The sequence below is a fragment of the Patella vulgata genome, chromosome 1, assembly GCF_932274485.2.
Source record: "Patella vulgata chromosome 1, xgPatVulg1.2, whole genome shotgun sequence".
Taxonomy (NCBI): domain Eukaryota; kingdom Metazoa; phylum Mollusca; class Gastropoda; family Patellidae; genus Patella; species Patella vulgata.
Genome location: NC_065879.2, coordinates 37,983,058 through 38,055,146, shown reverse-complemented (window position 1 = coordinate 38,055,146; position 72,089 = coordinate 37,983,058). Strand labels below are relative to the sequence as shown.

Here is a 72,089-nt window from a genome sequence, read left to right as displayed (position 1 = left end):
GTAAAATTGAACCATATGTTAGTCCCGAAATGACCTAGTTTGTGTCAAGTGGACATTAAACCCCCCTCTCTCTCTCCCTCACACTCTCTCGCTATAAGCCAGAAGAAATATTAAGCAATAAAATACATAATGACTTTTCTCACATGCCAGGTTATAATAATATATAACATAATCATGAATTAACACGTGTGTAAACAGTTTTATTGTAAAAAAAAATATATAATAAAATTGAAAATATGTTACTTGATCACATATGTAATTAAAAGATATACGTGATGTGATCAATAATAATCAAAGGATATCACAGAATTTGATAAACTTTTAGTTAAAACACAACTTGGGTCTTTAGTAACGTTGTAAAGAAACTTCAATAGTAGAAATCTGATTCTTCTTCACATTTAATAGAGCGTTTGGGCGAGCTTGTCCTCAGTACCTCTTCTCCGAAAGTATTTTTGATGAACTCGACACTAACTCTTTGACGCAACATTGGAACATAACCTGGATGTGTAGAAAATTCCGGAACACTTTTCACAGAGTCTTCAGAGTCATTACACAAACGCTCCAAATCATCATCACATTTCCTAACCAGTTGGCGTGCGTGGCGACGTCGGTAATCTCCAGCGGAGAAGCAGTGCATATTGGCTGGGTGGATGGTCCAATAATGGCTTTTACCGTTCTCGCTCCTTCCACATTTGATAAAACATTCATTGAGAGATAAATTGTGACGGACACTGTTCCGCCAGCTTCTGTCTTCCATTTTGTAGTAAGAAAAATTGTTGACGATCCACTGATAAATATCCGACAAAAGCATTTTTCTCTGTGAAGAACTTTGTATAGCCATAGATATCAATCCGATGTACGAAAGCGACGGTTTCTTCGCATTAACATTACCGTTAATTAAAATTCTGGTTGGAGCTATTTCAATTGGTTGGTTGCTTTTGCCATTACTGGTGTGGACTTGCGGTAGGAAACTGGGCGCTTCGACAGCATCGTGTTGAATTTCTGTCTTCACCATCTTTATGATCTTTGAGTTTTCCATGAAGCTGTTTGCAGTATTTTCTAAATGGTTTCCGATTGTTAATCGTGTGTTTGCTGAGCTGAGAATGATTCAAGGATTGGGGTACTGGTGATTTATAGGGATGGAATAAATTATCTGTTACCCAAACAACTCTATTTCCCAGGATGTCAAAGGTCATAAAATAACATTTAGTGTCACTGAGTTTGTCGTTACCGTTCACCTTGGCTGGGTATCAAAAGCCAAATATCATAATTATGAAATAATTAATATCATACCTTTATTTTATTAATTCATATTTATATCGCCCTTCGTTATAGTTTTCGTTGATGTGTTGTTCGCGCTTCTATTATAAAGACACAAACAGGTAATTAAAGGTTATAGATAGGTTGTTGATCATACATCTACCCATTCTCAGCATGTCATAATATCAGCGATATAACACCCGTTTAATTAACAATGATTCGTTGTCTTTCACCAATAATTATTTCCATTAAATATATATTTGTTATTTTACTATAAGATTAATGCTAAAACTCGTATCCTCTATAATGATTAATTATCATTTAATTAAAATAACACGAAATATTCGACAAATTTAAGATCATATAGAATGAAATAAGACAGAATAAATCTATACAGAATCGTGAATTATGCAAGTCTGGAGGCTGTGAGGGATGGGATGGGTACAAGTTTTTCGCAGGACATTAAATCAACAATGTTTATATAAAATACATTGATTTGGTATATTTTGAAAAGTTTTGATGGATGTGAGCTATACATAAATCTGTAAAGATAAGTATTTACGTTTTCAAAGGGGTGTCGCTCAGTGCACGTAATTGTATCTAGACGAATGATTAAGACCGCCATTTATGTTTTCGACTTCACGGTGCCAAATCGGAAAGACAACAAGCAACTCATTTTTCAGTTTTCAGGGCGTTTTACTTTAGTTTACAGTGGATGGTACAAAAACATCAAACCTATAGCTTCAAGTTGTATATAACATGTCTAATGTAATTTCATTACGAGTAGAACATGGCATCCTATGATGTAAGAATAATATCGCGATTGTTTATCTGTTTGTTTAAACAATCGAAAACTCCTGTTTCGACGCAAAGTACGAGAGATCGCCAAGTACTATTCAATGTCTTAATTTTCGGGTAGAAATAAGATTTAAGCGTGACATTCAATAGTGGGAACTGACGAAACGCCAAGTATCTATTTCCAAACTATAAAAGGGTAATGAGGTTAAAATGTACGTTTACTTTGCGCGGGCGCTTTAGAACATAAAGTCTGTCATCAAGTGAAGTGACGTGGTCTTTATGGCAAACTTGTAGAATCACACGCCCAACCTCTTGGGTTTTCTCCGGGTACTCCGATTTCACACCCTTCTACAGACTCCTACGCGCAACCGACTTTTTAAAATAAAATTGTGCCATATTATGTTAGTCCCGAAATGACCTGGTTTGTGTTGAGTGGGCGTTAATCTGAAAGTGTTAATTGTATTAAATGTGTATAAAATGACCTACCCGCAAATACAGGCCTTTAAAGTAGTCTTTTGAAAATGTATAAAGGTCCAAAACTTATTAAAATCGATCAATCCTAACTTAAATTATGGTCATCTTAATTAATTTCTGTGGATTTCATGCGAATTAATGAAATAAAAAAATTGAACCATAAGTTGGTCCCGAAATGACCTAGTTTGTGTCGAGTTGAGTGAACGTTCGTTACCCCCCCCCCTCTCTCTCTCTCTCCCTCTCTCTCTCTCTCTCTCGCTGATGATGTTATCTAACTTAGGTTATTTGGTCTAATCGTTTGCTAAATTTAGATAAGTAAAGCCTTTATTGAAGAAAGGTTATTGCCAAACTTTTCAGCGGCTATCTTCTGGTTTGTCAATAATATAAATGTATATACATTGAACGATATTAGATTACCATAAGCTTTAAACGATATTTTTGTTGAATGGTTAACAATGGGCAATGCATTATTCATTCTGTAAACAAAAAGAACATTTGTGGTTATTATTTCGTAAATGTGCATTTGTAAACGAAAGTTCTTCATCGAAGAACAGTAAGGCAGCCTGTATGGGGGTTACTTAAACATACATTATGCAAGGGCTGAATCTGCATATTGCAGGCATTTCTTTGTGTCTGAAATGTTATCTAAATTATAATTAGACATTAATTAACTTATACAGACCATAATCAACTCTCGATGTCATCGCTAGCCTGCGATGTTTATTGGATTAGGTTCCGATTTACTGTCTGAATTCCATTCATGTTTTAATTATGAAACGGATAATCGAGACTATGAGAGAGTAGATAAAGAGCTGACAGTTCTCACTATAATAGTTGATAACTAGATAATGTAAAGGGAATTTGCTGAAAATTTAAGTCAAATTGATCCACTCTGAACCGGGATTTTAGCTATTGAATTTTCGGCCTAGCCCCGATCACCATTACTAAAGTCGGTACGATAAAAATAACCTAGTCTCGATTATCCATTTCATGATTAAATCATGAATGAAAGTTGAGCAACAAATCGGATCCTAATCCAGTAAATACCACAGGCTAGCGATGACATCGAAAGTTGATTATGGTCTGGATTAGTTAAACATACATTATGCTCTAGGTGGCATCGCTAGCCTACGATCTTAAGTGGATTGTGAGCCGATTTACTGCATAATTTTCCTTCTCGATTAAACGATTAAATGGATAATCGAGGCTATGCTGTTTATCGTACTGACTTTAGTAATGATGACCGAGGCTAGGCAGAAATTTCATAGTGGATCAATTTGAATGAAGTTTTCAGCAAATTGCCTTTACGTTATCTAGTTTTTAATTATTATAGTGAGAACTGCCAACTCGTTATCGAATCTCCCATAATGTATCTTTAATTAATATCTAATTAGATAAAATTTCAGGCATAAAGAAAGACCTGCAATAGGCAGAATTAACTCTTGCATAATGTATGTTTAAGAAGAGTTGAAGATCAGGCTATAATAGCCTTTCTAACATCCTGCCCTTCATAGAAAATATAATACAAAAGATTCAAAATTGTTGCCTTATTTTAACTAAAAGGTAGCCCTTTATAAAACTTTTGTTGTTTTAATCTATCAAATGCATCAATTTGAAACTATGTGCAAAGTTTTGTGTTTCTGGATCAAAGATATTTCTCATAAACAGTGATTAAAAGTAGAGTAAATTCTTAATTTAAGTCTGAGAATGTTTTGTGAAATCAGGGCTGGGAGTACACCATTTATTTTAAGATAGATTATTTCATTGTTTCGAACTATTTCAATGAAATCATTTTTTTGGTCAATTCTATGAGCATAACATTAAAGGAAAGTAATTATGTTATAGTTACCACATTTCTAATATTTCAATCAAGTAGAATTTCATGGCGTTTTCATTCAGACTGTGAATGTACCAAAAATAATATTAATGAGATCAGTACAGATGTCTTGAAAAAACTACTTTGAAGAATGCGTTGCGAGTATGTAAGAAACATTCTAATTGGGGCCAAATTGTCTGTAATCTTGCTAGTTATATGACAGATCAATGGTATTCATTTTCTTCTTGAAACAGCTTTATTTTGTACGTCGATAACCTCCCAATCCTGTATGTAATATACTACAAAATACTAACTCGGATATCAAATTCGAAAAGAGGCCATTATGACAAAGGACACGGCAATGATAAATATATTAATACAAAAGACATTGTTGGCGCTTTGCTGGAAAAAGTTAACCAATATCTGACAGATTCCTGCGATTCTAAGATAACCAAAACTTTTGGAGATTGGTACCAAAGTAATGGTAGATAGAATTGTTTTTGGGATTCCATTACCTAGTGTTCAGGTGTTAGGTATATTGTGGGTACTTTAACCGGGGCTAATACAGATGACATATATAAATATATAAGTGATATAAACAGGTGGTTATCATGGTATAGATTATGGCCAGTCAGTAGGTCTACTTATATATTAACCTCCAACTCTTATCTATCATTATTATGAAAGATGCAATAATGGGGTCAAAAATGTATATCTTCACCCGGAAATTATTTTAGCCATTTTTACGAAAGACCAAGTATTATAGAACGTGATCGAGTTATACTGTTTATAATCTTTTGGAAAAGGAAATGGATTGTGAAACTATGTGCCAGGTTTTGAGTTTCTGGATCAAAGATCTTTCTCATAAACAGTGATTGAACGTAGAGTAAATTTTTAAACCAACGCAAGATTTGCTCTATATTTGGCTGCTGTTTCGCACTGGTCACTTGTAATGTGATACATTTGATCGATATTTTGAAACTAATTAAGTATTTCGCGACTCGCGTAGGCTGTCTTTAGAAGTGGGAGGAAATCGGGCGTTTCGGAAAATACCTACGATGTTGGGGTTTTCGAACAAACCAGACCAGGATAACTTATTTAAAGTTCATTTTATTTTTTTAAAACAATTCTTTTTAAAACAGAGGGTTTAGTGTTACATGCATCAATTATGTGTATCTATTTATAATATAGTACATAATGTTCAAAGAATTACTTCCAGCATTCTGTAGATTTTTACATTGACGAACACACATCTTCAATCCAATGCGCTGCATGTGTTGTGTCATTTTCATATTTTTTTTGCTACATATGATATCCTATGCAAATACGTAGAATATACCAGATAAGTCGTTTCCCGTCAGATTATCAGCTACTTGGAGCACGTGTTGGTGAACATGTTAATATGCGTATTAGCTTTTAGTATGAGTTTATTTATATCTGTCTAAATAGAGCTCATGTTTATTGACAGGTCACCTCTAGGTTAAATATGATTTGGACTAAACTTGTACAACATTTACCACCTGATGTTTGAATGCATGTTTTCCATCAGGTAATACTTTATTTCTGAAATGTATGCAGTTGTCTTCGACTGTGTTTTTATATCGATAGAAATGCACCTGTACCGTATATAGCAGTGAGGAAACGCGTTATCGAAAGCTGTAGAGAATCGAACAAATGGGATTCTTATTCTAGCCACACAGTGGCGTTATATAACTAATATTTCATAAATGTCCAGTCTTATTTTAGAAAGCCTTTTTATACGTACACATTCATAATGTTGACGTATTAAGCCGTCGCCCCTGTCTGTGTGTGTGCATGGATTGTCTTGAAACTTTGCACACTTATTCCTTATACCCTAAGGATGATCCCTATTGTTTTTGGTGCATGCCCGACCCCCAGGGGCAGAGCCACGCCCATTTCTTGTATTTGTTTGTTTGTCATCTGCAGACCGCATTTCTTAACGTATCATCTTGAAACTTTGCATATTTATTCTTTATACCTTATTCCTTAAACCCTAAGGATAATCCCTAGTCTTTTTGGTGCATGCAGAGCCACGCCCAATTTTTGTGTTTATCGTATTCAGGCTGGAATTCTAAATGGATAATCTTAGAACTTGGCATATTTATTCCTTATACTGTAAGGATAACAACTCTTTATTTTGTTGCATGTCCAGATCCCCAGGGGTGTGGTACCCACCCACTTTTTTGTTTATTTTTATCTCTAAATACTCCACAGGTTGCAATATTTAACAAATTTTGTTCATATCAATCATTTCAATAACAGGGTGGTACCTATTTATATTGTTCCATATCCAATCCCCAGGGGCAGAGAAATGCCCAGTCTCTGAATTTATCGTCTACAGGCTTCAATTCTGAATGGATTATCTTCGAACATTGCATTATTCCTTATACGGCAACGACAGCAACTATTTATTTTGGTGCATACCAATTTTCTATTAATATTTAGTCTGTAAATTGGGCAAAACAAACCCAAAGCGTAGCCTTCTTTGCCTCTTGTTATATTACAGTCATTGCAGCTATTTCATATTTCATTCTCTTCATTTTAAAAAGTACCATATCAATCAAAGCTGGAATGTGGCCGTATATTGCAGCGTTAGCGATGCTCTTGTTTTTTTTACCAGAGAAGTTGAGCCCATACTTTAAAGCATATAGATGACACCCAATATTTCACTGCACCCCTCTTAAAGCATTGTGGACTTATCAAGTTAATGAATTCAAACTAAATTATATTTCCAACTTAAAGATACATTGTGGGAGATTTTTATAAGTAGTTATCCATTCGTGCTATAACAGTTCAAAAATAGACGATGAAAGAAGAATATATTGAAAATTTCAGTCAAATTACTTTATTCTGAACATAGTTATCACCAGTGTAATTTTTGACTAGAATTGGGATTGAATTCCATCTTCACTGATTCTTAGTATAGCCGATCGTTTGATTGACAGACGTTAACTCCACCTACATAATCTCTGCTGTCTTTTGTCTGCTGTCATCATATCCGAATTTGTATTTTACCTTTTTGGATTTTTATAACAATTGGACAAAATGAGTGAGAGGGTAAATTTTCATTCTTACTTGTATTTTGGGCATGCATTAAATCAATTGAATATAGGACATAATATTATGATAAATCTATAGGTATACACCAGTGGCGTCGTGCCTATTGGAGAAATAAAAATATTTTTATTGATATTATTAAGACAGAAGACCTGTCCGTCTGTATTAGTTATCACACGGTCTCCAGGAATTGTATAATTTGTCATTATCTGTGTTTAGTTTATTGCACTTTAAATAGTTTAGATGTCATTTGTTAAGGCATCGCTCAACAGCGGCCTCGCTTCGTACACTCTATCATTTAGCCTTGACCCGGGAGTATGATGTCAACGTAACGGTTAATCTCCGCTCACGACGCCATTTAAAATTAAATCAGTCAACGAAATCCCGTTTAAATCCAAGCTGAATCCAAGCCATCCGTGGGTCTACAGGGTTGATTTTGTGCTTGTTGTGTAAATAAATATCTACCTAAATAAAGACTTGAAATAATCAGATTTAGCTCTTACATAATGTATGTTTAAGCATTATAGTTTAATACGGCAGTACTATTAGGGTGTGTTAGATATGCCAAGTGGTACCAGGTCTCGTGCGCGACACAACTTACAGCTAACTGGGGCAATGGTTTGGAACTAGTTTTCAGAACGATAGTGTAGGTGTAGGAGTAAGGTATATTTTGGAGCGATTTTTTGTCGTTTTCATGGATAAATGGGTGTCTTTCAGAGATAGCCGAGAAACATTTTACATAGATATTTTCTAGAAATATGTTTGATATATAGCTATAGATTAAAAAAAAAAAACAACAGTTTCTTGAACTTTACGTTAGTAATCGATCTGTAGTCGAGTTAATTTTCAGGAAAACATATTACGTACATTCCAGTATTAATCAAAATACTTCTGTTGAAGGAATGTCGAGGTTTGAAGACCGGAAATGGCATGTTTTTGCGTCATAAATCGGGAGATTAGATTTGAGTGATGCCTTTGTAGTTATATCCCGCGCAATATTTTGATTAGTTTCCTCTATTGCTTGTTAACTGTTCTTGTTAGTGCATACGTCTTCCTCGATGTTTTGATTGTATCATGTTGGGTATATTCTGTTTCATGAGACACGGAATAACCCACCAAATAAATATGTCATCAAGCCCTGCACGCTTAATACCAACAATAGTTTCTAAAATAACCTTTCAAAATGCAGGTGTTTCAGTTATATAGAAGTTATACCTGCCAAAATTTGAGACAAAACAAACTATCAGAAACTGAACAGGCAAACAATTTAATATCATGAAATCCACGTTTTAGAGCCAACGCGTGCATTATGAAAAACCGTTTGCTCTTCGTGCACGGCAACATGACACGTTTTGTTGGGATGTTATTCCGTCTTAATTTTTTATAATTTTGTGGTTCCCGGCATTCGAATATTTGTTACAGTTCACCTTCCACTCTATCACTTCCGATGTTTTATCGACTAAAAACTCAGAAAACAATATTGTGAATTCCATTTTTTATATTGTGTTGAGTGCTGCGTTTCCGCTGTTAGAAATTCTGGCAGCCTGGTAATATCCTGTTGATGTTTAAAACATCAGAAAATGGAACCTGAAGATTTTGGAATGAGCTGGCATTGTTATTATAGATGTATTATGTAAGAGCAAAATCTTTAAGGGCACCTTTATATCAATTGTTCCTGCTTCTAACTGATTTCGAGGAGTAACCAGTAAACATTCTGTTTGATATTAGAACGCTCTTCAACTGACGGTCCGGAACAACATTTGTTAACACAAAACTGTCTTTACTATGAAACCTCGTGCAAGGGACAGCGTATAGTCATTCCGATGGGACGAAAAACCGATGCCCCGTGAACAAATTGGCCTGCACGTAAAGAACCATTGGAATTGAAATTCGAAATAAGAGTAGGCCCTCCATAGCACACAGCATGCATGCCTTCATTAGCCCAGTTGGAGCAGAACATTAGGACGTTAAACCCCATTTCATTTCATTTCGATATTAGCAATATTCAATCATTGTATATTGGCTACTAAGGAGGGTCAATTATGTCTGATTTGTGTTTATTGATTCTGGTTAATCAGCCTTTATTTAAATATATAAATAAAGGAACAAATTGAAAACTGAATGTTTGAAGGGTGATTGACTCTTACCTTCTATTTTTAGAATCAGTTCATGGTTTGTAAATATTAGGTATACAAATACGAATGGAATCAGTAGACCATTGGGTGGGGTGGGACTGCCTTCTATAATAAAACCTGATACAATCGCCGTTTCAGGTACTATATTTGGAAACCGGCATGCAGTAAAAGGATTATTGTGGAGATATCTAACCTTTCTATATTGCTTTATTTTGCAAGGTTATCGTAGATTGGAAAATAAATCATCGAATAGGAGATACTACAAAAACAAGTAATTGTAAAATAAAACTTAACAAATCAGCACAGTTACATTTTCCAGTTTATATTGTTTGACACATGCCTGAAGCTTGCCAAACTTTCTTTACTTTTTTCTCTCTTATGTAAAAGGTTAGTTTGCAATGTATTCTTGTTTATGCGAGTTTTTGTTGATATTTCGTTCCCGAAAAATTGGATGATAAACGGTTTTATGCTACTATTCCATTGTTAGTCATTTCTTATACCGGTATACGAAACACAAGTGTACGTATTATACATCTATGGAACAGAAAACACAAGAATGTCGTTAATATGTAGTCCCTCAGAAATGACACTTTTAATTAGAAAAAGTATTAAAGAGAGTAATTAACATGTATTTTTGGTTTCTCTGGGTCGGTTAAACATGATTGGTTGGACTAAAGCAATGACAGTCTTCGACCATGTTATTTTTAGCAGTATACTTACCTAATATAATTAGACTACCTTTGAAATTTAAACCAAATATTTACCCCCTACTGTACCAGAATATTATTTCTTACATTAAATGCGGACGTAAAACTTTATGAATACAAAAAGTAAAAGTAGCGTGTTTACATTGTAACAATCTGATTAAAACACAAATAGTTCAAAATTTCATTTTACTTGTCTTCACAACACTAGGATCTGGAGGAGTGGTTATATATAACAGGTGTTCTAGATGACGTGGGGAATGAGCCAATGAAACGGTCTGTTACGGTGGGCTTTTGGTCTGCTCTGCACGGAACTGTGGGTAAACCCCTAGAAACGTCAAAGCTGATTGATTAATCAATGTCTGGCGTCATGGGGTCAAAAGCCGCTCGTATGACCCCTGACACGACCCCCAAATACAACTGGTCAGAAATTCATGTAGTGTAGGCCATCGAAAGTATAAAAGAACGAAACGAAATATAGATCTGTATTTTAATCAGATTTACATTGTAACAGAATCATATCATTTTTCAATAGAGTTGCCTCCCTTGTACATATTATTTTGATCAATGTGCACGAAATTGAAATATTACTTTTTTTTGAGCGCAACCTATACGCTGCGCCAGAATTCGTCCACTAAAACGTTCATATTATTGGAAAGCCATTACCGAATAGATTAAAAAAAAAATTCATGTGAGTGACATATCTCGCACAGAATTATTTGCATGTGAAAACCAGAATTTAGTTATTTGTGGAGGGCAGACCACAGAGAGGGGTGAAAATGTGATTTGTCATGGTTACAAATACGAGACTATCCGAATAAAAAAAATTCGATAAATCTGGAGGGGTCAAATATTACCACATTAATTTCCTTATGCTGATAATAAAAAAAACCCGCTCTTAAAATAAACCAGTTTGGCTTATGAACAAAAATTGTGTACTTAATGCATAAAACGCTAACAAGAGGCGGAATTCAACATACATAACATAGATATGAAAACAGTTAAAACAAAATTGGGAGAAAAGCGAAAAGAAAAGACAATAATGAACAATGTATACAAACCATAATAGATTTTACAATCGAATTCTTTTTGATGATTTTTTGCGGATCTGATTTGTTATAATAACGGTGGAAGTAATGTGTCCAGGTCAACATTTAGAAATGAAATGAGAAGTTCCCTTGACAGTTGGAATTTGATATAAGAGTAGGGTCAGTGGACGTGCACATGGAAGATCCCTTGGCAGATGGAATTCGATATAGGAGTAGGCCGTAGCGCCGCTGTCCGGGCAAAATTTCCCTCATAGCACACTGTATGACGTATGCCCGTCTTCATTAGCCCAGTTCGGAGCATTACAGTAGGGCGTTAAACCCATTTCATTTCATTTCATTTCCCGATGAACTTGTTGGACAAACGCAGGAATCGAACACGGGACTTCCAGGTTAGCGAACCATCGTCTTACTCTCTGAGCCTCCGTTTCAACATTTCGAGTTATATGATTACTCCTCAATGACACATTGAATATATTATAAAATATGTATTAAAATTTCGACCTTAAATCCTAGTTTAAACATTTCGGGGTAATGCTTTTATAGTACGTTAATAATTAATAGATTGTATATATAGAGGATATTTGTCGTTTTAGAGTGAATAACATATTTTATTTCATCGAGATGCAAGAAAACTTATATTTTCACGAATGCGTAGCATGAGTGAAAATATAAACGTTTTCTTGCTTAGAGAATGTTATGAGTGCATTGTAAAATGAGAACAATTTCCGGAAGAAGCCGTTTTGTCGTCCAGTGTTGTGTAGTTGGCTTTTAGTAGTAATTAGTATCAATCTTTCAGATACCAAAAGTATCACTTACATAACATCATATTAATATTTCTTATTTCCCACTTTGCCTTAGAAGTACAAATGCGAAATGGAATGGAATGAGGTTTAACATCTACTGTTCTGCTCCGACTGAGCCAATGAATACGGGTGCAGACGCGACCGAGAGCACAGTCCCAAATACTGTCAAAACACAAAAATCTACTTTTGCACCCGTGATATAAAACATTTGAAGGCGACACCTTGTTTAACACGGATCTAGATTTGAACACGAGGTTTAGAAAAATAAGATAAGATGTAAAGATGTGAAGGTACAAAAGGGTCGATTCTTTTCTTATTGGGCGTATCAAGAAAATAATACATTACAGGTGTCAATAATTTGCACCCCACTTGTGTTCGAAGTGTGTCGTCTGTAAGGTTCACATATTACTATAATATAATTTTAACAGCATTTCGTACATATCTTCATCCTTCACTCACATCGAGGATTTAAAAGTCAACCAAATACAAAGCCGCGCGTGGCAGAAAGGGCAGGGTCCGCTCTTTCATTGATAAAAGTGTGTGCAACGTAATCACTATAGAGATCATCATTTGAACCATAGATATTCTATAAAGGATATCTACCATTTGAACATTGAATAAAATTGATAATACGGCTGTTGTGGGACACCATGTCAGTCCTATTATATTTTGCACTCCTATTGCATTTTTTGCACACCATCTTCCCCAAAACATAAAGATCATTTTTACAGCATTGTGATATAAATAGGGATGTGGTAGCTAGTGATATGTCACGGTCTATCTTGCGAATAATAATAAAATTAAAGGGCGGTTAACACTTTCATCAAATAAATATAATTTGTGTATGTATGTATGTATGTATGTGTGTGTATGTATGTATGTATGTATGTATGTATGTAGCAATCATGTATAGGTTGCATGCACGTATATGTATTATATTACCATAGACTAAGTATTGTTCATTTTAAAGCAATAAATAACTAAAAGGTGACTATTATTATGTGTAATGAAAGGTATTATAATTATATAAACACTGTCGATTGGACAGTGTGATCATATCATGTCCAATCGATATAGCCCTTCAAGCAACTAATAGAAAACACTTTAATACCGGACATGACACAAGCGTTTTATATTCAGTGTTTGAGAGATGCTCCACTTTTCGTGTTTTTGCATTTTTGGATCACCTCACTGGAGGGCCGGGACGGTAGAGTGCAGTGGACACTTACGAAACGCTGTCTGTCTACTATACGCCCCGCTCGAGAATAGACGCGAAGCTAGTTGACCGACATTTTAATTCCTACATCGACCATTTTAGTCAAAAAGACGAAGTATACTAAGTCAATTTTGAGAAGTATTTATTCCCCTTCTATTTTCATATTTGATGAAATTGAAAATGTTTACTTAGTCTTAGTATGTGTATATGTTTAGAACCGCATAACAAACCAACTTGTTAAACGTGGTGGTCATTCAGGACAGAGAGAGAGATAGAGAAATGAGGTTTAACGTCCACTCGACACAAACTAGGTCAAATCGGGACTAACACGTGGTTTAATGTTATTTCACTAATTCGCTTGCGCGTAGGGGTCTTTAGAAGTGGGAGGAAACCGGAGGACCCGGAGAAAACCCACGAGGTTGGACAGGCGACCCTACTCCTTGTCACGTACAACCCGGGATTCGAAACCACGCCAGTTGACTCAATGACAGGCTTTATGATACAGCACGCACCTGCTAACCATTCGGCCACCCCCCCCCCCCCCCCCCCCGTCATTCAGTACAGAGATCTATTTTCAGATTCCTGTTTAGTCATGCGTGGTACGATGCTACTGCATCAGGAAAGTGTCTCGATTTTCTGCAGTCATGTGTCCATTATTCGCATAATGTATTCAGATTGTTACATAAATCAAATGTTACCTGTTTTAGAAGTAAAGGTCATGTTAGGGTTGATCAACGGAATATCATAATGAAGAACACTAACCATTTTTCAAGAGTCTACCATGACGACAATGTTGATTAGACTTGAAAGAATACAATTCAGTAATGATCCTTATTTGTAAGTGAGACTGTGTTTAAATCAGTTTTGAAATATCAACCCGTTTTATATTAGCTCGGTTTGTTGTAGAAACTTAGGACGTTAAACCCCATTTCATTTCATTTAAAATGTTAAGAATGGCGTTTATCAATCGACATGCCTCGATAAATTGATAACTTCGGCGTATTTCAAGAATTTTTATTTTGACAGTTCGAAGAAATGTTAGTTAATTTTCTTCTTTTGTCTTTACTGGACAACCCCCCCCCCCCCCACCACCACCACAAGCAATAGCTTCCACATCCAACGAACTCTCACAAATTTAAATACAAATTCTTAAACTATATTTGATAACCAAAATTGCGTCTGTTCATAATAGAATAGTTTTCGATGGATAAGCAATGAAAGTAATCCAGCGGGTACAGATCAAGACTTTCGCGACCTTAAATACACAGTCGGTGATTGGACAACATTATCCAATTATACAATATCCAACAGATTGTTGCCAAAGAGTTATATCTTTCGAGATACTCCCGGGAAGCTATAATTAGTGAACCCCCGCCATTAGAAATGTGTTAGTAATGCAACTGCTAAAATTACAATGTCAGACTCAATGATTGACTCTGTAATACATGTAACTAATTCGTTTAATTTATTGAGTGCTGTTTAAAAGACTTCAAGCAAAATGGTAATAATGAAATGAAATGGGGTTTAACGTCTTACTGTTCTGCTTCTAAACTGGACTAATGAAGACGGGCATACGCCATGCAGTGTGCTATGAGGGAAATTTTGCCCGGGCAGCGGCGCTACGGCCTACTCTCATATCGACTTCAAACTGCCAAGGGATCTTTTACGTGCACTCCAATGTGTACACGGGACCTCGGTTTTTCGTCCCATCCGAACGACTAGACAGCTGTCCTTGTCAGGCCCTCCGTCCTGCATCACTGACAAGGGGAAACCACGCCGGAAAATCTGGATAAACTTTCTCGGCCAATGCAGGGATCGAACATCCGACCTCCAGGCTAGCGAGCCAGCGTCTTAACAACTTAGCCACGTGATCCCCTGGTAATAATGATAAGTGTGTATAAAATATAAATATGAAGTAGGTATAAATAAATATAACAAATACATCAAATACAAGATTGACACTAATAATGAATAGTTGTTGTAAACCACCCCATAGGTCTGTCACTGAGTTGTCGTGATTGTGATCTCAGGCCTGTACGTGATACTGAATATATTGTCACAATCTTACATCCCCCCTCTCCCCAGCCCTCCCTTATGAGAGAGAGAGATGGGGTTTAACGTCCACTCGACACAAACCAGGTCATTTCGGGACTACCCTCCCTTATGAACTGAATTGAAAATGAAGATAATTTTATAAACGATGCCATGGGGGCTGACTTAGATACAAATTATTAGATCAAATAGAAATATTAAAACATAATTTAACACGATAATAATTATCTGAATCAGCACGATATCGACAAGTTGAATCAATTTCTATTTTCACATGTTATAAAAATTCAAATCACGTTCACATGCTATGTTATCTTTGGAAAAAAATTTAAAATAAAACTCTTCTAAGAAAAAATCATATTGTTCATCTCCATGAAGACAAAAATAAATTAAGCCCTTGGTGTTTTACTACTTTTGACATCACGTGGTTTAAATGGTTAGATGTCGAAAGTCAGAGACGGCACTGTGTTAGCTTGTAATACAACGGAAATAAACAAGTTTACACACGACTCGCGATTCTGTTTATTTACATGGTTTTATATGTATGACACACGAGTGTCGGTTAAACCAGGTTACCAAAGCAATTAACTTCAGGACAAGGTGAGTTTGATTAACAATCACTTCTTTTATACGAAGCTGTAATATATAAACATTGACGTTTAAGTGTTTGTTTATTCATGGAGTTCTGATACAAGTTGTTATATACATATACTTTACAATTGTATTAATTTACTGGAGACCCGTATAATGTATTATATATGATGTTTTGGGTTTGAACAAGGGACTTACTGTCGTAAATACTCTTGCTCTTCCCTTAAAAGGATCCCTTATGTTTTATTTATGTCGACCTCGCCATATTTAATAAATCATTACATTGTATTAAACAGCCACCTAGTTATATACAGGAACAGATATAATACATTAAAACCCGAAATTGTAAATATCAAATTTCGTTCCATAAGAAATAGAAAATAATCCGCTTGAGTGGAAATGACATGAAATGACACCGTACTTTTCTACACCGTCTGGGCTAATAAAGTGTGCTTTACGTGAAATTTTGCCCGGGAGCGTCGCTAAGCCTTACTCTTATTTCGAGTTCTAACTGTGATGGGTTCTTTTACGTGCACGCCAATGTGTACACAGATGTCGTTCTTGGTTGGAAAATCCCGAAGAACTTTCTTGGACAACAGAGGGGGCGAAGACCAGACCTACTGGTTAGCTAAACAGAGTCACCGCAGCTCACCGAAAATTTAGCAATTAGATCAATGCAATAGTACTCTATGTGAAATCGGGGTACGACACCCTTCACAATTTATAGAGCTAACTTAACCAACGACTATCGAGTCTGGGTTAACCACGGCATCACACATAACAATAATTGATCAGATACCGCAAGGACACAGGAATAAAACTAGCTAATTAAGTTAATGGATTATTGTACGTACACGGCCATAGGAGTACTTGGCCGTGTGATTAGGGGGTTGGTGGGCTCCATAGAATGTATGATCAATTTCTCCATGGACCCCCTAAAATACAATCTGATTAAAATACAAATCCTATTTCGTTTCGTTTTTATAGTTCAAAATTTCGTTTAACTTGTCTATACTACACTAGGATCTGGAAGAGTTGTTATCATTGACGTGTTCTGAATAGTGTGAGGTATTAGCCAATGAAACGGTCTGTTACGGCGAGTTTTGGGCGTGTTTTGCACGGAACTGTGGGTAATTCACTAGTAACATCAATGCTGATTGGTTAATTAAATGTCTGATGTCATAGGGTCAAAAGCTGCTCGTATGACCTCTGACGTGACCTATCGCAACAACCGGTCAGATCTTCATGTAGTGTAGGCCATCAAAAGTATAAAAAAAACGAAACGAAATATAGATCTGTATTTTAATCAGATTGCCTAAAATATCTCTAAACATAGCATACCTTATACACACAACAGTCGCCACTACTCATACTAACGGTAACAATAGTTTGGGGGTTTTAAGATTTACACGCTTGAATTCAAATGAATGAAAATATTGTTAATCAACTATTGTAAAAGCTTCCGCTATCATAAATGCAAAATGGGTGACTAATCTGATAATAATTCGATTCGGGGATGCGTGTACATCATCACCATCATCATTATGAACATCATAGTGAAAACGATACTAACATGATATCTCCAGATGATAAATATAATAGGATGACATGACATATATAAAAAGGACTAGGGGCATTATAGCATGATGGACTTAATGTCAAAGTTTCAGGCAAAATCATATTGTGCAACATCATCAACAGAACCGCTATAATTGCATGGATATCTCGTTAGTTTATAGGTCATGCCACCAAAGGCTAACACAATTGACCATATTAAGTAACAACTGTTCTGGTCCATGAAACGAAAAATAATTAACGGATTACGGAATACATTTTTGAGCTAATATGTTGCAATAAAAAAAATGTTTGACACGAAACAGTAGGATGCTGTGTATGTTTTCAATTTGGCTATGCGATGGACCGCAGCTAAAATTCCCACGTTAGATTTTAACCGTTACAATAATATTTTGTATGATATACGCGATCATATACCGTAGTTGTGGGTTTTACGCTGACTTTTAATTCAAAGACGGTGACCCATATCAATAATATAACAAACTTTATCTCTATATATAGATAAGGATAATACCTAGGGACAATACGGTTGTATTACGTAAGAATTATATAGATTTAATCAGATATAGTTAACGTGGCCTTATTGACTACTGACATAAGTCATTTATATGTTGTATAAAAGGGGAGCGATTGGCTGACGCTCCTTGTGTTACACTAATCCACAATTCTAATATTTACTATGACATTAAAGTCTTAGGTTCAATCGCCCAACTCTAATGCTATAAATGGGCCAAATAAAGTGGAGATTTTGAAGAAATACATTTTTGATGTATTTAATTAAAAACTTAGTTTTAGAAACACAAATCAAAGAATTCATTCCCATATGCATCTTGCACAATTCCGATTTACTTTTTTAATGTCATTTAAACTATGACAATTATTATGGATAATAAACCTATCAAAATACACTAGTCTACAGCTTAGCTGCTTATAAGCTATAGCTTATGAAATTATATTGCAATATATTCATCCATTATAATAATCAAATATTTCGTGAGAAAATTAGAACAGTTCACTAAATAAATAATGTTCAGGTACAAAAGTTAAGCTTTGTTTTCTATTTAAATAACATCACAAATAACTATCGATATCATCATAACAGCAGTAATGGGACAGTATAAACTGCGTATCGAATGACTACTTTTGCTCACCGCAAGGCCTTGCACACAGCCCCAAAACCGTTCTCTGCACACTGCCCTAAAACTACAGTAACTTATAAGTATACCTAAAGGGATTGCTGGGAGTATTGATAAATTATGTATAGGTAAATCTGATCAAATGTGACTATATATGTTATTAACAGCTTATAACGGTAAGTCATTTATATAGAATTGATACAATATCTGACCAAAGTTATATATTGTCTGCCCAAATTCGATTTTTAATTTAAAAGTGAAGACAATTTTAGATGTATATTTCTATATTCCCCCTCTATTGGCTATACGAACATTTGAATTACAATGCAACAGAAAAAAATAAGCCAAGACTTCCTTTTAAAATGAGATACCTAGCTGTGCATGCGTACTTTTCCACGGAGTAATAAACAGCAGTAGTCTTATATAATTGTTTACGAAAGGTGGGGATGATAAAATAGCACGCCTATGTTACCTTGGCGCATAGGGGTCTTTTATTTTTAGAATCTGATAACAATTAAATCTGTGATCTATTCACCCTTTTTTTCTCGGAATATTTTATTCAAAGAAAAAAAGAAGAGAAAAACATCAACTTATCAGTACATTTTTAATTTTTCTGAATTAATCTAATGGCATAGATCGTGGCTATTGGGACGACTATTCCGCATTTAGAGCAACTGATCCATACATTTCTGGGAAAGACTAGTACTTCCTGAATAATAATAAAACTGTCCAATTCAGATCACGTGATTTGTCGCGTTAGTTTTCCACCAGCACTGTGAAATAAATATGTTAAAAGAAAAGTTAAGACTACTGAAGATGATACGGATTTAAGCATCCAGATAACTGTTTCTGATATCCTGACTATGGGGTGCATTTCAGAAATTCTACGGTCGTCTCCATGATATTGCCAATATGCATCATATGTGATTTAAATGGGGTTTAACGTCCTAATACTTCTCTACACCTATTTGGCCAGTGAAGACGGCCATGCGATGGGCTATGAAGGAAACTTTTCCCGGGCCTTTTGGTCACTGAGCCACAAAGACTCCCGTGTCTGTGACTGCCATCGTCACAGATTTATTTAGTTAATTATCATACTTTGTTTGCTTTTATATACTTCTTTAAATCGAAATCTAAATAGTACACGCGGGTGTCATGAACACAAAAAGATATACATACTCATTTCAAAACACCTAATATCACTTTTCAAGTAGGATTTGTTTTCCCCATTTGGAAAGTCAACTTTTTGTCTTATGTCCAAGGGGACTGTACTTTTTAATAATATTAGTCGATGCATCTTCCCGGGATTTACCTTTATTTTCAATACAAAATCTTGATACTGCTATGGCGTATGGAATATATATAAATATCTAGTGTATTATCAGAGCTTTTGATGTGTGTACCCAAAATCAGGGGCTAACTATTTTACTTATATGGCATTAAGTTCAGTAGATTCATAATAAACGAAATAACTTTATATAAGACTTGATGGTGTATAGGTTTATGTATTTTTATCAGCTGTTGTTATCGGATTCTTTTTTTATTTAAAAAGTCATTAACAAGAAAACTAGTTCATCGGATGTAATGGTTATAATTGTTGGTCGATAACCCACATAAAGACTGAAGAACCTGAACAATCCCCCTAATAATAAACTACTGAGGTATGTCAAAAGAAATAACACCTTACTAACCCAGTTTAGAGGGGGGTTTCTGCTAGATACATTTTTATGTCCTTCAGGTATATATTGATAAAGCAGATACAATTTAAGCACGGTAGAGTGCTGACGACTGAAGGCCGCGGCTGTATTAAAGCCTTCAAAGGACCTAAGCACTGAAAAGTATATGATGCCTTCAAAGTAAAAACGATACTAACCCATGAAATAATTTTTTATCATGGGAATGAAACTAAAATAGACTTTTTCTAGATTTCATAAAATCAAAGTCCTGACTAATTCCAATAAACTGTATATTAACGGTTTAAATACAGCGCTAGAAATGTTCCCTTGAGGTTATTAGTTCCTCTATTCCAGCCTGTTTCACGAAATTTTAACTAAGATAAAATCCAAATTTTAGTAATTTGATTGGATAATATTAGACTGATTGTAGTGCTTAGCCAATCAAAATTGAAGTATCTACTAAAATTTGGATTTTATCTTTAGTTTAAATTTCGTGAAACAGGACCCAGAATAATAGGCCGCCACACAGAAATACTTTTTTGTTTTCTTCCCGCCAATCTATAAAATACAAAACAATGGGTGACCAAATACATAGAGCGCGTTAATAATGGTGTTAGTGAGAAGATGTATTTCTCCCATTTTTTTTACAGACACAAGTACAAGAAACCTCATTAACTATGTGATAACTGATAGAAGTGATATCGGTTGTTCTAGAAATACGGTGGCTAAGTGGGTATAGCGTTTGCTAAAAAAATCCAGAGGCCCCGAACCCGATCCTGATTTATTTTTTAATTAGCCTTGTTTTCCCTTGCCAGTGGTGCAGGATGGGTGGGGTGGGGCTGACAAGGGTGGGACGGTGTACTAGTTGGCGCATATGCAAAAGAACCATTGGCAGTTGGAATTGGGTGAAGTGTAGTCTGGACAAAATTTCCCCCATATCACACTGCATGGTGTATGTCCATCTACATTAGCTCGGTTGGTGCAGAAAAGTGGGACGTAAAACCCCATTTCATTTTAAAACTTTTCAGAGAATTATATATAAAAATTGATGTTCTATAAGATTAATGTCGTCCTTGCCTTGGGTGAGTAGAGCGCTGTGACTATAATTTACATTACGTAATATTGTTTAAATTGTAGGGATTATGCTACGTAAATAGTTTTAACACGTCTGTACAATTACAATACAAATACAGGTCAAGTATACATGGAAAAAGTAAATAAGAACTAGTAATAAATTGCTTCGTTGAAGGACTAAATAAGATAAATTTAAATACATTGTACACAGTATGAATAAAACTATTTAACTGATTTAATGTTGTATAACAACTTGTGAACACTTTATTTATAACGTTTGTTATTAGTGGGGCTCTCACAAACAGGTTATTTTATTATAATGAATTATTGAATCCCTTAAATATATTTAAAGTGTCTGGTCGTCATGTCAGGGACTTTGAATCCCTTGCAACCTAAAATATTGTGAAAGTTGAATATGTAAAAGGAATACCAGTCCATAAATGGTTCAATTCAATTCAGTATTTACAAAGAAATTATGAAATTAAAATTATTCAACCTGCAGACGATATGTGGTATATGATCGTCATCAGCCAGCGCTACCTAAAATTCTCGCTGAAATCAACTGACGGGCCTTTCTTTAATCCGATTAAATTCGAACGGGGAGATTTTCTACCGTTGATATTTTTACTTTATTTTCTTAATTAAATGTTAAATAATCAAATTGAGTACATCTTAGCGTGGATTAAGCTGTGGAAATTTAACTATCGTTTGAAATATGCAAATGACGATCAGCGACTTTAAAAGAAGAAACAAAGATTCCCCTCTTTTATTCAAGTTGAGATAAATTAATGGCGTTTTTTTTCTAATAGTTTTGATATACAAGTCTAAAATATCTGATAAATCAAATCTTGCATACTAATCAGTTCATTTATTACCTTTCACATCAGACATTCCTTTCATTAAGCTACGAATTTAAAGTAAAAAGGAGCCGTGACGTCTACACTCCTTGTCTTTATGATGTTAATCGGTTATCTTATTCCTCGATCACAACCGCCTATATACACTTGAATGAGTTTTCTTTTCTCAATCGGATTCATAAGTAAATAGTTTTCGTTAGAATATTCAGCTAAGTGCTATTCTAAAAAGAAAGTCACTAAAAAAGTTTTATGTTTTAGCATAACTACAATTGCTTTACTAAACATTGACTGCTTTATTTTTTTTCAGAATATGAATACTTTGAAGATGACAGCTAATTACTTTACATTGGTGATTTTATTATTTGTGTTTTGTGGATTTTGTGTAGCAGCGGATGAGTGCCCTGTGAATGTTACGGAAGCGTGTACGTGTGAAATACTCAATGGCCTTATGAATATTGGATGCTATTACCTAGATAACAATAATACCAGTCCAATAATTGTTGATTCTTCTGATAACGCAACACGGTCATATCGGATAAACACAGTGAAAATTTCATCCAATAATATCAGCTCTTTGCCAAAGAATTACTTTCAGCATATATACTCTATCAGCTTATTAGATATGCAAAACAATTCATTCGCAGAAATTCCGACCGAAGTTTTTACGATTCCGACTGTGTCCATTCTGCAAATATCTAATAACCGACTGAAATTGTTGAATCTTTCATCTTTCGCCACGGAAAGCATTAAGGAGTTATCATGTTCCCATAACGATTTAGAAATCGTCTATGTTGACGACAGCTCGGTGTCTCTGAAATCCCTGGATATCTCGTGGAACAACCTGAGGACCGTGCCCATAGAACTGTGGTCTGTAGCCTCTTATCTAAATTTATCTAATAATATGCTGGGGTTTGTACCGATATTACCACAATCTAAATTGGAGATTTTGAATCTGAACAGCAACAGTATAAACTCTATAGAAGTTCAAGCTTTCAATAATGTTCCCTTCTTAGATGAACTACACCTTGTCGACAATCAAATAGCAACTTTAGTTCCGGAAACATTTGAAGGTCTGGACTCACTGACAGAATTACATCTTGCCGACAATAGGCTGCAAGATTTAAATGAGAACTTATTTCGTTCCCTAAAATCATTGATCATATTGGAGCTTTCCAAAAACAATTTGACTAATCTAAAAATGGAAACTTTTGTCGGATTAGAACAAAATTTACAGGAGCTCAATTTAAGTCGCAACAACTTAGCATTCCTAGTAGCCAATGACACCTTCGAGAATCTGGAGAACTTGCGAATGTTAGATCTGTCGTATAATAAGGGAATCAAAGACATCGGCCATTTAATGTTTCCTCCTCATCTGGCATCACTGAGTGTTAAAAATTGTTCACTGACTACAATAGGTGGCTGCAGATTCTTAAAAATGAAAGACATTCAGAATCTTGATATAAGTGGTAATGAATTTACCTGTAGCTGTGGACTGTCTTTATTGCATGCATGGTACCGGGCAAGGCAGCGTCATGGTTATTCTGAACTTATACATTATCATTTCAATGAATGGTTTTGCAAAAATGTAACCGATGGTAAAATATACGCTGTTACTGACAACGAACACGAGTGTGGTAGATACCAGAGCATTGAAGATCATTGTGACATAGCAGAAGAGGATCCATTACCACTTGCTATAAAGCTGGACGTAAAATTATTAGATAATCAAATCTCGGTAGTATGGGACGTAAAAGGTGATAGCAGTTTCATTTTCGGCTTTGTTGTGTCATTAAAAAGCACCGGTAAAGAAACGTATAAGACACCGATATTGGAGAAAACTCAATCCAGCTTCATTGTTACTAAATCGGAGGATGAATCGGAGATTGATGTGTGCGTCAACGTGCTTTCTAATAAAACCTCTGTTGTTGCTATGGCGTGTCAATCGGTGAGCAGCTCATCTTTGGATTACGTTATCGGAATACTGGCTGGAGTAGTGTTCTTAATACCCTGTATTGCTGCTTTAATTTTCATACTTCGTAAAGACAGGATGATGCAGCGATTAGAGTATTCTCAAATTGCAGAACCCAAAGATAAAGCAGCTTATCAGGTAGAAACTGGTCCTGTCGTAGTTGTAGACAGTGAAATACTGGACGTTGACACAGCGGTTTCTCCTTATCATGAAAACAAAGCCTTCGATGCTCATTTAGAGGAGAACATTAAACAAAATATTACAGAAGAGAATATTACGGTTACCGTTGATATATCAGATCCTCCAGAAATCTCAGAAGTATCGCAATCAGAGAATACTCAATTATAGATCAAATTCAATTCGTTCACGTCATGAAATATCTGTGTTTCTGCCCATTTATATTCATGGATCAATTTAATATTTGTACATATGTATATATAAATTGGAAAACAGTCATTACACCTTTGCCACTCCTCTCTTAAAGTGATAATTCGAATTAATTTCCTGATTTAACAGTAACAACTCGGCAAGTGTAATGTCAGATTCGATTTAAAAAATCCCCAAAAACATCGAATTAAATTTTAATGGTTTTTTTTTAAGTTGTAGATTTTGCCACTTCTATTAAGGAATAAATTATTTTTATTAGAATAGATACCCCGCCATTTCTTAGCCGCCATTTGTTAAAGAGACTGTTCTGTTTCATGAGGCTTGTGTTACAGTGTAAATACTAAATAAAGCTGGAGCAGTACAGTAAAAGTTTATAGAATGCATAACGCAATGGTTCTATTATTTTATTTATTTATTTATTCAATTAGTCAACTGTCGTGGTTTCGATTCCCCGGTAGTTCGTGACAAGGAGTAGGGTCGCCTGTCCAGCCTCATGGGTTTTCTCCGGGTCCTCCTCTTTCTTCCCACTGCTAAAGACTCAAAGACCCCTACGCGCAAGCGAATTAATGAATAAAATTGAGCATGTAAGTCCCGAAATGATCTAGTTTGTGTCGAGTGGACGTTAAATCCCTTTCCCCTCTCTCTCTCTCGCCCACATACATAGATGAGAGAGAGAGAGAGAGAGTAAAATATGGTTCAATTTTATTTTAATTATTCGTTTGCGCGTAGTGTCTTCAGCAGTATAAGGAAACCAGAGAACCCGGAGAAAACCCACCTACCCCCCCGACACACATAGACAGAGCTGGTACAGTAACTATGCATATTCACCCCTAAACTCCCCACCACTACCGTACACCTAAAACATGTAAGCCATGTGGACAGATGCCCATAAGGAATGAGAGTTCCTGGAGCTTAAGCTTTAATAGGTTTATTAGATTCTTCAAATCCAGGATCCATAAACAATCATTTTCAGCACCCCGATGATTAATTTCTCCTTGACCTCAATGTTAATTTTCCATCCAAATTGTCAATGGTTTTTACTAATTCAGCTGTATACATGTCTAATTTCTTTCATTGGTTTTTTTTTTTTGTTTTTTTTTTTAGGTTTTTGTTTTTAGCTTTTCTCGATTGTACTGTTAACACATGTATTCTTGAAATTATATCATTATAGAGAGATTTTTGGTTTTTAAAGCTTAGATTACTACTGAATTGGTGTTGATTATCTGGCTGGTGTTGATTAACTCGCTGGTTCAAATCCCGCGCAGGATTCTCCATAGTAAATATAAACATATTTATTCTTTTAAAAGCGGTATTTCATTATTTCATTCATCAGGTACTTCACTAATAAAATATTCACTCCCCACAACGTGAAAGTGGGACACGTTATGAATAGTTGTCTCCCTTTAATAACCGTTGGCCACAGATCACCAACAAGAGCATAACCGTTTTTAATTCTGTTTTTCCCAAAATGTCTATAATGTTTCATACAAAATACTCTCGGTAATCCATGCCCATTGATCAGCCGGCATACGGCTAGTAGACTGGTTCATTGTTACAAATTTCATACCAATGCCACGTAATTGTTTTTGCATGGAAAGATAGTCCGTGGAGAGTTGAAAGTTCGCGCAGTGCAAGGTGTAGTCTTACTTTCATTGTTTTAACTTTTACTGATCTACACCGATTGGGCTAATGAAGACGGACATACACCATACAGTGTGCTATGAAATGAAATGGGGTTTAACGTCCTACTGTTCTGCTCCGACTGGGATAATGAAGACGGACATACGCCATATACAGTGTGCTATGAGGGAAATTTTGCCCGGCTCTTTGGCCTACTCTTAATCAAATTCCAACAGCCAAGAGTTCTTTTACGTCCACTAAATGTTTACACGGGCCCTAGATGTTTGGTCTCATCCGAAAGACTATATGTACGTTGTTCCTTGCCGGGGCCTCTGTCCTGCACCACTGACAAGAGGGAACCACGCCTGAAATCCCGACGAACTTTCGCAATCAACACAGATATCAAACAGGGGACCTCCAGCTTAGCGAGCGTATGGAAGCCTATAACTACCATTCATAATTTCTAATTTTCGCCCCTTGAAAACGCGAAAGGCGAAAAGTAGAAGTTACGACAAAATGTGAAGCAACAACACGCTATACAAGTCAAAATCGACTCGAAATTAAGAAATAATACACCGAGATAATAGCGCCCCTCGTTTTTTCTTAATTTTTTATTTTCGACTTGCATTTTAGCTTGTGTACCGTCTTGTCCACTTTCGTCTTGGTCATATTTTTGTATGCCAACACGCATACGAACCATGATGCAACTCGAAAAGTAGAAATTAGTGTTGTGTTGGGATCACTTCCTTCTAGATGCCTTCTATATATCAGCACGTGGATGGACGGTCATATTCATATCTCACCCCCCCTATATATTGCATGTTCGTACGTCTAGCAAGCACACTCCGGAGAATGTGTGTCTGTTTTTATTAACTTCAATCTATATATTACAGTGAAGAGTCGACAGGGGCAGATAACTCCCGTCTCACATGACTTATATGGACTCAGACTAGCAATTATTTGCCCATTGACTTCAATGTTAAATGACTGTGACATCACAGGCTGTAGCTTTTTGCTCAACATTCCGTTGGTTCCAATCTTTATAGGGACAACATTTGGCAATCTCCTCATCATAATTTTGTAGGGGGTTGACCATTTAGATTTTTTGCTACACAGATTTGAAGTTGACAGGGGTGAAAATCTCACTTCCGACACAATGATTGCTCTGCAGAAAGACACTTTACACCCCCTATCCCTCCGCTATAATATCATCAGTATTACCCAGAACTGCTATGAAATTGCAAATTTGATCCCTTTTCTCCAATTCTAGACCAAAAGGTCAACCCAAAAATGCAGGAAGAGGGGAGAAAAAAATTAAGGGAAAAATTGTCTATTTCCATCATGAAATAAGGGGAAATAATTACTAGTCTTAGTCCTATATACCTCACATGTTTCTGCAGTTTAAACAAATCTGTTGTTATCTAATAAACAAACATATATGCAATTCCCTGGCCAAAGAATATGAAAATCTATGCATTTTCAGATGAGCTGTGCGGCATTCTGCAAACACTATAATACATCAGAAAACTGCGGAATTTCAGACAGAAATTTAAAAGCACATGAATTTTGAATTAAACAGAACATTTTTATTTTTGAACATAAATGCATTCTGTTAAAAGATGAGATAAATTCAATATAAATCTAACACGAAAATACTTTAAAACAGTAATCATGATGCAATATTAGACTTTTTAACACTTTCATCGAAAACCACACAGTTTTTCTCTGTTAACGTAGTTTCAAGTGCCAAATTGTGGTCAAATCTAAAATGTTGAAACATGCAGTGCCTATCAATTTTAAAATATCTCCTATATAGCTGTATTTCCATAGGATAAGTAAGTTGAAATAATCTGATTATGTAACACTACAACAGCTTTTTCATCCCCACCCCCCAGTTTGGAATCTGATAATTTAAAACCACATGAATTTTGAATTCCACAGAACATTTTTATTTTTGAACATAAATGCATTCTTCAAAAAGATGAGATGAATTCAATATAAATCAAACACGAAAATACTTTAAAACAGTAATCATGATGCAGTATTAGACTTTTAACACTTTCATCGAAAACCACACAGTTTTTCTCTGTTAACATAGTTTCAAGTGCCAAATTGTGGTCAAATCTAAAATGTTGAAACATGCAGTGCCTATGAATTTCAAAATATCTCCTATATAGCTGTATTTCCACAGAATAAGTAAGTTGAAATAATCTGATTATGTAACACTACAACAGTTTTTTCATCCCCACCCCCCGGTATGGAATCTGATACATTGCTGACCAATCATAGGTCGCCCCGTTCACTCGGGCCTGTCAAATGATTTACAATGGCGATGGTGCCTACAACTTTCCTGACCAAGAGATATGAACAACCGTCGATCAACACACAAGCCATTAATGTTATCTTCCAATATGAGAGGCCATGATAAACACACAAGCGTCCTTTTCAAGCTCGGAAATTAAGTCATCACCAAAAAGCAAAGTTTACAAAGGTCCTCGGGGCTGGAACCCAAACTGATTACGATTTGCCCTCCACTTCCACCACAGGTGTCATAGAGATCAGGGATGAAATTGATATGCATCATCGTTCTCCTAAAGCCAGTCCAGGAAGAGATCAGGTTTTGAGATGTAGACCTGAAATGTTAAATTTGGATGAGAATGAGAATTCTGGGGCGAATACTATCCAGGGAAATGGTCATTGACATCCAGAAAATGGTCAAAATGTGGAATTCTGTCATTCAGTTAAATGTCAAGGGGAGAAGACAGGCCTGTGCAGTACCAAAACTGTGTGGTTTTCGATGAAAGTGTTAAAAGTCTAATATTGCATCATGATTACTGTTTTAAAGTATTTTCGTGTTTGATTTATATTGAATTCATCTCATCTTTTTGAAGAATGCATTTATGTTCAAAAATAAAAATGTTCTGTGGAATTCAAAATTCATGTGCTTTTAAATTATCAGATTCCAAACTGGGGGGTAGGGATGAAAAAGGTGTTGTAGTGTTACATAATTAGATTATTTCAACTTACTTATCCTATGGAAATACAGCTATATAGGAGATATTTTAAAATTGATAGGCACTGCATGTTTCAACATTTTAGATTTGACCACAATTTGGCACTTGAAACTACGTTAACAGAGAAAAACTGTGTGGTTTTCGATGAAAGTGTTAAAAAGTCTAATATTGCATCATGATTACTGTTTTAAAGTATTTTCGTGTTTGATTTATATTGAATTTATCTCATCTTTTTACAGAATGCATTTATGTTCAAAAATAAAAATGTTCTGTGGAATTCAAAATTCATGTGCTTTTAAATTATCAGATTCCAAACTGGGGGGTAGGGATGAAAAAGCTGTTGTAGTGTTACATAATTAGATTATTTCAACTTACTTATCCTATGGAAATACAGCTATATAGGAGATATTTTAAAATTGATAGGCACTGCATGTTTCAACATTTTAGATTTGACCACAATTTGGCACTTGAAACTACGTTAACAGAGAAAAACTGTGTGGTTTTCGATGAAAGTGTTAAAAAGTCTAATATTGCATCATGATTACTGTTTTAAAGTATTTTCGTGTTTGATTTATATTGAATTTATCTCATCTTTTTACAGAATGCATTTATGTTCAAAAATAAAAATGTTCTGTTTAATTCAAAATTCATGTGCTTTTAAATTTCTGTCTGAAATTCCGCAGTTTTCTGATGTATTATAGTGTTTGCAGAATGCCGCACAGCTCATCTGAAAATGCATAGATTTTCATATTCTTTGGCCAGAGAATTGCATATATGTCCTGATTACAATATTGATCATCCAGTATAGAGAGGATCAATACGACATCCCCCTTTCTTCCAAAAATAAGAAACTGGAGTATTTACAACATATTGACAAATTAAATAGTATCTATATGACATCCCCCTTTCTTCCAAAAAGAAGAAACTGGAGTATTTACAACATATTGACAAATCAAATAGTTGCTAACATCTGAGAACATTCATACTCATTCATACATTAAATGAAAAAAAATATACAAATAAATAAATAAAATTTTACCAATAGCTTAACTAATAAGGTAATCATAAGACTAACCAATAAGAAGCAAAATATCAAGAATAGTATTGGTCAACCTTAAGCATTAATAGATAAGCCTAAAGTAAGTATTTCAAAAAAATAAACAAAACATAAATATATTTTATCTACATGCTAATAATAGTAATTCAAGTAGGTCTCCATCCTTAATACATATTAATACATATCACAATTCCTTAATCAATCACAATAAGATTGAACTTAAGTTTTAAGTAACTAGATCTCAATATATGAATTGGAATGAGTAAACAATTTACAAATTTACTATCATCACATTTCAGCATAAATTAACTTACATTATATGATGTAACTACAAGAATGAATGAATATTAGGACGACCAACAACATTGATAGAGTTGTTCTGAACTAAAGTTTTTGCGATTGTACATAAATCATCATCAAAAGCTATATTAATCCATTCACATAAAGTTGGTTTATCTGCGGTATAATTAACTAACAATTGAAATTGGCCACAATGAAAACGACCTTTCTTTATAGTGACAGATACAATATTTTCAAGTTCTTCTAATAGATGTAATTGGTGTATATGTTGAGCTTCCGATAAAGGAGACTACGAAGCAAAAGCAAACTTATCTTTAACTTGTTTATAGGAATTGGAGTCAACAGGAAGAGATAATCTGTTAAAATGCATACAGTTATCATCAATCGTATCTAATACACTACCCTTAACATCTATAAATTGACAACCAAGCGCTTTATGCAAATCACTTGACTTTGTACTACTATTATTCAAATGAGCTTTCAACTCAGTTATGTTACTAAGACGTTCAAGTGGTGATTCTGTGCGTATAAAACAAGGTTTAAGACGATTTATAGAATATATATCAGATAAAACTTTACCTTGTAAAGTTGCTAAGACATAATGAGTTCTATCTAAGATTTGATGTACAATAAGTGGTCCAACCCATTTAGCTTGAAATTTTCTTAGATTTGTAACTAATGAACTACTATCTGGCTTAAGTACATAAACTAACTGTCCTATAGCATAAATAGGATTCTTAGATAGAGAATGTGAAATACTAACATAGTGAATTGTTTGTTGTTGTTTCTGTAAATTTGTTATAAAAGTATCAATATTCTTAAATTTTGTTTGCAAATGTTCAAAATAATCAGAATAATTATTACAAACTGAATCTGTATTCCATTTAAGTGATATTAGACTTTTAGGTTCTTTTCCAAATGCAAGTTGATATGGAGAATAGTCACCTAATTGTGGTGATGCAAAGGAATTATATGCATATACACATGTTGGTACAAATCTAATCCAGTCTGTTCCAAATTGATTAAGATTTGTTTTGATCAAATGAGTGATTGATTGTATATGTCGCTCTACTAAAAGGCTGCCGTGATTAGCGACTGAGATAAGTTTATGATCCATATTTAAAGCATTGCGTAAGCAAGTTACCAATTGACTTTTAAGAGATGAGGCAGCATCTGTAATTAAAGTAGATGGAGGTCAAAATATGCATATAACTTTTTGTATTATTGCCTCACACATTGTAGGAGCATCTAATGTCTTAAGTGGAACACAAATTATAAATCTAGTTATCTCATCACAAATAACAAGTAAATGCTTAAACCCTGTTGGACTTGTGGGCATAGATTTAAAATCTAGGCACATTTTATCAAATGTTTTATAGTCATTATGAATTCTAGGATGGAAAATCCGATTTTGATCAGTTTTATTCTTAAATTGTAAGCATTTATTACAAGAGTTAATATATGTAGCTATACAATTGAACATATTAGGCATATAAAACATCTTACGCATTGTTAAATACGTACGTGTAATACCCTGATGGCTTGACAATAATCCATCGTGATAGAGACTAATAATTCCATTAGCTAAACTTTCAGGTATTACTAAATGAAGTGTAAACTGATCATCTTTGTGAATCAGTAATCTAAATAAAATATTATCAAAAAGAACATATTCTTGACTTTTGTTCTGAACTGCTTTCGCAGCTTTACGTGAAGAGGGTAGTACACCATGCGTTAAGAAATCAAATATAGGTTTGAAATAAGGTGAACATTCTTGAGCTAATCTTAATTTATTGTAATCTACAGGTAAATTGTAGTCTCTAATGATCTTGCGTTTAATAACAGCTAATAATCTATCTAAATCTTTCTGTTTTGGAAAATGTTTAGACTGTATAATATCATCTGGGTTATGAACTATTGGCTGCGGTGGCATACAAAGATCCAACGGAATTTCAATGCCATCTGTATTATTTTCATATGTTTTATCTACTAAACGTTGCTCTGTAACCAGTGACGGAGCATGAATTATAGTTTGTTTTGGTTTTGCTACAGTATTTGTTTTGTGTGTAGAAGGCTTGTCAAGTGTAGTAGTAGGTGAATTGTGATTACTAGGCACACGTTTGTTGTGCTGTTCAACAGAAGTGCTTGTGCTAGCGGTCTGTGCTTTTGACTTACTTGGATATAATGGACTGACAAGCATATTTTTTTGTTTTGCATACCCTCTTGTTACAGGTCTCTCATATGGATGTATAGCAAATGAACATGGCACAATTTTGTCTATTTCTGAATCATTATCTAAAGGGCTTCTTGATAGAAAATCTGCTAATACTAGTTCTGTACCCTTTTTGTATGCTATTTTAATTGAATAATTTGATAATTTTGTGATTAATTTTGTTAACCTATTTGTACAAGGTTGTTTCTTTGATGATAATAATGGGATAATTGCAGAATGATCCACAAATGCATTAAATTCTATTCCTCTCAATAAATATTGGAAGTGTGTTATGTTTATAAATAAGCCAAACATTTCTAATTCAGTAACATAGTAGTTTTGACATGCAGTAGGTAAACGTTTGGAATAATAACCAAGTAAACGTTCTTTACCATCTATAATTTGCGTTATATATGAACCTGTTGCATATCTAGACGTGTCACTGTATATAGACAGTCGACCTGTACCGTTTGGTAGATATAATAATGGAGGTTGTGTTAGCATTGATTTTACTCGTTTGAAAGCTTCCTCATGAGAATCATTCCAACTAAATTTTGAATGTTTTCTAGATATTTTATGTAATGGTTGCATTATTAATTGTAGTTGAGGTAAAAAATTTGATAAGTAGTTCACAGCACCTATAAATCTACGAACTTCTCTAGATGTTTTTGGACGTGTTAAGTTAAGTATGTTTTTACATCGATCTGACAATGGTGTAATTGTTAGTAACTTATTGTCATCGATGTTAAGTTTATGACCCATGTATATAACGTCTCTACGGAAAAATGAACATTTTCGTGGACATATCCTTAGACCATGTATAATTAGTGCATTAAATATTTGTATTAACTGCGTAATATGAGCATCTATATCGTTACTAAATATGATTATGTCATCATGATGGGCTATTGCGAATGTGGAACTATTTGGAATTGTTTGTAATACATTGTCAATTGTTGCTTGGAATATAGCTGGAGATATACTAAGACCCTGTGTAAGTTGTTTAAAATAGTAATGTCGTCCACCTGCATAGGATGATATTCCTGTGTATTGTTGTGCATGTTTAGAAAGTGGTAGAGCAAAAAATGCTGATTTTAGATCTATACAACTTAGTACTTTTGGAGCAGCGTTCCCTAAGCGTTTTAGAGTTTCAGTAAGCAGTGGAAATGGGTGATTATGACGTTTGATACGTGTATTTAGATGTCTAAAGTCAACGACCACGCGTTTGTCACTAGTGCCTTTCTTTGGTAATACAAGCACCGGCGAGGTATATTGTTGATGTCCAATGTCAATAATACCAAGCTTCAATAATTTTTGCAATTCAAGGTCAATTTTATATTTTTCGTCTTCAGTTGCTGAAAAAGGTCGAATGTAGAAAGGATCTTCATTATTTACTTGTATATCAACTTCAATATTAGGACAGGTGCCTATTTCTCCAAACAGACTGAAAGCGTTTCTGTGTTTACATAGTAGGTTATAAAACCATTCATGTTTTGTTTGTGGCAATATGCTTGTGGATAAATCAACTGTCTTTCGAAAAATGTCCTTATCTCCCAAGTTTTGCGAGTCAATTCCAGTACATATGTTAATTGTTTCACCAATGCTTATCTCATTAATGTATGCATAAAATATAGGTTGTGCTCTAGAAATACGAATTGTATGATTAGTAGGATTGTACAAGGGAATGCTTACCAAGTTTCTAGATAATTGGGCTAAAATGGACGAGGGGCAAATTTCCCGAATAGCAGGAAATGCATGTATTAACAAGTCTTGACATCTAATAAAACTAGGAATCTTTCCCTGAGCAGTTATGTGCCCTACCTGATTTGGATACAATGTAGCTTGACCATTAGCAGTAAATAAAACTTTAGAAGGTTTGGAGTTAGAGTTAAAACTCAAGACATTATTCCGAAAATTTAAGGAACTATCAAGATCAGCAAGAGTATTTTTACCTAATATTATGTCAACACCGATTAGATTTTGAGCAATATAACAAAGTACCGTGATGGAATGACTTTGCAAATTTAGTTTTATAGACACTGAATATGAACACTTAAATGTATTACCATTTCCTAAGCGAAATACCAATGGAGTAACTAATTTAGTTTTAGGCAAGTTTTCTAAGTATGTTGAGGAATTAAACATTAATGAACTAATAATCGAACGCGATGACCCACTATCAATTAGAACAATTGCATGTTTATTATCTGGTAACACACCTTTACAGAAATTTATATTATTAAGTTGTATTTGAGCATGTAATGGATGTGTGTCAATGTTATTCTCCTGTATAGGCTGTGTTGTAAATATATCTGAAGAGGGGAACCGGTTTGGAGCGGAACTGATTCCCCGAATTAAAAATCCTGATGATGTTTTTGTGCAAAATGTTTATTACGTAAATAACACTGTCGCCATGTGTGATTAGGTGTATTACAATAGGTACAAAAACGTTGGCTCGAATAGGATCCAGAATTATACGATTGTTGTTATGTACTTTTATTATAAGGCCGGTTATATTGACCAACATAATTATCATGTCTTGAAGATGTGTATTGTCTATCATAAGTAGGAGAAGCGTAACGTTTATTAGGTGATGTGTAACGCTTATTAGGTGATTGTGGATAGTAACGTGATTGTGAATTGTAACGCCTATCAGGTGATTGTGAAGTACTAGTATAACGCCTATTAGGTGATTGTGGATTAGAATCACTATACTGCGTTTGTCTATATTGAGGTGACTGAGAGTGTCTATGTTCTGGACGTCTGTGTCGTGTGTCTTCTAAACTAGAGTTGTTTTTGTCATACCTAAGTGTAAGCTTGTGTACATCATCTTGTAAACGTGAAATAGAATCATGTAAAGTGGTATCAGTATTTGAGTCTGTATTAGTTTTAGTATCCCTATCAGACAATTGTGTGGAGAAAGATACTTCTTTAGTTGTTGGCTTGTTAGTGGTTTTAACATCAAGATAGGCTTGAACTTTAGTACACATTTGGGCTAATGTAATGTCTGCGGGTCCAGATAATATTAATGATTGTTGACAGTCTTGTGGTAATGCAGATAAATACTTATGTTTAACCTGAGCGTCATTGATATCTAATTGAGCAGCTAACTTTTGAAGCTGTTCAGCATTCTCCAATGGCGAGATTGCATTATCATAGACATAATTTGTATAGGAATTATATATGCCAAAGTCAGAAAGATTTTCACCAAATCGATTTAGAAATTGAGTTCTCAGATCTCTAAGTGACCTAAAGTTTCTGCCTTCTATCCATAAACGTGCAGACCCTTTAAGGGTTTGGCGAAACAAAGTAACTAATCTATTAATATCAACAACAGTATTAGGCCCTTTTCAATGTTATTGAATTCCAAATAATCGTCAAATGATAAAAAATGTGATAAGGATTTATCTCGAGATGAAGAAGAACCTTCAAAACGTTCGATACCAAGATTACAGGTACGGAAATTTGGTGGCTCAGCCATATCAAATTTTGACTTTCCAACGAACCTCATACCATATGCTGATTACTTATGCTTAATAACAAAGCTATCAATTATAAACAGGACTAAGACAAGTCTATTTTAATATGAAAATTTAAAAAAACCCCAAAAAAAAACAATTTTCTGACTACCTTAACTTATCAAAAAAAAATTAATAAAAAAATTCATTCACTCACGCTTTCTTTCGATGTATACAACTATTAAATTATCAAATATTGACTGCAGGAAAAAGTTGAAAACCATTTATCTCAACCAAAAAAGACGAAAGTAGTAGCTATGGGTTCCTCGACGACTCCTACCGGAAGTAGTTATGGGCGCTGCCATCTTGGATCCGCCATTGTCTTCTGATTCTTCTATGATTTTCTTCGTGACCCTGGATGGTCCTCCAATTTTCTTCTAATTTTATTTTCTAATATACTGTTGTCTGGTATTAATGTACTGTGGTTAAAGGAACTCACGTACTGCGGAATTGGTTTACCATGCGCTTTTCGAACGCCCACGTGGCTTCATGAATAGAAGTATTCAAGTAAGTTCTAGAACATTACTACGTAGTCTGGTTTCAATGAAAAAAAATTCTTCTTAATTCTGCATTAGTTCGGCATTAATTCGGCATTAATTCGACATCTCCACCATGTTGTGTTGGGATCACTACCTTCTAGATGCCTTCTATATATCAGCACGTGGATGGACGGTCATATTCATATCTCAAACCCCCCTATATATTAACACAAGACATGTTCGTACTTCAAGCAAGCACACTCCGGAGTATGTGTGTCTGTTTTTATTAACTTCAATCTATATATTACAGTGAAGAGTCGACAGGGGCAGATAACTCCCGTCTCACATGACTTATATTACAATATTGATCATCCAGTATAGAGAGGATCAATACGACATCCCCCTTTCTTCCAAAAAGAAGAAACTGGAGTATTTACAACATATTGACAAATTAAATAGTATCTATATGACATCCCCCTTTCTTCCAAAAAGAAGAAAATGGAGTATTTACAACATATTGACAAATTAAATAGTATCTATATGACATTAGGAAATAAACACATCGCGCTATTATCGACCTATCATTTTGGCTTGCTGTCGTACTGTTGACTTTTCGCCTCGGAAATTGTTGTAGTCTCTACATTCCAGGTCACATTTGAACACATGCAATTCGCGTTAATAAAATAGTCTGTATGATAAGTTCTAGTATTGATGGCGATATAGCGACCAAAGATTTTGGCTTACGGTCGTGCTGTTGACTTTTCGCCTAGAAACTTGATGTAAGTCTACTTTCAAGGTCACATTTGATTAAGCGCATTGGTAATCGAATTTCGTTTACTGTGACATATGGCATATAAAATATACAGGTTTTTCCGATTGGATATTATTATTTTATTTCAAATTATCACCATGGGTAGGAAACGTAAGAACAAGTCGAATAGCGACATTTCATTACCGGCATGAAATATCTGTATTTGTGCCCATTTATATTCATGAATCAATTTCATATTTGTACATATGTATATAAATTATAAAACGGTCATTTAACCTTTGCCTCCCCTCTACTAAAGTGATAATTTGAATTAATTCTCTGGGCTAAAAATCGTGACTTTAAGATCGATTAATTATCCTGATTTAACAGTAACAACTCGTCAAGTGTAGTGTCAGATTCGATTAAAAAAAAACCCAAAACGGGTAGTGTCTTTAGAAGTATGAGGAAACCGGAGGACCCGGAGAAAACCCACAAAGTTGGACAGGGGACTTTACTCACTTGACTCAGTGACAGACCTTCTGATCCAACGAGCACGCGTTAACCATTCGACCACCTACCGCCCCCACCCCCCATAACAGAGACAGAGCTGGTACAGTAACTATGCATATTCACTCCTAAACTTCCCACCACTACCGTACACCTAAAACATGTAAGCCATGTGGACAGATGCCCATAAGGAATGAGAGTTCCTGGAGCTTAAGCTTTATTAGGTTTATTAGATTCTTCAAATCCAGCATCCGTAAACAATCATTTTCAGCACCTCGATGATTAATTTCTCCTTTGACTTCTATGTTAATTTTCCTCTCACATACCTGATTCTTTAAGTTCCATCCAAATTGTCAATGGGTTTTACTATTTCAGCTGTATAAATGTCTTTAGGTTTTTGTTTTTGTTTTTGGTTAGTTTTTTTTTTTAGCTTTTATGGATTGTTAAGATGTACTGTCAATACATGCATTCTTGCAATTATGTTATATGGACACGCTTTAATAAATATTTTTCTATCCAAGTCATTATAGAGAGATTTTTTAAAAGCTTAGACTACTACTGAATTGGTATTATCGGGCTGGTGTTGATTAACTCGCTGGTTCAAATCCCGCGCAAGATTCTCCATAGTAAATATTTATTCTTTTAAAAGCGGTATTTCATTATTTCATTCACCAGATACTACACTAATAAAATATTCACTCCCCACAACGTGAAAGTGCGACACGTTATGAATAGTTGTCTCCCTTTAATAACCGTTGGTCACAGATCACCAACAAGACTAGAGCATAACCGTTTTCAGTTCTGTTTTCCCTAAATGTCTATAATGTTTCATATAAAATATTCTCCTTAATCCATTTCCGTTAATCAGCCGGCAAACGGCTGGTAGACTGGTTCATTGTTACAAATTTCATACCAATGCCACGTGATTGTTTTTGCACGGAAAGATAGTCAGTGGAGAGTTGAAAGTGCGCGCAGTGCAAGGTTTAAACTTATTTTCATTGTTTTAACTTTTACTGATCTGCACCGATTGGGCTAATGAAGACGGACATACACCATACAGTGTGCTATGAAATGAAATGGGGTTTAACGTCCTACTGTTCTGCTCCGACTGGGATAATGAAGACGGACATACGCCATATATACAGTGTGCTATGAGGGAAATTTTGCCCGGCTCTACGGCCTACTCTTAATCAAATTCCAACAGCCAAGAGTTTTTTTACATCCACCAAATGTGTACACGGGACCTAGATTTTGGGTCTCATCCGAAAGACTATACGTTGTTCCTTGCCGAGGCCTCTGTCCTGCACCACTGACAAGAGGGAACCACGCCTGGAAATCCGACGACGAACTTTCGCGGTCAACACAGAGATCAAACAGGGGACCTCCAGCTTAGCAAGCCAACGTCTTAACTCACTGAGAGAGTCGCTTGATGAATTCATGGAATGAAATCACATTGAAACTGTGTTAGTTAGTGTATATATGCACCGAGATGTAAATTTGGGTTTATGTTTTTTATTTATAGTTATGCGGGGTTATGGGTGAATTCATTTGTTTGTTTGTTGGGGGTTTTTTTTGTTTTTTTTTTTTTGTTTTTTGGGTTTTTTTGGGGGGGGGGATTTGGGGAGGGGGGTGCTCCGTTTTATTACTGCATATTTACAACAATAATTGAGATGCGTATCCACCATATTCAACTTTTAAAGAGGATGCCATGTACAAGTATGATTTACAAAGCTATTAAAGACAAGCCAATCAATCCATCATTCACGTATATCGTTGAGACATGTTTAAAACCACAGTAATTTTCAAAATCTTTAAGATAATTAAAAGAAAACAAACATTAATAGCTGTATTAATACTTCAAATTTGCAAAACAGTGTCCATTTCAACTATCAAAGGCGTACTGATATTTAATACGAAACTAAAGTTAAATCACGTGAAATCTCGTGTTCTCGCCTAAGGGACACGTTATTGTTAAGGGTGAAACAGTAAAGAGACCCGCTGTTTTCGTCTGAAAATTAACGGCAATAGGAAAAATTCTTGAGCAAAGTAAATATTTATGGCGGTTTAATACCGCTTAATCTTCCCGAGACTTCAAAGACATTAGTGTCGTTTATTTTCGTGAAATGGAGCGGAGATTAGCTTTCCTGTAATTTACTGAAGATTTTATATATGCCTGTGGTATGGTAAACTCGCATAATAATTTTTAATCGCTAAAACCTTAAGTTAAAAATTCCTCGACTTGTGTTCATGGTAATTATAATCGAATGGACAATTTTATTATTATGTGTAAGATAGTTAAACTGCAATGGAGATTTTATTTAAAGGATCGGTCCATAATACTTATTTAGTTAATTTTGCGTGAAGAAGTGTTAGAATCATTTCTATCAGTCGTGCGCAACTGTATGGAGCCCGGTATTTTTTTTTTTTTTTTTTTTTTTTTTTTTGGAAAAATGAAAACCCACATGGTCAAGTTTATTTTATAGATTGACTAGCTTTCAAGCTGACACCTTCAATAATGTCTACATAATGTCTAGACGATGCCAAAAGTATGCAGCGTTGGGGTAGTCAGTAGAAAATAGCTATGACCACTACAGGTTTCCAACTAAACAAATCACAATATTTTCAAGCGAGATAAAGGGATTATTTCTATAGGCGTGTAATTTGCATACTTAAACCCATATGTATCGATGGATATCTGATCAAACCTGGGACCGCTCCTTTAAGCATGTGTAAATCGTTTCTTCTGTAATAAATATATAACAAATAGTCCAAGTTACTTCTCTTAACTAGAATATCTTTGATTCCAGCTGCAGTAGTGGATGGTTCTAAGGCCTTCCATTAAATAGGTTTAGTAATCATTTGGTTACAAAAAAAGGTTGTAACCCAAAAGGAATTACACTTGAAATAAAGGTGAAACCTCGCCGCATAATTTTTTGATTTTGAAAAATCCATCGACTGGTCGAGATTTTACGTGGTTACCGCCATTGGCATTGTCACTTATAGTGTACATAAAACATGTCGCCGCGAAAATGTGAAACTCATTACCACAAATAGAAACTGTTCGATGATCATTTTAATGGTTCATACGTCATTGGTTGTGATAAAAGCATATTTTTTTCAGTACAAATTACATAGATATGTGTTGAAAATTATTCGTTTGATGCTATTTTTACTTGCGCAAAGCATCAATGAATGTAATAATTGCAGCTGGGATGTTACTTAAAAAATGATATCAGGTTCTCCACAAAGCCAACATTTAATTTGTCTCCGACCTCCACCCGATCCAGCCTAAATATCGATAACGTAAACCCCGTTTTGCTCGGAACTGTTGACGTATCGTGTTACGATTCCTATTGGGATGGATATATTGGTGAGCCTGTAAACATGCGCTTTTGTTTGTTTTCAGATGGGGTATTAGGGAGAGAGAGAGAGAGGGAGAGAGAGAGAGAGAAATGGTGTTTAACGTCCACTAGACACAAACTAGGTCATTTCGGACTAACATATAGTTTAATTTTATTTCAATAATTCGCTTGCGCGTAGGGGTCTTTAGCAGTGGGAGGAAACCGGGGAACCCGGAGAAAACCCACGAGGTTAGAAGGGGTATTATGGTGTAGATACTTATAGTAATAAGTTATAAATAAAATAGGTTTTGACGTTCTATTTTTCTATACCAACAGGGATAAGAAAACGATCTAACTATGGTTGCTTACTCCTTTCGATCCCCTTTACGTATGCAATTCCCCTGCTTGATAAATATGAGAGAACCCTCGAGGATTGTCGCCAGAGAAATAAACTGCTAAGTAACTTGTAGTCATATAATTGTGACGTGTGTTACTCTCATTTAGTTACTAAACGCCGCTAAATCAATTTATGAATATCTGATCTTGAAGTAGCTAAGTCTCTAAAACAAAATCATCCAAAATCTTCCACATAGAAAACACGATTTTTTTGTTAATTTAAATCAACATTGATGTTATGATTTTACCGGGAAAAGATGGGCTTCCGATATCCAATATTCAAGACAAAATAAACATTTTACCATTGGTACACGAATCGTGTACCATAATGCGTTTCAGCGTCATTTGTAACAAGGGACTTGAAGAATGAGGCTAGACATATTCCACATGTCAAGTCAAACGGTGACTTCATATTCTTATATGTAGAGCATGCGCAATGAATTCTATCAGTGTAGACTCGAATAACCAGACGCTAGAGATTTCCATTCGATTCGCCGAACATAAATGTTTTGAAATTAAAGTAAAAACGGTAACGACTGAATGTAAATCAATTAATATATTCATATTATATTATTACATGCGTTGTGCCCTATTTGTGTCAATTTCTAGGTTCGAAGTATTAGCGATTTAGCTCCTTTAAACATTGAGAATCGTCAGGGACGTGATACTGATGAATAGTGACAAGAATGTATTATTATGAGCTGAGCAAATGACACGGGTAAATCGCGTTTGTAAAAATTTCAATTGTCAATAATTTTGTCAATTGTTTTATGAGAAAAAAACATACATTTTGGATAATTATGATGTGTAGAATATGAATGTCTATAACATATTTCCTTGTCGGTCACCATTTGCAATACTTTCAGCGCTATTGACAAAAATTGTTCAAATGCTCTTTTCGTTGATCAGTCAAGCCCTTTGCTTGAAGCGCAAAATTTAGATACTTTGTGTAGTTTATTTGACAGTAAGCGTCGTCATCAAGTGATGAATATGAGGATGTATTCGAAAAGATTGCATGTTAAAGAGGTTTAAATTTCTAAATTAAATGTCTCTTTAACAATTAGTGTGGTTAAAGGCGGTTTATTATTCTTGGTTCTGTAGACCCTTTGCGACTTGGTGAGTATCTATAACCAAGAAGATATTTCCTTGGTAGTTTAATTCAAGCTCGATACATTCCAAACGAAATGCCCCAAAAAGTTTTTAAAAAAAAAAAATAAATGAGACATATTTTCTGATATATTTATAATAATACTTTTATGTAACACTAAAGTATAATAAACACATGGACTTGATATGAAAGTTACAATAAAACAATGTCACTGGTGCTAATAAAAATATAATTGGGTTTGGAATGAGAGAATAAATTTGAAACGTTGATTTCAGACTTAATATGAAAGCAAAATATGTGCGCACTTTACAATTCCAAAATGTTTACTTTATGGCATAATATTTGGTTATGAATAATGTTTTAAGATAGTATTTAACATTATAAATTCTCAAAAAGAAAACACAAAGTTTCAAACATGTCGGCATATTATAAAAGATAGCAGAAATATGATATATATGAATATGAATAATGAATTAAGAACAGATGAAACATATCTATACCATATTACTTTAACCATTGTCGCATTCAGAATCCCAGAAATACAGTTGTTCAATACACTTCACAGTTATTTTTATCTTAAAGATGCATTATGTAAGATTTAAATAAAGAGTTGTCAGTTCTTGCTATAAAAGTTTAAAAACAGATAATGAAAATGGAATATGTTGAAAATTTCAGTCAATTTACTTCATTCTGAGTGGAGTTATGGCCGTTTGAAGAATGGCGTAGTCTGGATTTTCATTGCTACCGTTGTTACGATAATTTAATAAATCTAGTCTAGAGTATCAATTTTTAAAATAAAATGGCGATCGCATTTCAATCCGTTCAATATCACAACCATCCGATGATCTAGAGATTTGACAATGGGCTTACCATATGAATAAATGTCTAATTAATCATTTCTATAACATTTAAAACAAAAAGAAGGACCTGCAATAGGCATATTTACCTCTTACATAATGCAATATTAAAGCTATAAATTGTTATGATATTATGGGACTTACATTTTTTTGGATAGGGTTTACATATAGCTGAGATTATGGGGACGGGTCTTGCATCAGAGTACAATATGAAAGTATAGGATTAAAATTGGATCACCATATATTCTGTAAAATATTTTAATAACTGTTCTGAGTTCAATTTAAAAAATTAAGACAAAAGAGAATAGACAATTAAACAAACTTACTATCTAGAAGAAAGTATTACATTATGTGGTAATGTCATTAATGAAGAAGTCTTAAAAAGAAAATAAATATATTCTTATCAATATTTTTAAGATGTAATGTTTATTTTAAAGAAGCCGAATCAGAAATATTTTCGTTAATAAAACTGGTTAAACCCATATCCTAGTCCTGTGCATCTATCTGATGCCCTGTGCTACTTTTTCGAAAAAACAAAAACGCTCAGTTTTCAAGTGAGGTTGGCTATATGCCTCCAAACCAAACTCCCCTCTGTATCAATGCCTGGACAACCATCTCTACATGTGTTACTTAATCTCGTTACGGAAATCTATCAGCCATTTACAAACGGCTAACTTTTTTGTTTTGAAATTTTGATAAATAGTCCATATTATCGTTACACACATAGACTCGCTTTTAAAATTGTGAAATCCGGGTCTGTCCCTCTAATTTTAAATAATTATATTGTAAGTAGGGAATGACGTTGACAATAAAAAAAACCCTACTATCTGGTTGTACTGTATATCCATCACATTCTGATTAAACTTGAACCATTTAAAATGTTATTAAAGATTAAAATTTGGAAATAGTGATAGATATTTATCTGTATTTGTTTGTGATATCTTCATAAAACAATATACCACATTATTTAAAATATAACGATAAGCGGGTTTTTAATAAAAGTGATAGAAACAGAATGATATCTTTTACAGTTTTATAAAGCAAGAAGCTAACTTGTCTAATTTTGAACTTTGTATATTTACAGATACACAAAAGGGTAAAGGGGGTCTGTTTGTTATACATGTAATATATCTTTACTTACAATAATACTTTAACAGTTTAATATATTAAAAGTCATTGGGTTCTGTCATAAATAAATACATTTACACTGAACAGTTTATTATTAAATCGCCCACTTAATCAATGTGGACGTTAATTTCTTCATCTTCCGAACATATTGATAATTCATCACTACTGTCCGCCATATTGGCGTCACTACTTTTATTTTCTTCGTATAAAGGTGAGGATGATTGGTCTTCTCCGTCATCTTGTCGTAAATGAACTTTTCTGTGTCTTTCTAAATTACTTTTGTGGCTGGTAGCATAATCACAGACAGAACACACGAAGTCTTTTTGTCCATTGTGAACGGAAAGGTGTCGCTTCAGAAGCGCTTTTCGACAGAAACGTCGCCCGCAGTAAAAACATGTGTAACCATGGTAATGAAATATCATGGCGTGTTCTCGTAACGAAGCTTTTGTAGTAAATAATATTCCACAGCATTCTAAAAGTTTTGAACTCGCTTGGTGCATTGTAAGCATGTGTCTTTTGAGATTATTTCGTCTGTCCGTAGTATAGCGGCATTGTGAACATGGAAACACTTTCCTACCGTAGCCATATTGTGACGAGTACGGATCACTTAGAGGTCGCACTAGATTACCTATTGGGTCCACCCGAGGGGACTTTTCCTGTGCCCGGGGTGCAGGACGAGAGTTCAGGATTTCTGGATTTGAAGTTAGCACTAAGGGTCGTTCCTGGCTGGGCAATTGCGTCAGAGACACCGTGGTAAGGGGTGTTTTGGGTAAATTGTTGATAAATGGATTCAAGTTAGCTTGTTGACGTCGAACGTGGTCCAGTAGACTCAAGCTGTATGGCAGTGCCAGGGTGGGTACAGGTTTAGCTAGGGCTGAATCGTGCTCGGTGGGTTTCCATGTTGATGCAGGATCTCTTAACATAGCTGCCGGAACTCGACATGATAATGTATCCAGTAGCGTTGGTCGTTGGTACATTGGTATTGGTCTATAATATAAAAATAAGTAAACAGATAAAGTGGTTGATATAATTAATACGTGCTATTGTTTGTATAGATTCAATTTAAATATAATAGGAGGCTTGATTGTAAATAAGATATTTAATGTACGTTCAGCGTGCGATTATTAACAGGATAAACAGTTAGAAGTTTACATTTGTTTCTATTGAATATGGGTCGGTAATAGTTTTAAGTATCCACTGACGGATTATCGAACTCGCATTTTTGTCTTATTAACTGAATAACTGTTAGACCTATTACCTAAATAATGAAATGTTTATTTTCTTTTGTTCTCAAGCCATAAACAAACATTGGTACTTATAATATTTACTAAGAAGATAATATTTTGTTAGATATGTTATTTAAAAACACTTTATTATGTCTTAGTGCATGTTCGATAACTACGCTTTGATGCTTAATTTAAACGACACTACGTGTATACCGAATATTAAACCATAACATGTTAGCCATTATTTAAATCTATGTACTTATTGAGTGTCGCGCGGTACTAAATTTCCGAACCCAACAGAGTTATCGCACATTAACCAGCAAATCAATTATTTTAACGGTAGGATTTTAATCAGTTACACCGCATGTCTTCTCTCATTGACACCCATTTATATTCATCATAATATTACTATAAAAGGTAAGTGTCAGTGGTAGTCGGCCATTTTCATGCATTTATTGAAGAGACATTCAACAGAAGAAAATATCGAACAAAAACTTTGGAAATTCCAGATGTGATTGTAAATAGGATTTTTTATTTGATGTCTTTCTTTATATATACATATTTTTTAAACGTAGTTTGAAATGTGAAACGTATATCTAGATAATGTCGCAATGAACCAAATATTGATATTAAATTCAGTAATTAAAGGTATATGTTCCCTCAAACATAATTTGGTCAGCTCTTCGGGCCTTCTAAACGTACCATTATTTGTAGACGTCAAATTAGATTCAGATTGTCTAATGAACACACAAAAAACTAAACAAGTTAAACATTAAGCCTTGCGTTACATTATCCATTACTAAAAAGTAATGCCAGCGCTTATCTTATTAACTGTCTTGCAAGGGTAATACATATTAGAGACTAGGTTAAAATATGTATATTTTCCGGATTAGTTTGGGCATGTTTTCCAATCGTTAATATCTTTTATGTCTAGTAATTTTTAAAAATTCGTAGAGATGCCTATTTCTGAAGTTTTGTCCAACGATTCCTATTATTATTATACAATTTTATTAAATTTCTTTGTTGTTGAGATGTTGTGAATAAGAAATAAATTAATAAACACTAATTCGTTTTGTTTTAGTGTTGTTGTTACTCAGATGCTTCAATTTGTATAAATCGGTAATTTTCCTCACTACAGTTCATAATACATGTACCGTATTTTATAGTCAAAGTAAATTTAATGATCTGGAATATTTTCATGTGGCTGTTAAATGTAATTAACTTATTACAAAATTTGATTATCGAATATTTATTAGGAGCCAAATTTTACGTTTTGTTTAGAAACGAGATTAGTTTCATCTGGGCGTTGTAAGTCACGTGTAGTCACATGATCTGATTTGCCAATTTTCAATGAAAATGGATTTCAATAAATTCATTACAAAGGGCAGTAAACGCACATCACGGGACATCATGATATCTAATTTTACTCGGGCTTTTTTAAAATCCTTTTGTCTAAAATATCGGATTACATATTTCATTAAATCAGTGTTTAAATGAATAAGAGTTTGTGTTTTTTTATGGTTTTTGTTGAAAAAGACTCCAAAATCAGATCAAAATTCATTTTTATGTCATTTTTGAACACGTGGTGGTATAAGCTTGGGTAGTTACGTCAGGTCTGTACAAATTAGTTTTGTATGTAAAATTTGAAATATATGTATCAAGTCATCGCTGAGATATAAACATTTCTTTTTCTTTTTTAGTGTTTTTTTTTTCCGAATGCTCGTGACAAAACATTCGTCTAAATATGTGTGTGCTTGGGTATTTGATAATTAGGTGGATCTAATATTTTGAATATAATATTATTCGTTATATTTGTAGGGATGATAGCGCTACTTTAAGATATTTAAAATCCGCTAGAGATCTGATATTTATGAAATTCTACTTTTAAATTTTTGATCGATATCAAGGTTAGTTCTTTAATTTGGTGATTTTAGAGTTTTCTTTCAAACTTCTGTCAAAATTCTGCATAAGGTATGCACAGTTTCAGATCAACATATTAATTTATAAAATGTAATTGAATTAACAATATATCGGCTTATTAAAATGTCAATATTTGGTTCCACTGGCATTTTTTCTAAAATAATTGTTTCTGTCAAGTGCCAAATTGAACAACCTCGACCCCTCCAAATAAAAGAAACACCAAACAATATTAAGAATTAAGGGGCGGAAAGTGCTTGACCTCTTCAAGTGGCACAAATTGATGTAGTGTTAAAGAAAACGTTGGACAAATCACAAAATCAGACCCAGTACAATTGACGATACTTGTAAACAATTAACCTAACAGTGAAGAACCCTCGTTGTTCATCGTATGCCTTAAGGTGCTGTCGTACGAGATAATAGGGTTAAATTGTTTAAATACATGTACAAGGCGTTTTTAAACGAAACGAAACCTTAAACCACTGTTTAGTAAATTGAATATTGTGATCGTAAAACAAAGATCTAAACATCTTGTTGTTAAACACTCTATAAAGAAATTGCTACACATTGTCCCTGTTCTGAAATCCTTTAGAAATTTTACAGCAACCCAATAGATTTAAATGCATCGACTATTCACATAAAGGTAAGTAAGTAATTCAGTGACTTTTAATGGGTTCATCTTCTTTTTTAACGTCTAAATTGGCTCCATATATTAATTAAACGGGTTCATGTCTTAGTAAACTATTCCAAATTTCAGTTTATGTTATAAGCACACCGCCATCAATGCATAGTGTCGACAAATTAATGTCATTATAGAAATCTGGCTGATTTTTTGTTTAGCTCACTCAGTTTTATATGCAGACCATGCTACTATTCCTTCAAGGTAAATTATCCATTAAAACAAACTTGTATTCACCGAATTACGATTATATTATTAAAATGGTTTGCAAGATAATAGAAAACGAAGGAATTGTTCGTTTAGTACCATCTGTGTGATATGTTTGTTAAATTCCAATATTATTCTATTAAAGATATTAAAATTATTTCAATATTGTTATATATACATATTTTAACCCAACCAACGTTTAGACTTTACAGTTATTTGATTCGCTACAGTTGAATTAGTAAGTAATTAAAGCTGCGATTATTATTTTGATTGACCGTGTTCAGATAGTCAATAAACATATATTATTAAGAAATAAGGAACGATAAGGTTTATTAGAATAATTTTAGATATAATATCTTGTTTTCTGTTGTTATTCATTGGCGCGTAGTGTGAACACCTCATTTTCGGGGTTTTTTTTGTTTTTTTTTGTTACAAAATGTTTCAATACTTCCTCGTTTATAGCCCATTCACTAATTTATAAAATGTTGGCAGCTATTCCCTTTTATTGGTTGACACAGTAACTCATCTTAAAAACAGTTAAATGCAAAAAGGTTTTCAGTTGTACTAATTTTAAACTGAAAATTTATATTAGAAACAGAGTATGTTATGCATATTGGTCTAATCAGGCAATGTATTAAACTGTTATTGTACATAAAGCTAAAATATACATGCTGCCAACAGTATCATGCTAGCTAATTATTTTGATTGCGTTTAAAATATAAAACTAAGACATCAATTATCACTACAGTTATTACTTACTGTATGTATTCGAAAATACATGCGAGATATTTAAATACAAACAATACTCCTGAACTTAGGATGATCTTCATTTGTTTAATTAATAAATTAAGTTTTAAATATCCGTCAAATGCGAGGCCTACATGATATACTTCAAGGCTCAAATTTAATATAAAATATTCAAACTGATACCGATATTAGTATTTTTGTTTAAATGAAATTGGTGAAGTATAGAGTAATGCCTACACCAAAAATGTAATATCTATAATTGCCGTTAGCTAAAAAGATAATAAATGAAGTTATGATATGCATACTTTGGGAGATGACATGCTGCACGTTAGAGATGCCATAACTCTAACACTACATTTATAACATTGTCATAATCGTGCATAAGATGCATTTGTGGTACAAAAAAAACAAACATTACTGTTTAGAAGTGCGAAGATAATTGCATACTAAGAAATAATGATTTTAATAAATGCGTCACATAATTACATGCTAAGTTTAATACATTCTCACATACATATACATTTTTAAAAAAAAATAAGGAGTACCTACCTAAATGGCCCATGAAGATATAGGGGACCATCCATTGTCACTGTGATATAAGTAAGACGTTATGAAGTCAAGTTATTAAAGCCAATACATAACATCAGATAAGAACACGAGTTTCTCACAAGAAAAAATCAAACAAACTGATATACAATAATCTACAATCCTAACTAAAAATCATCTCTTTTCCCTTAACTTACAGACTATTCTAACACCCGTGACGAATAGTGACTAAGCATTAAATCACGTGACATTTCCATTGTCACCGAGGCGAAAATGGGCGGGACTGAACAGTCAGTTTGTCACAGCGATGGTAGTATATTGACAGGCGATGGTGGTGGTAATTTGCATATTAAATAAGAGATTTTCACCTCGCTGTTAGTGATATAAATTGTATGATATGACACCCAGGAACCACTCAAGTGTTTAAAACTTGATCTTCTCTTTATCAAACTAAACCGTGAATTGGAAACTTTGAGCATCACTTCACATGAGCGATCTAATCCTTCCCTTTTATCAATAATAATTATGTTAAAATAGTTTCGTAGTTTGTTACTGTTAGGAACTCAATATCCAAGAAAGTTTGTTTGAAACATTCGGCTTGTTTTTGCATGATGTGAAATAAAAGATTACCGTTCATTATCTGATCTGTTTATTATTTTATATCATTTCTAATGCACAACATACATGACCCCAGACTAATTCATTGCCATCTCACATAGGAACGATTAGTATATTTTAAAGTGGAATTTTATCAAATTTACTTTATTGAAATTACATGTAAATGACATATGCAGAAGAAAAATAAAATAGAAACCCTGGTGAATGCAAATATTTTTCAGTGGATACTAACTGGTAAATTTTATCAAATGTAACTCGTACTGGTTTTTGTATTGTTTCAGTATTAATATTTTACCAATTGGCGAAACATTTTGACAAAATAAAGAAACTAATTAAATGTATGCAGTTGCTAAAACTTTAGATACTGTATTCTTTTCTGTATGAATTACTGGAAAGATTGTACATTTGTTTGCAACTTCCCATTATATGGTAGTACTTGCGCTAAACAAGGTTAATCGACGTATTTATTTTTTAAGAATATTTTATATTTTAAGAAACAGCGTGAACCAGTGTTAATTCAGTACCCAAATAAAAATAAACGTTTTGATTATACCTATGAAGACGTGAAAGCCAGATAGCCTGAAGTAGAAAAGACCAATTATTAAAAATATTTATGATCAATAAAAAAATAAAACCAAGTCTATCAAAAATATTTTAAAATTAAAATAGTAAAAGTTTAAACTGAACATATTTTTTTTTAATTTTACGGTAATTTAATTATCACTAGAAACTAAATATTTTGATTTTCAATTAATTGAAATTAATCTGACTATTTTGATATCAGATTTTTTCCCTCATTCTGGTCGCCACGTGACCGTCTTGATAAAGGCGTATTTTTTACCAGACTAATTAATATTCGATTACACGCGTTGAAAGTTCTACATATGGCTTTAAAAAATAAAATGAAGCGGGTGAAACTTAACATCTCGTCAACTAATCTGTGAATCATATCATGATTTAGCTTCGATAATTTTCAGTATGTGTGTGTAATTTTGGAGGAAGAAAACACCCTGTGAAGGCCAATAATAAATCAAGATGAAATTTCAGTTTCCATGTACCTTTAACGGCGGAAGAAGTACAGTATCTAATTTGTTTCAACTGTGGACTTGGTTTCATCGTATTTTATCATATCACCGAAGATGGGTTAAACTCTTTAAGTCTCCACGTGCATCTAAAACATCAAAGTTTAGAAAAGTTCATTATTGACAGACATGACAATATTCTCGTGAAGTATATTTTTCATATCTTCTATTTTCTCGCTCATATTTTTTAGATACTGTAGTTATCAGTGATCTAATGATTTAACCGAAACGTTAACTCGTTAATTTACCATACCCATTCCATTTAGACATTGAATTTAATTGTATTCATGAATAATAATTTCAATGATGTAATGATTCAACCGAAACGTTAACTCGTTAATTTACAATACCCATTCCATTTATAGATTGAACTTAATGGTAATCGTGAATAATTTCCTGCAAATGTTTAAATTATTTCGTTGTTATTGCTCTGAATTGCTGTAAATATAATATTTAAAATCAAACCAGTACAAACACAAGACTTCTCTGATTGACCTTGGAGGATTGTTCTATTTTAGTTGAACAACGTCGATTATTTAATTTGTTTCCATATCTGAAGAAAATTAACATTACCTGGCGCTTGTAATAGGACTTGTGATCTTTAACACAGTTAAATAGCTTGTTTAAGTATAAGATCCCACGAGACCTCAAATTTAAATGACGCTGTCAATCAGATATTGGATTGTGGCCAATATGCATGCCGAATATATATATATTATCGGTTTTATTAGCAACAGACATCATGCTTCTACTTATTCCATCGAGGATGTTGTCAAACAGCTAATCGAAATTGTCTATGAGTAGAGAAACGTGAGGCCTGGAGGAGGTATATTTTCCTCTTTTTTTTCTTTTTTTTTAAAAAAAACCCCCACGAAATCCAGCCACTAACCATTATATTATATTTAGTACTTTCTTTCTGAATGCTGGATTATAAGTTGTATGGTGAGGACGAAAATCACTAGAGAACTGACTTTTTATGAATATGAAAGGCTGTGACTTCTTAATAAATCTGAATTTATTATTTATTTTATCTATATGAAATTTTTAATCAACTTCTTTTTTTGTATGTAATTCAGCGAATTCCAAATATTAAAATATCTGTTCTTATAATGCAGATTTTGTATACCGTATATAAAAGGACAGGGGATTTTTGGAGAATATTTAATACAAAATTAGAGGTATATCTTGGCCATGGCACCATTATGTTAGTCGATATAAACCTGAAAACGCGCAATAAGTGATAAATAACCGTCAAATAGATCGATAATTAATGTTATCAGATAATTTTTAGATTGTAAATATAATTATGAAACTACCCGAAAATCATATAATTTTTGACTATGATGCGGATTATCAAGATTATGTACGGCCCCACAGAATTACAGATCCAAGCTAGATGCACTCAAATTATACGAAAAGAAAATAGATCAGGAATACGTAATACAGAATACGGTTAGAATCAAACAAATTAAATGAGCAAGTCAAGTGTTATTGGTAATCAATAATACAATACGTTTAACAGATATTATTGTATAGCCACATTGACTATCAACTATAAAGTGTTATCAAACAAAGAGTTAAATTAAGGTAGTCTCTAATTAAGACATGGTATGGGTATTACCCTTTTCTATGATATATTTGTTATTTTCATCACGTAGCTAATGTGACGATCGTCCGATTTTCTTAGTCAGTCTAAGGTGAAATTTAACTCGGGGCTATTCGCTCGTCAAGCCTCCCGTATGAAGTAGTGTTGTGGAACAAAGTGTTGTAATTACTACCTCAGTTCATCAGCCCTATCATTTTACACCGATTGGTGCAAATTTTTATTTTATAGCTAACGAAAGGTGTAAAAATCGCTAGCTAATAATATGGTGTCGGATTCGTACGGTAATGATAATATCTTTATAAACTTATTGCTTTCATCTTTCATACTGGACCACCAAGCCAGGCTCAAACCTTTCTAAGACTTCAGTGTTGAATTTTAGATCTAATTTATTACTATTTACTGTATAGTCTAATACTCAATTATGGTCATTTGACATGTTAAGACTCTATGGTGAGCTTTGCGCATTTATGAAAATGATATTTTGATATCTTTCAATAACCAATACCCGTATAAAATCCACATATTTTATATTCAAAAGGTGATAATTACTACGAGTTTTGGCATTTTATGACTCCATGATTCGATCTGGTACTTCTGCGATAAAACGCCTTTGTTCCGACAATCCATATTTTATATTTTTGTTGATATTATGAACACAAATATCATATTTTATGACTTGCAGGTTTCAACGTTGTTCTTCGTTCAATAAATCAAGAAGGGGTACATAAAGATCGAAATAAAAATCCGATTCGATTATTAAAATGAGAGTCTATTTCGGTATATGTTTTTTTTTTGAGGGGTCTGTTTTGGTTTTTTATTATTATTATTCTTTATGAAAATACCGTGTCGTTGATTAACGAATATTCTATACGATTCTGGTCTCTTTTTTTTATTGATGTTTACATTCATAATTATTTATAGTGTGGACGATCGTGCCAGAAACCTTTTAAATGGCAGCGACACAAAATTCGCACTTTAAAGTAAGTTTTGGTCGACCATTATCAGTTTGAAATAAAACTATATTTTTAACTGCTCGGATTAACAAAAAATTAGCTGATGTTTAAAATTTGAAGAAAAACAATGTATTTAGTTACTAAAAATGAGAAATACCGCATTTGATGAGAAATTGACATTTAACGACGGGAAAGACGATCTTCTTGAACATACACCACAGGTTCTGTGTCACAGATTGACTAGGTACAAGGTTTGGATAGGTTCACTTTTTAAATGACGCCAGCCTAAGTACACATAAATAGATGGGGTTTAACATTCTATTTTCTGCATCCACCGGGATAATGAAGACGGGTGTACACTATGCATTGTGATACGAGGAAAGTTTGCCAGGATAGCGGAGCTAAATTCTCCTCTTATTTTAAATTCCAACTGTCAATGGTTCTTCGTGTACACGGGTTCTTGAATTTTTGTCCTATCCGAACGACTAGACATTGTTCAGGCTAACAAAGGGATAGAACCTGGGATCTCCTAGCTAGTGGATCAACGCCTTACTCAGTGATTTACAGTGGCTAACAATCTGGTTAAAACACAGATCCTATTTCGTTTCGTTTTTATAGTTCAAAATTTCGTTTTACTTGTCTTTACTACACTTAGTGTAGGCCATTGAAATTATAAAAAAACGAAACGAAATATAGATCTGTATTTTAATCAGATTGCAGTGGCTAATCAAGTGAACAGGAATGTCCGGTCATAATATGGTGTGTCGCCTTGAAATAAAAATATATGTAGTGAGTGACAAACTGTAGTTCCCAATCAAACACTTCTTCATACGTCTTGTCTTGTCAATGTTTAAATGAAACCATCCAAGAAAATGGTAATCATTATAACAAGAGACGTACTTAGCCTTGATTACAGTATTTTGCTTGTACCTAAGGTATCTTTCATGGTATTGAATTTATAAAAGGAAAAATAAAATCTATATACATGTATTTAGAATTAAACACATATTATTTTTACCAAATATCTATTTATACCAGTCATAGACGTTTCAAATATATTGACCAGCCACAATGGGGAAACTATAACGGGCTATCTTAGTCATGGATTGGTTTTGCATCCATCTATATAATTCAAATATTCCAGGTGTAACTACAAAGTCAAATAATGTCAAAACACGAAAATATTTCAAGAATATTACTCATATTAACGTTTTTTTACAAAATTTAAGATCAAATAAAATTGCAAAGAACTCAAAACATCTAAGAAATATTTGTTAGAAATATCACAATAATTAAAGATCTGTTTTAGGTAACACTTTTATTAACGATGGAAAAGTTTTGATAGCTGATGATGTTAAGAAATTCGAGGAGGGGTACGAGACAGATCTGTTATTTCCATACCGTGAATATAATTATTGGTACATAAAAAACAATCCCCGACCATAACAAAACCCTGATAAATTTAATAGTTTTGTAATGCTTAATCAACCTTACACTAACACGTATCTAATCTGTTCAAAACACCATTAAACAATCGAAACAAATGTATTGTCACTTATGTTCGTTTAATTAAAGATGTCCCAGCTTAGCTTTGATCCACCGACGAACCGTGTTTACTCGTACGATGGATGATAAAACGGCGGCGCCCACGGCATCCTGCTATAACTGCTCAATTCAAGCAAATAAAAAAATAAAAAAATAACAACAACTCATTACCCCATGCCCTTTAATTTAATCAGTTTATCAGTTGAAGTGCAAAGAAATCAAAACGATTGTTTAATTAGTCGTATCGGTACGTTTAACTAAATTTAGAATTACATACTCGTAGGTAAAGTGATAGCCTTGCTTCATTTTGAATGAAATAAAATGGGGTTTAGAGTCCTACTTTTCTGCAACTAGGGTAATGACGACGGGAATACGCAATACTGTGTGCTACGCGGGAAATTTTGCCCGGACAGCGGCACTACCGCCTGCTGTCGCGGGTTCTTCTACGTACACGCCAATGTGTACCCTGGACCTCGGTTTATCGTCCCATTCGAACACATAGACACTGTTCCTTGTCAGGTCCCCCGCCCTGTATCACCGACAAGGGTAAACAACACCGGTAACTCCCGAGGAACTTTTTCCACCAACAGCGGGAGCGAAGCCGAGATAATATACTGGTTAGCGAGCTAACGTCTGACCCACTCAGTCACCGCGGTTTTAAAACGAATCAAATATGTACATAATTCATAAAATATGAATACTCATCAACAAACCTATTTTTAATATCTAAAATGAAAATATTAGTAACATACTTCCGCTTTCTCTTTTCTATTATATCACAAACCCAAATGTTATCTACCATATGAATTGATATCGATTCGAGCGCTCTAGATTATATGAAAATTGAGACTTTACTATCGATTGCGTCGTTGCTTCAAGCGGGTGTGGATAGCGAGCCCATGACAGTGTATACCACGGACCTTCTATTCATAGGTATACTTACTCTTTCAAAAACATTATAAAGGACTCGCATCATATTATTGGAATCATACTGGATCTTGTCAGGTTCACGGAATGAACTGGGTTTCGTTCTATTCTACGTGTATACCTGTAATCTTTCAATGTTTTGGTGAAAAGTTGACCTGTATTTTCTATATACATATAAATAACACCAGAAGAAGAGCCCCGTGCTATTGGTTTTTGAATTATTTTCGATTCAGTACTGTATTTTATGTCATAAAGATTCATTTGGAAAAATAAATTTTGTGAAATAACTCCGCGCATGGTTGACATAATAGGAAAGGTTATGCCCATCTTAATAAACTGAGCCCAGAAAATCTGGCCTGTTAATAAATCTAGGCAAGGTATGATCACTCTTTCTGGAACACATGATACAAACTGACCATTTAATGTTGGGTAATAATGTGATACATGTCAATTTAGAATGTCTATTGATGACTGTCTCGATATTAATATCGTTTTATGGGCTATTTGTCTTTGGTTCCCCCATAGGATCTGTTACCTACGATGTTTGTTTACAGCCAAGCAATGCGCAATCTGCTCACATTGTGTCCGAAATTACGAATTATCGTAGACCGGAAGTATGTATATAATCTGTATATAGACCAGTAATGCGCAATCTACCCACATATTGGAAGCAGGTATTATAAATTATATGGCAGGGTATGATATTTGTATATAGACAAGCAATGCGTAATATATCCACATATATGTCCGAAATCACCAATTATCCTAGGCATGTATATAATTCTATAGAGGGATAAAGGATTACCCTAGTAAAATTAATAGAGGAGAATAGATGAAGCTATTAGCAAATGAATTAAGGGTGATGGCAGCTCCAATACAATGCCGCTGATTACAAAACGAGTACATTAGCCCACAATTCACGAACAATAGGGGTAAAACGACAGTCGATTAAAATCTTGTTATTAAAACTATAGGTCTTCCACATTTTTCATCAATTTTATTAGAGGAGACAGATTAAAAGTGATTGATCGCCAATTTTCCATATGTACAATTACCCCTCTCTTGTGTGTCGGTGTCAACTCAATTTAACCCCCTAGAACAGATGTCCCATGTGAGAACGTATCATTTACTATGTAATTTACAAGATGTCTGTACATTGTTCTCGAAGTGTTGTTGGCAAATGGAGGATACACCAATATCTATTCTATTGAGAATGACTTTGTTATAATATTGACTAGAATATAATGTTATGAATAAACGTAGACCATCTTCAATGGTATATCATATTTCTTTTGATATTTTTACAAAGTGGTCATTTAAAAACACTGTCATGTCGGACACGGAGGTGTTAAAAATATGACTTAATATTTCTGAAAGTTTGTCAAACATTTTGCCCAAACAAACTGACGTTTCGTGCCGATTTTGATCAAAACTTATTAACAGATTAACTCATGAAAATTATTTAAGACATTGGGCCAGTTCCAACGTTCAAATAACAAAGACCTGTAACTGAGTATGACGCCACCATTCGATGCCCAATTGTCCAAGGAACATGCATGGCAAGTTTCATTCGTAAAGAAGATCTGGCGGCGCCTTGGGCTTTTTGAAGAGCGTCGCCCAAGAACAAGCTGAGTAGCGGTTGGGGTTGAAAGAACAACAAGTTGGGTAGCGGTTGGGACCCCAATAACAACAAGCTGGGTAGCTGTTGGGACAACAGTTCCTGGTCCATAAATACCGGATATATGACATAATATCATTAAGAGAAATGGTCTCTTCTCTTGGCGCTGTGTTATGTTTACTTAAAGCGGAAATTGCAAATTTTCAAGTTATATTTTTAAAATGTATTAAAATAAAAGCCTTAAAATAGATGGTATCCATAAACAGTCCTACCTTGTTAAAGAATAATCCTATTAATCCTATAATTCGCTATTGCCAGCTGAGAAATTGGCAAAAATATCATTTTTAACTTCAAATTCCAACGTTGGAAAATGGCTGCCCCATGTTGTCAATAGCAAAACAGGAGAGGTAATTGTGTTGTTATTTCCTGTGTCATAGATATTTACGGGTGGGAAATAATGCCCATGATCGTATAATTTCAATACGAAATTAAATATAAACAATCTTATACACAAACGTTTTCAAAATCATCTCTATATCCATCTAATTTTCACACACCGGCCTATTTAGGGCTAAACAGTTTGCACGAGCGTCTGATGACTATCCTGAAACCCATCATATACCCTTCAAAAAAAGTAGGGGATATTGGAATGCAAATACCTATGCAGGTTGTGATATGATAAATAGTCATGGACACTTGACATGCTTTGAGAGAATGTTCACAGATGAAGAACTTATCGCCCCAACAGAACCACTGAGCTGCACATGCGACACGCAATAGCACCATACACGTGGGAGGGGTTCATTGTCAAATTTGACACTTCAAGGAAGGGTTGATGAAAACTGCCGCGTGCTGGTTTAACTATCCATGTTTGCTTTCCTATCGGTTCTTGCATAAGATTTACTGTTTTAGCGTATCTTTGCTTTAGTATGTTACGTTTAATTTGATCGGGAGACGTCTTCGTCGACGTCAATGTCAACCGACAACACTGCAAGAATTGGCCGTGGTACTGCAAAAGGAGTGGGGCAGATTGCCCCAAATCGTGATTGGACGGTTGATTAGGAACATGCCACGACGAATTGCTGAATGTCTGAGGATTGGTGGTGCAATTAATCATTATTAAGACAAAAATCAAAAACGTCCATTTTAACTTTTGACGGTGTATCTCTTTGCGAGTGAAATGGGGCCGTCAGATAAGCCGCCCATATGAACTGTTTATGTTCATGTGTAGGCAATTGGCCTGTTATTAACATACACTGGTTACCTCTAATAAAAACAGCAGTGCATTTCCGCAGTTTTGTATTGTTTCTGAATATCCCCTCCTTTTTTAAGAGTATAGGTCATAATCATAATCTTGAAATGACTATATCTTAGTAATGTAATTACAGACTTTCTTAGGCTATGCTTATGATCTAATTTGAATAAGTCAAGTACATTGTAGGCTATATGCAAATCACGGAAAATCGCTTGAAATCAAAAACAGCTTCAATTACCTATTCTTATGTCTCGGTACAAAACACCATGATGAGTGTTATGTGCAATGCAATGAATGCTGTCTTTCTTTCTAGTACTTCTGGTGGCATTACCAGGTAGTTATGATAAAAGGTCCTGGTGAAATTGTATTAATAATAGAAATATTTCTACTCGAATTCCAGTGTAAAAATCATTAAAGTTTGAGAAATAATAAGATTTTAAAAACAGAGTGTCAGAGTTATGTTCAGTGTAGTAACCCATGTTTCTGGATGTCAATAATAGTGGTTTAAATGAAGGACAAACGTCCAATCAAATTGATTTTTACTAAAGTCAGTCACTTCAGAAATTACTATACAAATATAGACCAATGCATTACGGGAGCAATAATTCTTCAGTGCCAGGTTTCTCTGTGGACGTTTGAATTGAGTTAGACGTGTGTCTGACCACAGTGGTTCGGATCCTAATGAAAACTATTATATTACGCTATTTAGAAAAACAGGATGATGCTAATTAGATTTTAAACATAATATTATACTAGCCATCGTCTGACATTAACTTGCTTATCCCCTGATGTGAAACCCTGATTTTATCATCTCGTTATCCAATCATTTCTACTCGCTAGGGGGCGCCGATACATGTTCCTCACGTGCACGTGAAATCTTCTCGGAGCGTACGCAGTCCGACGCACAGTGGGGAGGAAAGGTTGAACTGCGCTAAAAACATTCGCTCTACACAAATGGCTTGAATTAAATATTGATTCGTATTGTACTATTAAATTAGATATAATATATGAAACTGATATGCCTTAGTTTGATTTGACAGATCAAGGGTGACAATTATGTTTTTGTATTGAAAACTATAGCTCTCTTGCAAATTGCGAAGACACTCAAACTGTTATACCGTGTACAGAGAACGAAGTGTTCAATAAGATTGAATAAATTGAATGGACCAGATGTTTTTGCTAAATATTGTTGTCTAAATTGTATATGTTACCCTGATATGTTTTCTGATTCAATTTTAAAATTTGTATATCTTCGTGGTCCTTGTTGCTATACAGTTTTTTTGTGCCTGTACGCTAAATACATCAGGCTGGAAGGGACCAATGTAGTCAATTAATCTTAATTAAATAGATATATTTTTTGTTGATTACTAATCGTTTGGGAGGAGGAGTGCCGAACATAACTTATCTGAACAGTTCGGCATTTTATTAGCTGGACATGGTCAATATGAATTAGCCCACATTGGTCACGGGACTTTTAATTACGTTCTTTCATTTCGGCAGCGTTTGACCAGTATTGGCAATCTACTATTTCGTCTTTCCTTAATGCAAGAGGTAAAAGTAAGGTGTTTAAAATTTCGCTTGACTGGTTTTGATGGATGAGTTTTGGCCCACTGTGGAAATGAGACAAGTAAAATTGACCTTGTATGAAGTTCCCCCTTTTCTGCTCAATACAAACAGCAAAGAGATGCATCTGAATGTGATGCCGTATCCTTCTTGTTGTGACTGTAACGCAATACTCCCCTCTCACAAAAATCGCTGTAGTGGAAAATCAAATTTGCATCGGGAGTCTTCAGTTGTTTCGGGGCAGTGGGCACAGTAAGGGGAAGTAGCTCGGTTAAACGAATTAATACAGCCAGCAGACTCCCCCGTCGAGCGGAAACAGAAACACGCGTCTACCGCGTAAAAATTTGGCGTCAATCATGCCGAGGACGGCGCGTTACCATTTGCTCGAGTCCTGTTGCCCTGTCCCGATGATTCAGTCCTCATAATTAAATAAAAAATTGTAAATAATGAAATTTATTTGATATTATGATAAACTAATTTCAAAATGTTATCTCTACTCAGTTTTTGATCTCTAGTTAATATAAAAAATTAGTGTTCTTTAATGTAATTTATTGGATATTAAAGTTATATATTTGCTACAGTGGAATACCATTTTAGGATGTAAATATTGCTAAATGTACAGAATTATTAATGTATACATCCCCACCCCCAGTAATTGTATTTTATAACACCTTATGTTATGAGGAAGAGGGTGGGGGGATGGAATGGTAAGCACGTGCGCGCTGTATCATAAGGTCTGTCATTAGGTCTCAACTGGCGTGGTCTCGATTCCCCGGCTGTACGTGACAAGGAGTAGGGTCGCCTGTCCAAACTCGTTGGTTTTCTCCGAATTATTGAAATAAAAGTGAATCATATATTAGTACCAAAATGACTCTCTCTCTCTCTCTCTATCTCTCTCTCTCTCTCTCCCCTCCTTATGTTCTGATTATTAGTAGAAACATTTTCCATAAGAATTATAATCCCTCAACAATTATTTCATAGTTTTCGCTAGAATTTACTTATATATATAAATTTGCGGCCCAGGTGATTGTATAGCTTTTCAATACCATATATGATGATAAATGCGAACTGTATCTATGTGGTAATGGATTCGGATTCGTATTCATAAATGCAGAATTTACAAGGTAATACTTACAAGGTCACACAAACATATCATAAATCATACGTTTTGGGAGACCTTTACAATATTTTAAAACTTAAATATTTAACGAGGGCTTTATTAAGGATTGTATTGTGTTTTATGCATAATTCATTCTCAATACGTTCAGTGTCTTGTTAATTCAGAGATATTGTCATTATTTTCTTTGGGTCACAGGAAAATACCTCCGAAACAACAGAGTTGTGTTTTTTATGTACTATAGCTATTGGAAACTAAAATAACTACACTTTACTAGTTACACAAATATTTCATAATATACAACTAGCAAGGTGCGCAGACAGAGAAAAATCACAAAGAAACATCAGAATTAAATTTGACCCCACACACAGATATATTAAAACATTTGACAATAATGGACATTATATGTTAAAAGATCTCAAAACGAATCATCACAGTGAGTAAGATGGTCATAGAGATACGACCGCTTTAATACCTTCAACGATTGTATCACTAAGCCACAATTTTCCCAAACAACGCATAACAGCGCTTATTGTCACCAGCATATTCTATCTAGCTCAATCTGATCTGTGAAGCGTGGAGTTTATATTGGTGTGATATCATAGTATCAAAATAAATATCAGTTTAGGTTAAATGGTTTTAAATGTTGTTTGTATCAGGAAATGGTAAATGAATCTAAAAATAGCTCGAATTATAAATCTGATTACAGTAACGTTTCTTGACAAGGAGTTTTTAAAAAGAAATTTTTTTCACCACTTTACGTTTAAAACTCTTTTAGGATGAATTGGATTTTTGCAACCTTCGAATGTCCCCTTTTTTATCTTTGACTTACGTTACTTCGTACGTATTATCCAGTGTAGTCTTGATGATGCTAATGCTTTGTTGTGTTGTGTTTATTCTGATATCGAGATAGTTCGCATAATAATCTCCAATCTGATTAAAACACAGATCCTACTTCGTTTCGTTTTTTTTAGTTCAAAATTTCGTTTTAATTGTCTTTACTACACTAGGATCTGGAAGAGTTGTTATCATTGACGTGTTCTGGGTGGTGTTAGATATTAGCCAATGTAACGGTCTGCTACGGCCAGCTTTAGGTGTGTTTTGCACGGAACTGTGGGTAATCCACTAGTAACATCAATGCTGATTGGTTAATCAAATGTCTCTGACATCATAGGTCAAAAGTCGGTCGTATGCCATCTGACGCGACCTATCGCCACAATCGATCAGATCTTCATATAGTGTAGGCCATCGAAAGTATAAAAAACAAAACAAAATATAGATCTGTATTTTAATCAGGTTGAATAATCTCCAGTCAAAGTACACGGGTTTTTTTTTTCAGATTCCAATCATAACTTTAGACGATAAGATGACACGTTTTATATACTGCAGGTTTATGTTTACATGAGTCGAACATAACATTGAACAAAACTAAAAGTATCTGTTAAAACTTGCTCATAATCTCAAACTTAACACATCGGTTATCACCAACCATGTTCCGACAAAAAAATGTAGTTTCGCGACAATTGTTCTAAGATATGTTATCAAGAAAAAATGCCCTTTGAAGGAGACAGCTAATAAAATAATGTTCTAAGACTAAAATTTTAACATAAAAGATAGATTTTTAAAATTTTTTATCAAGGTATCTAATGTTGAAACAGCTATAAAGTTAGGTGATATATTTTCTACCTACTGTGTGCAGTATATATTGACCTCTTTTAACACCTGTTTACCTGTTTTTAAAAAACAACATACATAATCAAGGTATTTATCTTCCCAGGGTTACTCTATAATTATCTCTTATTCTTTACAAACAGGTATATAATTTAAATAAGTTTTTATACTATTTTGTGCAAGTGAAAACTGCGGGATTCGTTTTATCAAAAACTTCGTTTGTATAATGATGCGATTAAAATAATCTACTTTGAAATTGAATAGCCAGTGGTAATGTAGAATAACGTGTTCCAAAATGTCGATTTCAGATTGCGACACGTAGCCCTGTTTGTTCGTTATCCAGTCGTATTTGTTTCTAGTTCTCGGATGAGCTAAACGTGTTAAATTTATAGTAAAGCCAGGCAAATGATATTATTGGCAACAAGAGTTAATAAACCAATTAAACCATATTGATGCTTTTCATAAAGAATTACAAATCAGATGGTTAATTTATAAAAATAAATAACTGAACAAAACCATAGACATATTAATGACAACAAGAGTTAATAAAAACCAATTAAACCATATTGATGCTTTTCATAAAAAATTACCAATCAAATGGTTAAATTTCATTGTAAAAAATAAACAGCTTAACAAAACCATAAATATAATTATTGACAACAAGAGTTAATGAAAACAAATTAAACCATATTGATGCTAATCATAAATAATTACCAGTCATATGGTTATATTTATAGTAAAAATAAACCATGTAGACATATTATTGGCAACAGGAGTTAACCAACTAAATCACAATGTTACTTTTCATAATGAATTGCAAATCATAGAGTTGACTTTACATCCATTATGTCGTCGTTTTTATATCGTCATCAAGGTGAATATATATTCTAGTTTATTTCAACTGAGATACCCGAATTAGTCAACACGTGTGAGGTAGCGGACTCATGTTTCAACACACCTGCGATATCACCATATCTGATTTCCTCTACAATTTTTACGATTCTGCACCATGAGTGCGAGTGTCACGTCATCGATACCATAGCGAGATTAAAGGCTTTCAATTTTAATTGGTCTCCTTTATTCGCCATTTTGGACCAATTTTTGTGAATAAAAATATTTGAAAAGTCCTCATTTATTATCTGCGTGACCTCGAACAATAAGGTAGAACATGGACTTTCAACAGGTATTTAAAGGGACAATACCAAAGTACATCTTTACAGTTCAGACTTTATGGTCGTTCATGGACTTTCAACATGCATTTAAAGAGACAATACAAAAGTACACTTTTACAGTTCACACTTTGCCGTCTTTCATTTTTAAAACGACTACTTTCTTATCATTAAACGTATATTAAAAGTTAAATATCTATTACAATTAATTTAATATTCATCAGGATTGACTGTAACACTTTCTTAAATATGTTTTTAAAATATTAAATTATTTGGATAAAATTCATACCATTTTATTCTTATAATAACGTTTAAAGACCATTTACCTAAATATAACAGAACAACACAATATTGTTAGCTATGTGAACTCTTCAAATGAGTATGTTATAAAAAAAAGTTTATACCCTGCATTGTGCATACCACCCGTTACTACTTTGAGCTAATTGATATAACCGAACAAGTTAACTCAACTTAGAAAAAGTTAAACTTCATTTACATCCTGCTGATATAAGAATGCTTGCATGCCATCCTCATTGTTTTTCTCCTTTTCTCGTATGGAAAAAAAACATCAATAAAAATAATAACTAAACTTCGCAGAATTTGAAATTCGGTTACTAATACTTGTCGTCTAGCAGTACCCACATTACAAATGATGATAAAATAGTCCGAAGAAACTAGATTTACAATAAAATTGTATTTTATTCTCCACCAGAACTTCAATCATAAATAAGTTAATTTGCTGTATTTGGTATAGGAGCATGCGACGACGCCATAAACACAATGGTCTATCCCGTTTTATTAGAATTTAAGTGACTTAAAGTAACCAGCGTACGACGCTAACTTTATTGGAAATAAGCTGCCATTGTTCCTGTGAACAGGTTTATTTCTTGTATTGGCTGCAACCAATTCAGATAAATTGCCCAACAACTCAATAATTCTATTTCTCGAGTGGCCTCGGCGCCGTACTTTCTGATTAAACCATGGATTTGTTGGAGTTAATTGCCCTTGAGATGAAAGGCGGTGAAGTGATTCCGTTTAACAGACAATGGGCAACCAGATATTTGTTTACGGGCTCTAAAAGATGAGGCTAAACGCTTTACAATAAGATATGGTCCACAAATTTCAACAAACGCTATGCTTCGTTGATAACGTTAACGGCCGCCATTGTCACACCTTTTATTACGTCACTTTTGGTAACTCGTTGTCTGTCGCGAGACTTGACTTTATACCCCCTGTTAAAGTCCTGATTTATTTGTTAATCGCATTACATGTTAACAATAACTGACACAAAGGAATAAATAAATGACACATGTATGTTGCATATATTCGTACTCATCCCCTTTTAACGTGTTCAGCTAAATAATTTGATTATATTTTAATTAAGCTTCTTGGCTTCATTCGTTCGTGCTAACGTCCGCTTCCACCTAGGATGATATAGCAGACAATTGTTTCCTAAGAAATTTTCAAAAACAGTCACACGTATTTTAGAGGTTAGTTCAGCATAGTGTTGGGAATAGTCAAATGCAGAAATTTTCTGGAGCCACCGGGTAAAAAGTGGACCAAATACTGCCAAAAACAATTATAATGGGTCGACCTAGTAGGCGAAGGATGCTCGGACTGGTTTTAATATCAGAACCCAAGTAGTTACATTTTTTCTACATGTATTTGCCAAGTAAATACTTATAAAATGCACACATTGCAAATTAAAGCCAAATCCTTAAAACTGATCAGTCCTCAATGTTATTTTTAGTATAATGTGAACTTATGTTGTTTGTCTGGTTATGTCGATCACTCTACATTATAGTTTGGCGGATTTTTCAAGTTTGCAGGTTTAGTTCACTGCGCCATTGGGAAAAACCCAAATTGAAATTTGCTGATCGTAAGTTGTCTATTTATCCTCAATTGCGTTCAAAACCATGAAACTGTGAGCACACGATACAGGACAAAGTTGTTATTGGCGTATAGGGACGGAAAGTCAGAATTTTCGGATGGTAGGCCTACATTTCGCACGTGAATCACTGAATTGATCCACTGCCCCCGAATATTTCATTTTTGAAAGCTGTTGAACACGATTCAAAACATAGTTTTTAGTGATTTAAAAACCAACAAGAACCATTTGGTGCGATTGTTCATAGGAAAATATTCTATTGTATTTCAAAATTAATTTTGTTTTCATCAAGTTTTGTGAACGCGATATAGATCTGAGTTCTAGACGGAATGTTGAAATTTTCATTAGGCTTAAACTCATGGTAGCAAACCCGGGAGTCAACGTTTATATCCTTGTAGACGTGACACATGACAGCGGTTTTATTATCAAATGTTTCAAAACTTGGCGGGATTTTTCATTTTGGCAAACACCCTACCAAAATTCAGATTTGTTGTATATAGCTTTACGTTACTATTTACGTGAGCGCTTCTGGATTGGCCCCGGATCCATTCACTTGACTTGATATTTGTTGTTTTTTCCTTACAATGTCTATGCAGTCTTGTCCGCAGGTTTGTCTTGTCGGTTTTGTATTGCGTATAGTGCAGTCCTCACACACTTACTATTAAAGCTTTTAAACGCGATTTAAGGGCAGCGTTAGTGATGTATTATTTTTAAGGAGTTCTTGTTTGATAGCTAGTTTGTAAGCGTATACATGTATATTGTAAAGCTGAATTAATGATGTATAATGGAAACCACTTCCTATTTTACGTATTTCCACTGAAATTTAAAACTATATACATGACGTGGCATATTACAAATACTGTTTAAAAATGTCCAAAACTAATTATCATGACATTTTTGCTTTTACGAAAGGTATCGAGAACAGAACGAGGTTTGTTAGCATATGCTCTATCCTTGAGCTACTTTAACCTGATAGATCTCTGTTAATATAAATGGGTTTTTTATGAATTCGTCAATGCGTCCGCCTGTCTTGCCGACACAAGTTTGAATCTCACCCTAGGTGTAATATGGACAGATAAAGATCACGTGTTGTCACGGATGACCAACATTTCTAGGAATTACGATCTCTTTTCCCGTTATGATTTAAGATATAGACAAGAAACCTGAGATTCGATCGATGGGATGTTATTTGTAGATATAGATAAAACTTCCAAGTTCGTTATGATTGACCTACTATTATAGGAATTAGGGACTTACAAGCGGATCGGTTGTCGATTGTGCTTCTAGAAAATACTTACATTACACATAATATATATATATATATATATATATACCTTATTTTATGTCCCCAGATGAAATTTTAAATTCAAATTGTGACATTGAAAACATCATATATATGCCGACATGCATAATGTATGTAACAGAGTGCCTTGTAATGTGAAAATGAAACCCGTGAACTGGATACGTTTAATTTCCCAAAGGTTAACAACAGTCTCATATATGACAAATATGGGGTGTAAAAATTATAATTCAGCTCGGCTTTTACATGATACAAACATTTATATCTACTTTATTTACATTGGTATAGGTTGACTTATTGTTCAGGTTTACAGGCCATTTAGTCGCTTGTAAAGCGTTGCTCTTGATTCATTCCCTGGGCTCCTCTCGAGTCAGCCCCCTGTGGTCAACTGGCGAGACCGCATCATAAAGCTAGGTTCATGCCAGCTACGTAAATTATACTACCAGTAATGTTTTCATACACAGAATTACATTTTATAGACTAGCATTGTGCAATCAGAGACTTTATGGCTGGCTCTTTATTGAAATTTCCATACATAAGAAGTTAATGGGCTTAAGAAAGATTAAACGACAGGGGGCGCTATCATCCTATCATTTTAGTCTCATTCGTTGAGGCTGTTAAAAGGCAAATGTAAACCCAAGTGGTCCCCGTAAATATGACAAGTAATGGTGATTTACTTTTGTTTGATCATAGCTTCTTTAATTAGATTGGTACACCTTAATCTTAAAGGCACAGACGTTTTAAGGGACCGTTTTCTCGACAGAGAGATGAGAGACTGTGTTGGCTAGGCCATTATGCTCCTAAAAAGAGAATACCAGTATCTTTTTCGGGCTATATAAAAAAAACAAAAACATTTTAACTACTGGTACCAGAAATTGTTTATGACTAAAACTATTTATGCTAGTATCCGAAATCAAATTTATCTATAGTTAAATATTGTAGATATTAGTTATTGCCCTTGATTTAGTCAGCTTAGTCGAGTGTTGTCATTTCCGACACATCAAATTTGTCTGCATCATAAAGTGGCCTTTATTTTGACAAAACCTACATATTTGACGAGTTTCAAACGTCTTTTAGGAAACAAATATAGGTTTGTATCAATCTAATATTATCTAGATGGATGCTACAAAATGTCACGTTCACTTCTTTTTAATTTCGCTTTTGTTTTCACTCTACTTTGAATTCTAATTGTTACAGGTCTAGTTGAATATAATTTTATTTACAGGCACATTAATATTACAGGCACATTCTATGATCCTTTCCCCTTTTTTAATGTTTCTCAATGATATATGTGTCTATAGTATATATTATTTTTGTACTTTATATATAATAATAAGGTTGAGGACCCATGTATTTGACCACTAGGTTAGTATCCATAGTGCTTCATTTTAATTTTCACGAAGCTCCCCAAGCCAACACCTGTGTCCGCCCAACTGTATAAACTGAACTTGGCTTTTTATTTCACAAAACTCCTTTGCAATCAAGGCCGGATAGGCTTACCCTTTCACGAAAATTTTAACAAACCACTTAATACCGGGATAGTAAAGCCATCACCCAGCCACAACTTACAGAAATCAAGCAGAATTTGGGCATTCAATAAAAGTAAAGTTAGGAAACCTTTTCATGAATAACATATTAATCAAAACTGATACTCATTTCCATTTGGAGAATCCTTTACCATTTTATGTTAAACGAAAATGTGTACGCTCGCAAGTTACATGATTATCTTTTTTATCTTCATTGCTTCAGGATATAAAAATGAACTATCATGATTATAAATACGTTATTGAAGTTTCAAAACGATCAAAGAATTTAGTTTCATGTAGATCAGATAGTGTGACTTCACCTACGCAGTTCAAAAAATAATAGGGGTATCTAATCGTAGGATTTAATTATGCATAATATTGCTTTTAGAAATGTCATATACACGTGGGCGATGGTTTGACAAACTAATATCAAACGAACATTTTATCTTATTTTATACCAATAATCCATTTCTGCCTTTGGTCTACTGGCTATCACGTGCAAGCTTGGCTCTAATGGCGTCCATCATGCTTTTGATGACGTCAGATAAGGTGAAATACACGAAACGTCTTCCTTAGTTTACCTGACAGGGTTTATTGGCACGTGCTCATTTTATCCATGATATATAAGATCGAATGCCCCGAGCGCGTGATCAAATAATATGCCATTATACAGAATCGATGTAAAATGATTGGTATTATTATTTTTCAGAGTGTCGTTTTGCTTGTGTATCTCCATGAAAGCATGTTAATGAAGAATTATTGGTTTTAACGGCGATATTATCTGAAAAAGGTGTACTTAATAACGGCGCCTGTTTAACAAGCGTTGAGTACCTTTAATTACATAATTAGGCTTTCGCCGGATATAGCCTAGCTTGTCAGAAAACAGCCAAATACCTTAGATGGCTGCTAAACGGATATGAACGCTTGTGTTTGCGATATTCATCACGCAATTAACGGTAATTTTCGGCTATTTATTTATACATTTATTCGCGTTATTTCCGAAAATCCTGATGTATGGTGGGGACTTATTGTGTAAATAGTGTTATTAAGACAGATTATTATTTCAAGTTAGTCGGAGAAAGAGTTTACGTGTGTTTTGTTTGATAACATCAGCCGTGATCAGCCGATAATTGTCGATCGACTTGCCACTTTTTCCCCACTGATTACCTTTAATGGCGATGAATACTCTTGAAAAGGTGGCCCCTTCTCTCTTTGTCTTATGCGATTATCGCCAAAGTTCTCCTAAAGAGAGAAGAATTTATTCTTCAAACGTGAAATAAAATTGAGGTATAAATCACGAAATCATGTCATTCGTGGATATCAGGTGTTACATAGGAGAGAAGTGGGAAGGATTCGCTCAAGACGCAGACGAAATTCGCAGAGAATAATTGATCGAGTAAGTCCGTCCAAAGTGGTGGTAGGTGCATTTGTTTGGAACCTTTAATAATGTCCAGGCATATAATGCGTGATGGGGTTTATTCTCTAGCCATTGCTCTTATTGTTTATGTATGTCCATATTTTGTATCCAGAGGGGCACTGGAAAGCTAATCCCCATCTCCTTAACGACAGTTCATTGCGGAGATGCATGCATTGGCCGAGAAAGTTCATGGGAATTTTGCAACGTGGTTTTCCCTTGTCAGTGGTGCAGGGCGGAGGGTCTGACAAGGACAGTTGTCTAGTTGTTCCTATGTATACATTGGCGTGCACTTTAACGGTCCCTTGGCAGTTGGAATTGGGCGGTGGTTGCCGTTTCTGGAGCAGATCTCAAGAACCACCCACTATTCCGTGGGTGTATGTAGGGGCGGGGGCTGGGGACAGCTTCTTTTCTGGTGCTGATCAAAAAAGATATTCAACATGTCATCTTGTTTATTTAGCCCAATAGAAAATACGAATTCTTCCAAATTGCGACACGTTTTGCGTTCATGCTCTTAGCCGCCACAGACTACGGACTAGATTTTGTTTTGGTAGCCAGTTTAAAATAAATGTCCGAT

At 34.4% G+C, this 72,089-nt stretch overlaps 2 protein-coding genes across 5 annotated transcripts; one reads left to right on the top strand and one right to left on the bottom strand.

Annotated features, from left to right (window-relative positions):
- The first annotated feature begins 15,834 nt into the window (after positions 1-15,834).
- Positions 15,835-26,031, top strand: LOC126819488 (TLR4 interactor with leucine rich repeats). Of its 4 annotated transcripts, none has more exons than XM_050547616.2 (3): positions 15,839-15,985; positions 20,240-20,348; positions 22,602-26,031. In XM_050547616.2, the coding sequence occupies exon 3, from the start codon at positions 22,605-22,607 to the stop codon at positions 24,609-24,611; it is 2,007 nt and encodes a 668-aa protein (XP_050403573.1). In that variant the 5' UTR covers positions 15,839-15,985; positions 20,240-20,348; positions 22,602-22,604; the 3' UTR covers positions 24,612-26,031. The 4 variants fall into 4 exon arrangements, with proteins under 4 accessions (XP_050403549.1, XP_050403573.1, XP_050403557.1 ...); XM_050547609.2 differs by lacking the exon at positions 15,839-15,985 and adding an exon at positions 18,766-18,863; XM_050547592.2 differs by lacking the exon at positions 20,240-20,348 and having other exon boundaries at positions 15,835-15,985.
- Positions 26,032-43,134: 17,103 nt separating this feature from the next.
- LOC126810259 (zinc finger protein 585B) lies at positions 43,135-50,399 on the bottom strand. Its single transcript, XM_050535285.2, has 2 exons — positions 50,264-50,399; positions 43,135-45,925 (listed from the first exon to the last, which is right to left on the bottom strand). The coding sequence occupies exons 1-2, from the start codon at positions 50,296-50,298 to the stop codon at positions 45,046-45,048; spliced, it is 915 nt and encodes a 304-aa protein (XP_050391242.1). The 5' UTR covers positions 50,299-50,399; the 3' UTR covers positions 43,135-45,045.
- Positions 50,400-72,089: the final 21,690 nt, after the last annotated feature.

Coding starts and splice junctions, on each gene's coding strand:
- LOC126819488 (XM_050547592.2), top strand. CDS start 22,605: ATGAATACTTTGAAGATGACAGCTAATTACTTTACATTGGTGATTTTA.
- LOC126810259 (XM_050535285.2), bottom strand. CDS start 50,298: ATGGATGGTCCCCTATATCTTCATGGGCCATTTAG. Junction 45,926..50,263: donor TATCTTCATGGGCCATTTAG/GTAGGTACTCCT, acceptor TTTATATTATAG/ACCAATACCAATGTACCAAC.